The sequence below is a fragment of the Osmerus mordax genome, chromosome 2, assembly GCF_038355195.1.
Source record: "Osmerus mordax isolate fOsmMor3 chromosome 2, fOsmMor3.pri, whole genome shotgun sequence".
Taxonomy (NCBI): Eukaryota; Metazoa; Chordata; class Actinopteri; order Osmeriformes; family Osmeridae; genus Osmerus; species Osmerus mordax.
The window spans coordinates 15642553-15714641 of NC_090051.1; the positions used below are offsets into that span (position 1 = coordinate 15642553).

The window sequence follows — 72089 nt, forward strand, 5'->3', positions numbered from 1 at the left end:
GTTGTCTTTGGCTTTACAAAGTTAAGCATGGTTGATGCGATGTAAACAACCTAAAACCAAGCTGTAGCAGTAGTCAGCTGACTGTGGCAAGGGGTGTGTTGCCTTTTGAATCCAGTTCTGATCTCCACACTGTCTCTCCACTCTGCCCAACTCCTCCACTTCTTCCAGGTCCCTCTTAAACTCAACCCCCGAAGCTCAGGCGCTCCAAAAGGAATGAGCCTGTAACTGAGCCTGGGGGGACAGATGGCCTCTATTTATAGCTCCCTACGGAGAGGTGTGAAGTTTCTTGGGATTTCTAGGAGAGGGGCCATGGCTCCTTAAGGGGGCTGATGCAGTCTCTCTGGCCTGCTGCTCAAAGCCTTCCTCTGGGCCACGTAGGACAGGGATTAGAAAGGGGCAGGCTAAACAAAGCCACACTCTGCCCTTTGCCTACAAATGTGTCCGCCACAGAGACAGGGGCCTGTCGCAACGTGACACTGCTGCAGGCTGGGACAGCTTCCTTCTCCTCCTTCTCCTCCATCCATGACTTTCCATTGATACAAAGCAAAGTTGAGTCCAGCTTTTACCCATTTAAATAAGAGAGATGTCACTTGGGCAGCTTAGTATGCCACCTGCTTTCACTGAAAGAGCACATCTTCATGCAATTCAGAACATGGATGCTCCTTCCACTGAAACAGTTCAGTATTCGTAAAATCGGTCATTGATGTGAATGACCAGTAGGAACAATCTAGACACTAATTATAACAGCTTACTATGGCCAACATCAACTGAAAATGTCAATGCTATAAGAGGTATAATAGCACTGTGTAAGAATCACGAGAGATAAAAAAAAATATATATATCTGCTTTGGTCCACCAACGTCCCTGTTATTTTCTATTTTATTTTGATTTGCACTATACCGTCTTTTATTCACTAAATCGACCAACAGTTGATTGGATAGAGCAAGAGGCAACGTCTTACTCTCTCCAATCAGATCTGTGATAAATACAAGAAAGGGGAGCAGGCGTACATTTTATGAGTAATCACTGATGACAAACTACTGATTATTATTCTCATCCAGCTGGTTGCCATGCACAATTTTGAAAACATCTACAAATCTTATATCTTCCATCTAGCGCTACTGTATGCAATAAATCATCTGTTTTACAACCACCAGATTCACATTCTATGCTAATATTCAGCAAAGAAAGCATTACAGTTTGCATAATATTGCATAACCTACAAGATGATAAACCTTGTCTTGAAAAAGTACAATAACATGAAATTAGGCAGGTGGGGAACTTGTTGAAAACAAGCCATGATCCAATTTTGTAACTGAAAAGCTGGAAAGTGGCAAGAAGTGGGGTTGGCTATTTTTAGTCCATCATGCATGGCAGGACTGCACTTGGGACTGCAGACAATGTGGGGTCCCTTCACCAAGACAGTCACCGGATCCTCATTAGGTCATACAGCTACCAATCAGAGGAGGGCTTCAGTAAGGCACTAATCACAGCCCCAGTAATAAAGGGATATGCATTTCACAGACCTCCACTTGGCCGAACAATTTTCCATCTGATGAGTTGTATTATGGTCACAATTGCCATGGCTGCTTGTCTAGGGGGACACTTCTCTGAGAATAGCATCCGGGCCCACCAGCAAGGATAAAGGGACCCCTTATTAGCTCCAAGGTCCTTTACCCAACAATAAACCTCAGTCCATATGCATGTCCATTCAAAAACATACATATAAGTACCAGCATACATCTGGAGTACTAAATTCAATATAAATGATGTAATAGATTAGCTAAACATAGTTCCTGGGTGGATCTCATAGTAGGCTGTAGGCTGTAGACTGTTGTATCCACTGACCCACAACATAACTCAACTGCAGCCTGAGGACAAGGCATATGCAACAAAGAAAATATTACAGTTCCTCATGGAATCTCTTCTGAAAACGACCACTGGATGGCAACAGTGCTCCACCCGTGATCACATAGGTATATAATTAGATGTGGGCAAGACTTGTGGTAGTGAAACTCTACTATGAAAGTGACTTCATTCAAGAGGTGTATTCTAACTGGCCCGCTGAAGAATCAGAATCAGAATTCGGTTTATTCACCATGTATGTTATACAAACACGGAATTTACTGTGGCAAGGAGGTGCAAAACACTAAACATATACAGATCTTAAATTAAGTAAAAGTACAAAAGTTTAACTATTTCTAAGAACTAAACAATCTAAGAATACAACAATTTAAATATAAAATAAAATATATATAAAAATAAGAATAGAATGAGCAGCGTGAATGGTCAACATAGTGCAATCGGATGCTGAGATAAAGTGGCTTATGCATACTGAATTGCCATTAGATGGACTTATAATAGTTAAATAAGTGGAATGAATGTCAATGGGAGTCCTTGGCCTTGTTGAAGAGGCCAGTAGCAGATGGAAAGGAACTGTTCTTATGGCGTGAGGTATTGGTCCTGATGGACCGCAGCCTTCTGCCAGAGGGGAGTAGCTGGAACAGGGAGTGACCAGGGTGGGAGGGGTCGGCCACAATCTTCCTCGCACGCCTCAGGGTCCTCGAGGTGTGCAGGTCCTCCAGGGTAGATAGATTGCAGCCGATCACCTTCTCAGCAGTGCGGATGAGAAACTAGATAGAGCAGAGCATGAGACTAAGCTGTGAAGTACACTTGGACTTTCTGCTCAGCAATGGACAACTGATGGCATCATTTTCTCAAAACGTTATTGAGCAAGACATTTGTACAAGACAAGGCACATTTAACCCGTCATAAAACAGAAACACCTCAATGAGTCACGGTCCATGCTGCGTGAGCCAAAACGTGGCTTCACATCACCCTGAATGCATCTGGATGGGATGTTTCATTCATTGTGTCTTCCCAACAGGGTCAATGGTAGTTTTCTACAGTAGTTCACACATAGTTTGCCACCACCCATTGTAATGAGACTCATTGTCTAGGTGCCGAGCCCAGAATGTCTCTATCCTCATGTGGCCCTGGGTGTCATTACTCACGCCCGGTCTGGTCCAACTGCTGCCTGGTGTGGTCGCAGACTGCTGAACCCAGCAGAGTGACAGGCAGGCAGCCCTCGCCACTGACAGACATTCCTACTGTCATCAGCAAATACAGGCCCCTCTAATCCCACTCCACCATAGTTCCACATTGTCAAGCACCAGGCTCTATAGAAAAGACCAAAGATTAGCGTGAAAAGCAGTAAAGCACACAGGCAGGGTCTACATCTGAAAAGTAATCTTTTTAAATGAGTCTTGATCTCTCCAGTAACCTTATTACAAAATAATAATTGTTATGTTCTGGTAATGTCAAACCTATTAGGAATTTGTTTTTACTGCCCTTTGAGCATACTGCTTTGGCAAGGCATAGTAATAGATTACAAGTATTAAAGCTGGTTATTTCAGAAAAAGGTTAACTAAAACAATACGGGCATAATACAAAACGATATACTATAGGTCTACATACAAAAGTTGTACAATATTTGGGGGTTTAAATGGAGATTATTTAAATACTTTTCAGGCTTTTTCAAAACATATTTTACAATTCTAACAAACTAGAGCTTGTTCATTTCTGACATCATGTGTCAGCAAGTCTAAATGAACCAATCAAATCATTGTCCGACAGGAGCGCGAGGAGGACAACTTCAAGCTCCGCGGCTCTCACGTCGTTGATGTTGATGCTCATTCTGATCTTCTCATCCACTTTTCGTGACTTGATTGTCTGGACACGCTGTCGTATTGTAGAAAGCACGCTGCCAACTTGATCCTAAACTAATTCTTGATTTACTAGGTCTAGTCAAATTTAAGCAACAACCGATTTAGCCTACTACTCTTGGTTCTTTCTGGGCTTAATTGGACAGCCAGAAGGAATATGTCAAAAATATTGTCAGTATACAACGTCGTCAATTCCCTAAGGCATGGTTCGCTCGTCCATAGAAGATTTGGTAACATGACCTGCTGGAGGTCTACCACTAGACCATTCAGTGTAAAGGTAAGTGTCCCGCTTCCAGGCAACAAAAACAAATTGTACAACATATTATATTGTTAAAAAAAGTTGAACCTTGAACAGTTAGCTCGTTTACTTGCAGTTAGCTAGTTCGCTAGCAGTTAGCTTGCCAAAACCAGCAGGGCAGTGGCAGTCACCTGAATGCTCGCCTGTAAATTATCCTCACTACCAGCCCAGGCGCCAGCTGCAGGTTAGTGGGGTCAGCTCTCGCTGGCTGGCGACTGAAGTAGTATCTGGATTACTAGAGGGAAAAAAACGAATTAATGATCGCATGACAGTCACGATAACATGTAACTTTTTTTCATTTAAAAAATCAGATGAAATTAAGCTTTGAACTGTAACAGTCATGAGGCATTTTCATCTGAATGTTTTGCTCACTCACTGTGGTGTGGGCTTAGGCTGTTACTACAGTAGAAAATGTCAAATGTCGTAGCTACAGTAGCCTATAGCTACTATTCAGCGTGAGTGCAATCCAAGCGTGTGGACTTTTTCGATTTCTAAAAAACACACAATTATTTGACAGCATTCAAGCTGGACTATGATATTCCATGGTATGTGACAAATGTAGATGTATTAATCTATTTCAAGTTTCTACATCCACCGTCATCAATAGTTGCTTAGTAGCCTGGTTGAGCAATTTGCATAGTTTGGAACACAGGGATGGACTGCAGCCAAATTCTTTAGTTTGTTCTTCCTGACACCCAGACCCAGATTGCCCACCTTGTCCTGGAGGACGGGACCCGGATGAAGGGCTTCTCCTTTGGACATGGGCGCTCAGCTGCAGGGGAACTTGTCTTCAACACTGGCCTGGTGGGGTAAGATGACTGCGAGCCCTAATGGACTTGATTCTGTATAGGATTTTGGCCAGTGGTGCACATTAGTACACATAGTATACTGTAACCTTGGTGTTGTTGGAGTGACAAGAGATCCTCATATTTTCCACATAAAGAAATGCCTGCTGTATATCTGTGTTTGTGTGTGCGTATGTGTACGAGAGAAAAACATCCACGTTGACTATCAGACGTCATGCGGTCATTAATATTTCAAAGAGAGACACATTCTTCCACAGTACACCAGGAACCATTTGCAAGTGTGCTACATCTCTCTCCAGGTACCCCGAGGCCTTGACTGACCCTAGCTACCGAGGGCAGATTCTGACGCTGACCTACCCCATCGTGGGAAACTATGGAGTTCCCAACACCCAGGAGCTGGACGAGCTGGGTCTGAGGAAGAACGTCGAGTCAGAGCGTGTCCAGGTAGCTCAGGGTAGTGGGAGGGGTTATACAGGAGGGGTTATACAGGAGGGTAGCTTTTAACAGTGGTAGCACATAGTAGTGGAACAATACTGCATGATAGTAATGAAGGGATCGCAAATCGATGGCACGGCATTTAAACATCAGCCTATTTGTCACTCTCATTTTATATTTTTATGAACGTTCGGGTTTGTGTTGTGTTCTGTGCAGGTGTCCGGTCTCCTGGTGCAAGACTACAGTCATGAGTACAGCCACTGGAACTCGGTCAAGTCGCTGGCTCAATGGCTGGAAGAGGAGAAGGTAATGACGAGGTCCATGGGGCTTGTATTGTGACACTGGTACTGCTGACCGACAGTGTGCTGTGCTCTTTGGAACACGGAGCCAATTGATGAACACGTGAACCTAATCAAACATATACTCAATTCAAGTCGACCGTAAACTGAAGTCCTCAACATCGATGTCCTCATCCAAAGCAAACAGGTGGTCTCTTTCTAAGACGAGATGGTCTGCTGTTGTTTTTGTTGCTTCAAGGTCCCTGCGTTATTTGGAGTGGATACCAGGATGCTGACCAAGATCATCCGAGACAGGGTTGGAGAAATGTTTTACCTGACCATTATCTAACCCTAACCGCTTTCATATCAATCCCTACTGTACAATATCGAGTGAATTGAAACGGTTGTACTTGTCCCTAGGGGACAGTATTGGGCAAAATAGAGTTTGAGGGACAACCTGTGGAGATAACCGACCCCAACCAGAATAACCTGATGGCGGAGGTCTCAACTAAGGTAACTGCTGGCTCCTGACCCCAACATCAGTCCTGCTTACACACAATGGCGTTGATAATGACACCTGCGCTGTGTCGTCCCAGGAAACAAAAATATTTGGGAAAGGCAACCCAATCAAAGTGGTGGCCGTCGACTGTGGGATCAAACACAACATCATCCGACTGCTGGTCAAGGTAAGGACGGATGAGGATTGCCCCCCACCTTGGGGGAAGTCAATGACAGCTCGTCACTATTAGCATTTTCCCGTTCCTGACCCAAGTGTGTGTGTGTGGGTGTGTGTGTAGCGTGGCGCTGAGGTCCACCTGGTGCCCTGGGACCAAGACCTGCTTAGTCTGGAGTACGACGGCCTCTTCATCTCCAACGGGCCTGGGGACCCCTCCCTGGCCCAACCACTCATACACAACGTCCGCAAGGTAGCCTCGGTGGCCTGCTGTCTGATTCCGCTGCTTTGTAAAGGAGACTAGAACAATGGCGGTCGTCCTAAGAATAAACACTGGCGTGTACATTAGATAATGGAATGTTAGATCTGATCCATTTCTGTATCTTTGGAATTCTCGCCCAGTGTGTGCAGTCGGGCGGGAAAGTCACTCTGGAACTTGCCCCTCCCCTTTCTGTGTCCATCTCGTTCACCTGCAGGTGCTGGAGAGCGAGCGACCCCAGCCCGTGTTTGGTATCTGCATGGGCAACCAGATAACAGCTCTGGCTGCGGGGGCTCAATCCTACAAACTGCCCATGGGGAACAGGTAGGCATCACGCTATACCGACATCCAGTCCCTCCAGCCTGTTCAATTGAGTGGAACATGGAATAGCAGTTATTCCATACTGTTTAATATTTAAACAGTTATTCACTCGGAGCGTTTTGCTCGTGTGAATGGGAGTGGTGCTGTCTGTGTGTAACTGTGAACCAGGGAGTCAGGTGGCTGAGCGGTTAAAGAATCGGGCTAGTAATCAGAAGGTCGCTGGTTCGATTCCCGGCCGTGCCAAATGACGTTGTGTCCTTGGGCAAGGCACTTCACCCTACTTGCCTCGGGGGAATGTCCCTGTACTTACTGTAAGTCGCTCTGGATAAGAGCGTCTGCTAAATGACTAAATGTACATGTAACAACGTTGTTGCTCCACAGAGGTCAGAACCAGCCGGTGCTGAACGTGATGACTGGCCAGGCCTTCATTACTGCACAGAACCACGGCTACGGTATCGATAGCCAATCGCTGCCCCCAGGCTGGAGCCCGCTGTTCGTCAACGCCAACGACGGCACCAATGAGGTGTGGCCCAAAACCTTGTCTGTGTTTTCTGCCTGTTTTCAAAGGCGGTGGATTTTGAAGGTCATACGCGTTTGCTGTTATGAGAGTCCTTTTTTGTAACGCTGCGTGTGTCGTTCGGGGGTTTCAGGGTATCATGCACAACACCAAACCGGTCTTCACAGCGCAGTTCCACCCCGAAGCCAAAGGAGGCCCCACTGACACTGAGGTAACAATGGGGTTCAAATCACTGGCAATGACATGGGTCGAAGGTCAACATGCCACTGTGCCTGTTAGAGTTGAGACTTCTTATGGTTACAGTACATCCTTGATCGTATGTCTGTTACCAGCCGACCCATGACTAAAGTAGCAAAACAGTAGATTCTATTCTTTGTTTATTATTTTGTATTCTTATATTCAGTCATTCTCTTGCTGACTACGTTCTTCTTCGGGAGTAACGAATCTGTTCCCGCTGTTGTGATTTTGGTTGCCAGTTCCTGTTTGACACATTCATCTCCTTGATAAAGAAAGGCAAGGACGCCAACATTGTGTCCGTCATGCCTCAGAAACCCACCGTTCCACCCAGAGCTCAGGTGACAAACGCGCATTTCTGCCGCCTCGCAACGGCTTTACCGAGCCACCACAAGCCTTCCCAGTACATGACCGCTGGTTTGTTATCAAGGTAGCATGCAGGTGTCAGGGTGTTAATCATGTGTTGATGATGTGCAGGTGTCCAAGGTGCTGGTGCTGGGCTCTGGTGGCCTGTCTATTGGCCAGGCTGGGGAGTTTGACTATTCCGGATCTCAAGCTGTCAAAGCCTTGAAGGTGAGGAAGTCCTCAGGACCGACTCGAAAACACATCTGTTCTCGTTAGGATGTCATGGAGAAAGTTCCAAGTAAACAGCCCAAAACGGGGGGGGGGGGAACAGTGTGCGGAAGTGGCGCATCAATTCCCACAATTCTCGAAAAACGCCGTCGTTTGAATCCTGCCTCACGAATACCCTTTCAGGCTCATTAACCCCTTCCTCAATCCAGAATCACTTCTCTCTCAGTCCTGACATCTCCTTGCCCTGTTCCCCCTCAAGGAGGAGAACCTGAGGACGGTGCTGATGAACCCCAACATCGCCTCCGTCCAGACCAACGAGGTGGGCACCAAGCAGGCCGACTCGGTCTACTTCCTGCCGGTCACCCCGCAGTTTGTCACCGAGGTCATCAAGACGGAGCGGCCCGACGGCATCCTGCTCTCCATGGGCGGACAGACCGCCCTCAACTGCGGTGAGCGCCCCGGGGCGTTCGCGTGCGTGCGATCGTCCGTGTGTGTGTGTCTGTGTGAGAGAGTTTTTAACTTGTTCTACATGTGTGTCCATACTCACGTCCATTCTCTAATGTGTGTGTGTGTGTGTGTGTGTGTGTGTGAGAGAGTTTCTAACTTGTTCTCCGCGTGTGTCCGTACTCCCGTCGGTTCCCTGATGTGCGTGTGCAGGCGTGGAGCTCTTTCAGAGTGGCGTCCTGGAGCAGTACGGCGTGAAGGTACTGGGCACCCCCGTGGAGTCCATCATGGCCACCGAGGACAGGCAGCTGTTCGCCGACAAGCTGACGGAGATCAACGAGAAGATCGCCCCCAGCGTCGCCGTGGAGTCTGTAAGGTTTCCCAAACAGAACATGCCAGGCTTGTCGTCCCAGGCTTGTCGTCCCAGGCTTGTGGAGGAGACGCGCGGGGCCCTTTCCTGATGCTTTGCGATCTTGCAGGTGGCGGCAGCGCTGCAGGCAGCGGAGCGGATCGGCTACCCGGTCATGCTGCGCTCGGCCTACGCCCTGGGAGGACTGGGCTCGGGGCTGTGTTCCAACAAGAGCAAGCTGGAGGAGACCGCCCGCAAGGTGAGCAGTGGGCACGGCCCCCTGGGTCTGGAGCCCCCTGGGTCTGGAGCCCCCTGGGTCTGGAGCCCCCCTGGGTCTGGAGCCCCCTGGGTCTGGAGCCCCCCTGGGTCTGGAGCCCCCTGGGTCTGGAGCCCCCCTGGGTCTGGAGCCCCCTGGGTCTGGAGCCCCCTGGGTCTGGAGCCCCCTGGGTCTGGAGCCCCCCTGGGTCTGGAGCCCCCTGGGTCTGGAGCCCCCTGGGTCTGGAGCCCCCTGGGTCTGGAGCCCCCTGGGTCTGGAGCCCCCCTGGGTCTGGAGCCCCCCTGGGTCTGGAGCCCCCTGGGTCTGGAGCCCCCTGGGTCTGGAGCCCCCTGGGTCTGGAGCCCCCCTGGGTCTGGAGCCCCCTGGGTCTGGAGCCCCCTGGGTCTGGAGCCCCCCTGGGTCTGGAGCCCCCTGGGTCTGGAGCCCCCTGGGTCTGGAGCCCCCCTGGGTCTGGAGCCCCCTGGGTCTGGAGCCCCCTGGAGGCAGCTGGGCCGCTGCTTTACCCATGTCTTTATGTATCTGCCCTCGTTCAGCTGTGTGGGGAGTCTGTGTCGGGCTATGCAACCTGCCAGTGATCCGACTGCTGTTTTATGGATCTCTTTTTGATCTATATTCCTTCCATCCATAAGATCTGTTGTCAACGGTTCAATACAGATGTGTATCGTAACGCCTACTGAGTTGTAATGCCAGGGCCCTTCTGTGTGGCGTTCAGGCCCTGGCCATGAGCAGTCAGATCCTGGTGGAGAAGTCTCTGATGGGCTGGAAGGAGGTGGAGTACGAGGTGGTGAGGGACGTGGCAGACAACTGTGTGACCGTCTGCAACATGGAGAACTTTGACCCCCTGGGCATCCACACAGGTAGGCTCTGAGTGAGCCCCCTGGGCATCCACACAGGTAGGCTCTGAGTGAGCCCCCTGGGCATCCACACAGGTAGGCTCTGAGTGAGCCCCCTGGGCATCCACACAGGTAGGCTCTGAGTGAGCCCCCTGGGCATCCACACAGGTAGGCTCTGAGTGAGCCCCCTGGGCATCCATACAGGTAGGCTCTGAGTGAGCCCCCTGGGCATCCATACAGGTAGGCTCTGAGTGAGCCCCCTGGGCATCCATACAGGTAGGCTCTGAGTGAAGACCAGATCCTCCCTCCTGCAGGACACAGCAAGCCTGACGCCCCCCCCCCCCAGTACTGATTTAGACCAATACATCGGATGTGTCCGCTCTCCCAAAATGTCACCTCTTTCTATCTCTATCTGTTTCTCTCTCGGTCTTTGCCTTTGTTTCTGTCTGATTCATACCCACACTCTCTCTCTCTCTCTTTCTCTCTGTGTGTCTCTCTCTCTCTCTCTGTCTCCCACCTTCCAGGTGATTCCATCGTGGTGGCGCCAAGCCAGACCCTCTCCAACGAGGAGTACCACATGCTGCGCGAGACGGCCATCAAGGTGGTGCGCCACCTGGGCATCGTGGGGGAGTGTAACATCCAGTACGCCCTCCACCCGTCCTCGCTGGAGTACTGCATCATCGAGGTCAACGCCCGGCTCTCCCGCAGCTCCGCCCTCGCCTCCAAGGCCACGGGGTGAGAGGGGGGGGGGCGGCGACCCTGTCGGACTCTGAACAAGCCCCCGTCTTCTCCCTCGTAGCCTGTGAAGCTGTTATCACTCTAGCCAATCAGACGGGAGAAACTGGAAAACCAAACACTACCCTGGAACTGAGTCCATTTAAAAAAATCGAAGCTGAAAAACATTTCTATTTGATCCGTCCTGCAATATGCGACGTGCTGTATATGCTCTGGTTTTTGTTTCCTGGACTCAGAAATTGAGAAACCATGCATTTTCACCGTGTTCAGACGCGGCCCTTCCGAGTGACAAGCCATATCAACACCTATTGGTTCGCTTAGATACCCCCCCACACACACACACACTGTAGCTACTCGCGTTTTTGACACCGGGTCATCTTCAGCAGAGTGAACTCGATCCCGCCCCATCAGGGAAAAGCCCCACAGTGTCCTCCCCATCCTTCAGCCCGAGGTGACAGCTCTCTCACTAACCCCCCCTCTCCCCTATCTGCCCCCCCCCCCCCCCTTCCCCCCCCCCCCCCCCCAGCTACCCGCTGGCGTTCGTGGCTGCCAAGCTGGCGCTGGGCATCCCCCTGCCGGAGATCAAGAACGCCGTGTCGGAGAAGACCACGGCGTGCTTCGAGCCCAGCCTGGACTACATCGTCACCAAGATCCCCCGCTGGGACCTGGACCGCTTCCAGGGCATGTCCCGCCAGATCGGCAGCTCTATGAAGAGTGTGGGAGAGGTGTGGGAGAGGCCACACACACACACACACACACACTCTCATTCAGATCTGTCAACGACTGTTCACTATTTCAGTTCCAGACCCGTCCACATGCTAGCGGACTCCCCAGTGATTAACCTCTCTGTCCTGCCCGGGCCTCCCCAGGTGATGGCGGTGGGCCGTACGTTCGAGGAGAGCATCCAGAAGGCCCTGAGGATGTGCCACCCCTCCGTGGACGGCTTCGTGCCCCGCCTGCCCCTGAACAAGGCCTGGGCGGGGCAGCCGGACCTGCAGCAGGAGCTGGCCGTGCCGTCCAGCACGCGCATCTTCTCCCTGGCCAAGGTACAGCATAGGAGGAGGAGCAGGCTTATAGACGGTCAGCTTGGCTGAGCGGTTAGAGAATCGGGCTATTACTCAGAAGGTTGCCGGGTCGATTCCCCGGCCGTGCGAAATGACGTCGTGTCCTTGGGCGAGGCACTTCACTTGCCTCGGGGGGATGTCCCTGTACTTACTGTAAGTCGCTCTGGATAAGAGCGTCTGCTAAATGACTAAATGACACCAGGGCAGAGGCCTGCTGTCAGCCATGCGGCTCGGTCGACGCGTCACGTGTCCGGTGGTTAGGAAGTGGTCACTGCGGCCTCCTTCTCGGCAGAGTCTCCCGTCGAAGCCGTCCGGAACGCGCTGTTGGTCCTCTAAAAGATTCGATGGGGGGGAAAAGCCCGATTATTTTTGGGCCCCCTCGCCTCTCTCCTGACGCCCGCCGCGCTCCGCGTTTACGGAGACACACCGATGACCCCGTCCACAGAGAAGTCTGTGTTTTAATACAGCCTGGCGTCGGTACCGCCGGCAGCTTTATTAAGGAGTAATGGGCCAGATCCTATCAAGCTACGAAACATCAATACTCAAGGTTGGCCATGCAGCACACCACAGCCACGTCCCCCTCTCTCTCCCTCTCCCCCCTGGCCTACGGAGGCTCATTTCATTCAGGACCTGTGAAGTCTTCGATTGAAAAAAAAGACTGACAGGCTGTCTAACCTGGTCTCACCGCTGAGGGATGACTGCCGCTGTGCCCTGCGTCTGTCTGCAGCCTCACAGAGGGTTAGGAGAGCCGAGATCTTTTATATGAGGCAATATGTTTGAGGTGTGTGTGTGTGTGCGCGCGTGTGTGTGCATCTCCTAGGCGCTTCACAGTGGGGTGGGTGTCGACCAGATCCACCAGCTCACAGCCATAGACAAGTGGTTCCTCCACAAGCTGCGGCGAATCACCGACCTGGAGCAGCACTTGACCAACTTCACCGGGTAGGTTGGACACGGGCCTCACGCGCTCGCAGGTGTGCACACACACGGATATATGTACACGCGCACACACAGATAGGTACACACACACACACGTACACACGCACACACACGTTATGCACGTCTTTACATGCTGCCTGTTTCAGTGTTCCCAGTCTTTGTGCAGTGGCAGGCTTCCTCCACCGGGTGGTGCTGTGAGGACATGCAGATGAATACCCGCGTGTCTCTAAAAAGCCAAATATACGCCGACCTGTAGGCCGGGAGTCCTCTACAGAAGTGCTTTTAAACGGCGTCTCAACTGGAATCTCTTCTCTCGATGTTGCTGGCACAAGGACCAGGTCCTCGGGCTGTGACTGGAACGATCTTTAACATTCTGGAGGTCACAGCAGCAGTTCAAAACTGCTGAAACATGGAGTATAGCTCTGTTCCTCCTCCTCATCTCTCTATCTCTCTCTCTCTCGAACAGTATCATCCAAGGGGGCCAAAATGCCAGTCTAGCACTCTGCTGCCCTCTGGTGGTTTTCTGTGAAGCGGGCGCAGAGTTTTTGGGAACAATAAAGTTCCCGCCTTCCTTCATCCTCTCCCTCTGTCCCACCTCGCTCCCACACACCACCTCAGAAAGCCTTCCTCAGATTCCACCCGTTCACGCGTAAAAGCCCGACGCTGGAAGGGGATCCTCACGCCCTCCGCTGAAGACCTACTGTGTTTGGTTTAAACAAGCAGCCCCCTTCTGCAGTCTCGTGGGCTCTAGCTCCCCAGACCCCCCCCCCCCCCCCCCTAGAGTTCTGCCTCAGTCCCCCAGCTCAGAGGACGGTGGGGGGGGGTTGTGGGGGGGGACATTGAACAGTTTGTTCCTGGCTTGTCACTCTAGCTGAGTCATGCTACACGCCTACCGGGCGCGTGTCTTAGATTTACATTTCGGAGGCTACCTGACCGCCTCTCCACATGGCACTCAGGCATGCTGCACACACACACACACACACACACACACACACACACACAGGAGCCGCAGTAATTCAGTCCCGATGACTTGTTTTGACGAGGAGCAGCATGCCGTCGTCAGGACCACCCGCTGAGCGTTTCACACAGTGGCCTCTTAAGCAAGGCCCGCTGTTTACGTGGACCCCCCTCCACACCTAACTGTGGCTCCAGTCGAATGCAAGGGCAGGTAATGCAAACTTGACATTTTCGATATCGTCGTAGGTGCGCGAGCTCTTAAATAATTAAGGCAGTCAGCGGGGGAGGAGAAAACGGAGGAGAAAAAGCGTTTTTTCGCGGTATTTTTGTCGAGCCCTCCCCACACCCCCTTCCACATACACCAGTTATTGATTGAAATGAGTTTTAAACGGCCTCGCTGTCTGACCCGGCGCTAAGGGTCTCTGTGGCTTGTTTATCGACGTCTCATCGACCGCTCGGCTGTAGACTTCTCCCTCCCTCCCTCCCACCCACCCACTGCTGAATGAGCCAGCCGCTCCCCTCACCAAACTGTTGCTTTGACCTTTAGAGTGTACACACGCACGCACACACAAACACCCTCCAGAACCGAAACACAAACCCCATAATCACACTGTTGCCGCGTTTTGCGTCTTGAACCCGCAGTGCGACAGTGCCGGTGGACCTGCTCCTGAAGGCCAAGCAGGACGGCTTCTCTGACCGGCAGGTGGGCCAGGCGCTGGGCTCCAGCGAGGGGGACGCCAGGGCCCTGAGGCTGAGCCACGACATCCGGCCCTGGGTCAAACAGGTGAGCAGGACCCCCCCCCTGGTCCTCCTCCCCGTGGAGCTGACCCGAGACCCCCGTACCCTGGGGTGTCTCTCTTGCCCCCTGCAGCATCTGTCCCAGTGCCCCTGCTGCCTTCCCCCCCGTAGCTCCATCTCCTACGAGAGGAAGGACATGCAGGGCAAGTGGTGGAGGTGAAGACACGTAGCTCTAAAGTTCAGTATCACTCTGCTGCGTTCAGTTCAGCCTTGTCGTCGAAGACTCAGAGCCCCGTTATAAAACACACAACATAAAAAAAAAACGCCCAGCCAAAATACAACATTCGCGGTACAAAAAAGGTAGACATCTGAAGTGCCTGTGTGCTGTTCTCTCCTTCAGATCGACACGCTGGCTGCAGAGTACCCAGCCGTGACCAACTACCTCTACTGCACCTACAACGGACTGGTGGGTTCAGCTGCGCCTTCACCTGGGGCCAGGCAGCGTCTCCTGCACTCACTCGTTCTGTAGCCCCCGTGTTTCTCAAACGGCTGTACGTGCACCCCTAGGGGCACGCCAAGGTACTACAGGGGGTACGCGAGAGAAAGTGGAGCATTGGCGAATCCGAGAGGCAATCGTGACTGCATAGAATATGAATATGGGTGGGGGGGGGGGGGGTACCCGGATTCAGAAATCACTCAAAGTTTGAGAACCAGTGCTGTGTCCTCCGGAAGCACTCTGTATGTGAGATAAAAGGCTGTTTATAGAACTCGATGTGTCAATAAACCACTGAAGATAGGCTGGACCCTTGCTCTGGGTAGCATACCGGATCCTAATGTACGTGTGTGTCCGTATGTCAGGAACACGATCTGGACTTCAAGGACCAGGGAGTCATGGTGCTGGGGTGCGGGCCCTACCATATCGGTGAGATTGAGGACTTTTGCCCGTTTGGAACAGGTGTCGGCGTAGTCACTCGAATACGCTATTTGTCAGTCTCTCTGAATAAACGCGTTTCTTTTCTTCTTCTTCTTCTATTTATTTCGACTGGGTCCTCCAGGCAGCAGTGTGGAGTTTGACTGGTGTGCCGTGTCCAGTATCCGGGCCCTGAGGCAGATGGGGAGACGCACGGTCGTGGTCAACCACAACCCGGAGACGGTCAGCACCGACTTTGACGAGTGCGACCGGCTGTACTTCGAGGAGCTCACCCTGGAGCGCGTCCTGGACATCACGCAGCAAGAGGTCAGAGGTCACCCCCCCCCCCCCCCACCGCCCGCAATCTCCTCAGCCCTGCCAGAACACTCTGGCCTCGTTTTTTTGTTTTTTTTTTCCCCTGAAGGAGGTTCGAATTAATTATTCAGTCGCGGGCGCACTCGCACGCGCGCGCCGTTGTAAGCGTTAGTGACGGACAAGTGGGTTCCTCGTCGCTCAGAAGGACGCCCCGAAGCGTTGACCTCACTTTTTCATGCGAGACTTTGAATAATATATTCACTCCACAATGGCACAGCGCTCCTGTTATTGAAGCAGATCGGGGGTTTTTTCCTTCCCGGTTTCTTCCACTTTCACTTTTTTTTTTGTAATTTATTTTGATGAGAAAACGTTGAAAAATAACCCTGGGAGAAATGGATTTGAGGAGGAATGAGATGTGAACGGAATGGATGCTGCTTATTACAGGGTTTTTACTTGAGGTAAAAAAAACAAAAAAACAGCGCTATTCGTCTCTTAGCCCGGGAAAATGAATTCACCACTGACACACTCCACTCTTGCGTGGATGAAACATCCCTGGTCATATACAAGTCATCTGCAGACTCACATTTACCCAGTTCAGTAATATATAATATCTGTTTTTTAACATATGCTATAAAAAGTATGGGACTGGAGAGCCCTTTTTCCCCCTTCGTGCTCGCCCAGAGACGAAACGAGCAACGTAGGGAACATCGCTTGATGATGATTATTTTGACAGTGCGAAAATTATTATGCGTCCAACGTCTAGGCCGGTCCGCAGGAGTCTGAAATCTTGTTATTGGCTCCTCGCGGTTTCCCGTTCACCCCAAGAACACTCCAGCACCCAGACATCAGCTGCTCCCTAATTAAGTGTTCGACTCCTTCTCCGAACACTTCCTAGCTTGATGTCCTACCGAAAAAAGAAAACAAAACTTTCATAGCTTTTCATCAAAGGCTCTTTACATAGTGCGGTTGATTCAGATGGAAGCAGTCCCCCAGCGATCGGGAAAGGGTGGCCTTGGCAGAGCCCCCCCCTCCCCCCCCCCCCACACACACACACACACACACATTCACACAACCTCCACCTGCTGCGTTCTCTGACGCAGTGTTTTGCCGATGAACGACCCTGTGCTTTGTTAGTCGGCGGTGTCTGAGGGCCCTGGCCCACGCAGCCCCTGCGGGCCCTGGAGGGAGACCTGCGTGTGCTCCGGGCCCCAAACCGCAGCCTTGTCCCCCGCCTCGTCTTCGACATCTGCCCGCCTTAATACCCATTGACTTTTCCCTTCCGGAGAAATTGCAATCCAGTTAAAGTGGCGATGGGATCAGGGTGTGATTAAGTGTTTGTTTATTCTGGGGAGATAACATTGGCGGTTATCCGAGCTCGCAGGCTCCCCAGCCGCCCCCCCCCCCCAGCCGCCGCCTCGCCCCCACACCCTGCCTGGGTCTTGTCTGACTCCCTCCGTGCTGCGTGTAGGTAATTACAGCCGCATTAGAGCAACAGCGTGCCAGGCAGGTTGGACCTGGGCAAGCGGCAAACTCCGGAGGAGAGGCAGACGGGAGCCATGAATAATGAAGAGGTGAGGAACTCGCCGTTGCCGTGGAAACGCCGACCCCCACCACCCCTCCACCCCGCCCACCTTTTGTTGACAAACGGTGGGCTTGTGCCTGGGTCTGCCCTCTGAAGAGAGGCTCAACTCCCGACGTCTGAAGTGGCCGTTCTCTCCCGGGAGTGAAGATGTCGAATCAGGGGTCGCTGCGGGCCGCACCGACGTGGTGCCGCTGTTCTTACGTCTCACAAAAAGCGGGCTAGCCGGTGTATCGCCTCGGTGCTTTCGAGGAGCCTCGTTCTTTTACTAACTACACTCCAAAATTCACATTCAGCCACATATACCTATTCCCCCCCCACCCTGTTTGTGACGTTGACGCCAGGTTTTTGCTGACAGGGGTTGTGTGTGTGCGCGTGTCTCCCCCCTGCAGGGCTGCTCCGGCAGCATCGTGTCCGTGGGGGGCCAGATCCCCAACAACCTGGCCATGCCGCTGCACCTCAGCGGGGGTGAACATCCTGGGCACCAGCCCCCTGCAGATCCACCGGGCCGAGGAGAGGTCCGTCTTCTCCACCGTCCTGGACGAGCTGGCCGTGGCGCAGGCCCCCTGGAAGGCCCTCAGCTCTTTGGTACACACGGGGGGGGGGGGGAGGGGGGGCTGGATGGGCAGCCTGGGGGGGGGGGGGGTTGATGCAATGTATGTAAGGACGGGCCGGGATGGAGGGATGGATTGATAAATGCTTGTTAGAAGTCGGACAACGCCCTCGTCGATTTCACTCAGTCCCTAGGTTTATATGGCCGGCCCATGACCCCCCCCCCCCCCCCCCCCCCCCCCACCCCCCCCCCCCAAAAAACAAAACACACTTTTAAAAGAATGTACTTGTTCCTGTTAAGGCTCTCTCTGTAGATTTAGCGTCCTCCTCGTATTCCCCCCCCCCCCCCATCCCCTGGGTGTCGGAGGCCGGCCCACCCCCCGAACGCCTGAAGTGCTGAAACGTGTCGACAGGAAGTGCTTAAAGATGTCTGTTCCATTAGGGGCGTCCCGTTCCTGGGGTACTGTAGGATGTGGTCTTGGGGGCTGGATGGGGGGGGGGGGGGGGGGGGGGGGGAGGTGGGGGGTGTTAACGTGGATTAAAACACGCACATGTCCTCCTGCTGGCCCACACAGGGCTCTCTTTACACATTCCTCTCCCGTCTGGAAAGCAGTTCTCCCCCTCTCAGGGGTAACGACTCCCCCGTGGAGCGGGTAGCCTTTGTGGCGCTTCGCCCCGCTGTGTTATTCCGAGGGTCTAATTGCATGTGAACCATTAGCTCCCTTACACTGTGACTGGCTCGGCGCCGATATTTGACGACAGATGGTCCTCCCTCGCGTCTCCATCCACACGTCCACTCTGAGTAGCTCCGTGTCCCACAGACGCGTCCAGGCCACCGCGCGTGTCTTAATAGGCCCCCGCCCTGCTGGACGCCTCCTGGGGAGCTGTCAGGACGCTCCACCGTGCCCCAGGGAGGTGGTCAGCGCTCTGGGTGTTGCAGCCCACCAGGGACTGGTCCCGTGTGATGATGAGGGAGGAGAGGAGAGGGGAGGGGAGGAGGGAGAGGAGAGGGAGGGGAGGAGAGGAGGGAGAGGAGAGGGAGGGGAGGAGAGTTAGAAGAGGAGAGGGAGAAAGGAGAGGGAGAGGAGGAGGAGAGGGAGAAGAGGAGAGGGAGAAGAGGAGAGGGAGAAGAAGAGAGGGAGAGGAGGAGGTGAAAGGAGGAGGAGAAGGAGAGGAGGAGACAGGAAGAGAGAGGAAGAGAGAGAGGATGAGAGAGGAGGAGAGGGGAGAGAGGAAGAGAGAGAGGAGGAAAGGAGAGGGAGGGGAGGAGAGGGAGAGGAGGAGAGGGAGAAGAGGAGGAGGAGGAGGAGGAGAGAGGGAGAGGAGAGAGGAAAGAAGAGGTGGAGAGAGGAAGAGTGAGAGGAGGAGGGGGGAGGAGGACAACTAAAACCGCTGAGTCAACCCACCCGGAAACCAGGCCACGAACCTCGAATCTGGAACTTTCCGACCGGCTTCCTTTTGACTCCCCCATATTTCTTCCCGAAATAAAAGCACTGATTCAACCGCGGCATCTCCACCCTCTCTCCAGAGCTGGGGGGGGGGGGGGGGGGGGGCTGCATTCTGTCCTATTTAAAGCCCCCAACACGGCTAGCTGGTGGATGTTAAGGGTGCAGAGGAAGCTTTTAGGCCCTCATCAGGAGCTCCGGGCTGTCCTTCAGAGGGCCGTCTAATGCTCCTCTCAGGCTGGCTAGTTTCATGTGAATGAAATGTCCTGGAGTAGCACTCTGATAAATGAGCCGGGGTACACACTCGAATGGCTAACGTGCCTGCGCTCACACACACACACACGGTACACGTACCATGCCCACGTTTTTCAAACAACACTGGCCCGTTGGTATGGTAACAGCTAATGGAATCATTATAAACCTAATCTTGAGTTACCCGTCCCTGGTTCAGGTGGAAATGAAAGGCCGCGCTCTCTCGAAGGGGCCACTTCAACCCTCGCACGCTCACAGGCCGACGGACAATACAGTTTCCTTCTCCCCCCAACCCACGCTGTTCGCGCTTAAGACTCATCCCTTTTGCGTCTTGTGTGCATTTCAGGAAGACGCCTTCGCCTTCGCTAACAAGGTGGGCTACCCTTGCCTCCTGCGTCCCTCCTATGTTCTGAGGTAAGGCTTAACATCTCTGACTGTTTCTCTCTCTCTCTCCCTGTCTCTCTCTCCGTCTCGCCCTCTTATCTTTCACCCTCCATTGTCTCGTGTTCACAGCGACAAAAGGCTTCCCGGCCTTTTTACTTGGCAGTGGTTTTCGACACCAATCGGCCCTTATTTCAATCACGTCCGCGTTCCTCTCGGTGACTGAAACGCCCCGTGATTAGGAACGAGGAACGCGCCAGAAGACTGATTACCTCCAGCGTGGGGGAACAACCTTCCGATATGTCCTCACTCTAGCCTGGAAACGCAGCCCCGGCTAGCAGAGGGACAACAAAGGGATGTACGCCCCCGAAACACACGACTCGTCACGGCAAAGTGTTGTTGTTTTTTCGACCGGTTCTGAATGGCTCGTTTACACGTAATCAAGCCACAGCAGGTGCCGGTGGCGGAGGCGCGGTGGGCTAATTCAGGTGCTTGAGGCAGCTGGCTGCAACTCTCAGGCCCTGGCGGAGGGCGCGCGTGTGTGTGTGTTGGGGGAGGGAGGAGGGGGGTTAGTCAGCACTAGCAGGGTTGGCTGGGAACAGCCTCGAGCCATCGACTCTCTCTCTCTGGCTCCGGTTGGGGCCTCCGGGGGCTCCGTAACGACTGCTCTTTATTTTCCGACCCTCCTAGGTAGGCTTTGATGACTCTCACACTTTGTGAATTGATCAGCTCATCAAAGGTTAGAGATGGCTAGCAAGCAGGGGGAGAGAGAGGGCTCGTAACCACGGGCGCGCCCACATATATTGGCCAATAAACTCTTTATAGGTCAAGCGCCACACCGATCCAGGGAGGTCACGTAATGACCGGCTCTTATCCGTGCGGCTGCTCTCTCCCTACGGGGCCAAGCCGGACACCTGACAGAGGAGTTAGGTCTCAGTCCCACTCTCTCTCAGTGTGCGTGCCCGCTTCCCGTGTCCCGATTTTGTCTCCCGTGTTCATGAAGAAGAGCCTTTGGCTGCGTCCTGAATATGCACTGCTGTGCGCATACAATTGTGACGCACAACTGGCACACCGGTCATGGAATCAGGGGCCGCGGACTAGGGCAGACGGGTTCCTATCTGTTCCTGTTGTTCTACACCGAGGCTTGCGGGTCAGTGTAGTCCGAAAAGCATGTTGGCTCGCATGCTGCAAAATGCAGCCTGCTAGTAATATAACTCACGGGTGTAACTGTATCAAAATATATATCTGTGTTTGTTGTGCTCCATCTCCATCCTCTCCATTCTTAATGATCTCCTTCTCGAATCCTGCTCCTCACCTCCTCCATCCATGGATCCTTTCCTCCGCCTCCTCTCCCGTGTCGTTCAATGGCCCCAGGGCAGGCCGGCCTCTCGGATCGTTTCACCCGGAAAGCTCGAGTGCCAGGCTGACACGTTAGTTAATGGATCGAGACGGCTTCCTCTGACTGTGTCTAACACTTGCCGAAACAGGCGGCCGGACTCTCTGCCTGCCTGGACGGTATGCGTCTATGAAGCCCGACTGCTCTGAACCCTGTCTAGACTGCTCTGAACCCTGTCTAGACTGCTCTGAACCCTGTCTAGGAGGCAGTGCATCGTAGCCGAGGCTGCTGTTTAAACCCCCCCCCCCCCCCCCCCCCGTGCGTGTGCCTCGCAGCCTGTCTGCCGCTTTCGTCCCCATTGCCCCTCTCCACCTGTCCTGTGTCTGGTGGCAGGTGGGCACCCGACTCGACGCCGCACAAAAGCAGAAGACACAGAGAGGTGTTTGTCTCTCTTGTCTAAGCTCTGAAATCCAACTTTACTGTGAGGAGCCCGGAGTGGTGACTGACCTAAATAACGCTCTCTTGTTCTCTCTTCTCCTCTTTTCTCTTCGCTTGTCCTCTCTCCTCTCTTCTCCCTCTCTATCTCTCGCTTGGTTTTTGTTTTGGCTGCTGCACTAAACCTTTTCTTCCTGGTAATGATGCAACTGGGAGATATCAACTATTGATCAAACAAACTTTCTTTTGTCTCGGCTCCCCCCCCCCCCCCCTCCCCCCCCCCCCCCTCTCTCTCTCTCTCTCGCTCTCTGTCTCCGGTGTTCCTCCTCCCTGCCAGTGGCTCAGCGATGAACGTGGTGTACGGCGAGGAGGAGATGAAGCGCTTCCTGGAGGAGGCTACTCAGGTGTCGCAGGTGAGCTCCGAGAGGGGGAGGGGGGGGGGGGGGGGGGGGCGGCGTTGTGGTGAACGACCCTCAGGTCTGAAAGCCCCTCACCTCGATCTCTCTACCCTCCCCACTCCACACGCCCCGAAGCGTGGCGTCGAGCGTATTCAAAGTCACGCAATTTTGAGACCAGATGAACACGCGCGGCGGCTCCTCCAGCCGAGACCTCGTGAGACACGTGGCAGGAGACGTGGAGAGCACGCGGAACGCAGGGACCAGGGGGGGGGGGGGGGCGACAGCAGAGTAAACAAACAGGCTCCCTTGTCTGTTGCTAATGGGCTCCTCACCTGCGCCCGGGCCTCTGTAGCCCAGGGGTACGATCGATTTCTCCCCCCCCCCGTTTTCCCTTTCTTCCCTCTCTCTCTCTCCATCTCTCTCTCTCCATCTCTCTCTCTCCCTCTCTCTCTCTCCCTCTCTCTCTCTCCATCTCTCTCTGCGTTTCCCTGTGTGTTGCCGTCCACGCTGGGTTTCCGTGCAGCTCCTCTCAGCTCGCTGCTCCGGGCCCCTGGAGATGGGCTTTATGTTTGTCAGAGAGCACCGCCAGTACACAGCGCGTCTGGGCCCACTCTGAACGCTGCAGCTCGGATTGTGCTCCACTCACTGAATCCCAAAGACCCCAACTCATGACCAGCCTATATGTATTATCAAGACAATAATACTTCAGAAATGTATCTTACATTTTTAAGTAAAAAAAATAAATCTGACTGGCCACAAAGATGGTAGAATGCTGTGGCAGATAATAGACCCTACAATATACCTATAACCTCCCATAACTCTAGTCACACCTATCTACGCAAAAGTTAAGTAATATGAAAAAAAGAGAGCTTTGAACATACACACACACACGCGTGGAGATACCCCAAATGTACCCAAACACACACTTCTGCAGTCCTCGATGCTTAATTAGCTTGTATACCTCTCGCTGGCATGACTTGGGGGGCAGCGCTTGTTTTGTTTACACGACCCGGCCTACCATCTCCCTCTGGGTGGCACTGGTGCACCTGGCCTCCACAACGTGCCTCCATCCCGGGCTGGGTGGGCACAGACGGCCTCGTCTGATGACCCCCCCCCCCCCCCACACACACACACACTCACATACACACACACTCTCCCTCATGCACATCCGCCTACACTTACACTCAGCACTCAACAGCCTCCTCTCCCTTCACCGACTGCCATTCAAACAGCGCCTCTTAAAAGAGGAAATGGCCCACTGGTGTTTTTTTTTGTTTTTTTTATTGCGTGTAGGCGTGCTCACTCGTGTTTGTCCGCATGCTTGTGTGTGTGTGTGTTTGAGAGACCTGGATTGACCTCGCTGAGAGCACATAACATCAGACACCTGTCTCTCAGGGGCCGGTAGACACAACACACGCATCCAGAGCTTCTGTCTCCTTCTCCAGCCTCACATCCGCTTTTAGTACCCCCCGCCTCTCCTCCCCGGCCCTGTGACTCATCACTGCCTCGCTGGGACCTCGCGTACTTTTCGATTCCACGGCGAATCGTTTTTCTTTCCCCCCCAAACGGTACGCGGGCCCCGAGGAGATGTTTGTGCCGACAGGATATCCTGAGTCGTGCGCGGTTCCCCCCCCCCCCCCCCCCCCCCAGTGAGCGTGCGTGCCCTGACCTCTGCTCCGCTCCTGACCTCTGCTCTGCTCCCTCCCTCCGCAGGAACACCCCGTGGTCATCACCAAGTTCATCCAAGGAGCCAGGGAGGTGGAGGTGGACGCCGTGGCCCGGCTGGGCAAGGTGAGGCCTCCGCCCCACACAGCCTCTCTGAGCTGACTCAGCCTCGTCCCCCCATCCCATCGCTAATCTCTGCTACCTCGCACACGCACACCCGCTTCCACACACGCTTCCGGGCCGGGGTTTGGTATTATATTCACGCTGTTGTGTTGCACGGGCGTGTTAAAGCCTGGATCCGATCCGTCTGCAGGAGAAAAGAGCTCTACGGATGATTAAGGTGGAGAGAATGTCCTCCGTCGCTTTGTGAAAGACGTTACAGCAGTGATCGCGGGATTGGCAGACAGGGATCAGGGGGAATGGATTTTTTATTTATTATTGAAAGCCAGAGAACGCAAAATGTCAGAGTCTTTTCATGAAATGTTTTCGACTCGATTATATCTTCCTCAGATAAGAAGTCATTTTCTTCCCTGGCATGTTTTGTCGGCCTCAGACTTTTTTAAACGCAGCACCAAAATGTTTATCCCCAAAGTACTTTTGAAATTCACATGACCTTGGAGTGGTGCGTGCGTGTCTTTGTGTGTGTCTGTGCATGTGCGCGCGTGCGTGTGCGCGCGCGCTCGTTTGGTCTGGCTTCCGCGAGTGGTTAGCCGTGAGTGCTGTCAGGATCCAGTGACCCAGGGCAGCTTTGGGGCTGTGGTTTCCTGCTGTAGAACTGCGGTGTCAGAGAAAGGTGATCCTGCCACGTCAAATGGGACGGCGTGCTGTCAACTGGCTGGCCGATCTTCTCTGGATGGGCAGCCCAGAGACTTGCAGTACATTCCTATTCATCTATCATGTCCTAGTTGCATCCCTTTTTGCTCACCTCGAGCGAACCACTGCCGTACGGCGTAATGTTCCACTAACTAGGGGAAAGGAGCATGATTTGCAGGAGCTTTCTTGGTCCGTCATCGACTGTTGGCCTTCCTGGGGATTTGTGGTTCGGATACATAACAAGCGGGGCACGCAGATAATAAGAAACTGCAGAGGATTAGCATAGAGACCAACTTTGGTTTCCTTCAAGTTTGTATTCACTGTAGCGATATCACACTTCATCTCTCTCTTTCTCTGTCTCTCTCTCTGTCTCTCTCTCTACCCAACCCCAATCTCCCTCTTTCCCACCTCTCCTTTCTCTTTATCTCCCACCATACTAATCCATCCATTGATGGAATGCCAAACAGGCCCGGTTCTTCTCGGCAGCCCGTGGGAGTAGTCAGGGAGCCGTGCGCGTGCCCTCCCCCATATTAATTACAGGCTTCATCCGACGAGTGCTAACGAACGCCGCGGTTAGCGGCTGTTTAAATGTGCTAATGACACGGCGCCTTCATCGAAACACCACTCCTTTTCATCGAGGCGAGGGGGGGGGGGGGGGGGGGGGGGGGGGGGGAGTTAATCTGTTATTACCGTCAGGGAGAAGCACACCTCCCAGGACCGGGGAGACATCAGGCTACAACCTCGTTCTGTTTTGTGTGTTTTTATTTGTATTATTATTGTTTGTTTTTTCACCTCCGTTTTAGGATTCAGCTTCAGAGCTGTGTCCCGTGACGCTACGTGCGTTAGCTAGGTCTTCTGCCATTGGTACGATGAGTGTTCGGAATAGCAATATCGGTCGACCCTCCCCGGTGTACTTCAGACCTACCCACGCACTTTACTTTACTACCTCAAGCTCGCTGTTCTGCCCTGTGTGTCCAGGTGCTGGTCCATGCCATAACGGAACATGTGGAGGATGCTGGGGTCCACTCTGGAGACGCCACGCTCATGCTGCCCACCCAGTCCATCAGCCAGGGGGCGCTGGAGAAGGTCAGCCCTGGTCCTGACCCAGCTGGATCGATCACTTACCAAGAACACTGGTTTATTATCTTGAATGACATGCCACCCATTCCGCCCACGCTACGCACATTAGTCTTGCCACACTCTGTGCCGGCAAGGCGTCGGAGGTAAAGTTTTCTCCCTATGATTGATATGGTCGTGACCAGTTTTCCTGAGGGTTTCAACTGGCGTTCACAAGGTGTAGACACAAACATTGAAGGCTTGCACATGACCGTGCTATGACTCATCTGATCCACGGCCACTGCATAGTCAGGGAAATGAATCCGTAAGAAAAAAAAAAAAATCTGTATCTCGTTTCTGTCTCTTTTTTTACTCTCAGGTCAAGGCCGCCACTCGGAAGATCGCCACGGCGTTTGAGATTTCCGGCCCGTTTAACACGCAGTTTCTGGTGAAAGGCAACGATGTCATGGTAGGAACCGTTTGCCAGAGCGTGACCGAAATAACGGATGAGACATTTTCACAGGCGGTCGTCGATAGATGCCGTTTTCTCTCTCGGGGGCCCAAACTATCGTGCGATCCGAAAGGTCACACGGCTTACACAAGTTTTCACGATTCATTCCGTTTTATGTTTGGTCTCTCGAAAGGCCGCCGTGTGACTGTGTCCCCCCCGCGTCCCCCCAGGTGATCGAGTGCAACCTGCGGGCCTCGCGCTCCTTCCCCTTCGTCTCCAAGACCATCGGGGTGGACTTCATCAACGTGGCCACCAAGGTCATGGTGGGCGAGCCCCTGGACGAAGCCGCGCTGCCCTCCCTGGAGAACCCCATCATCCCTGTCGACTTCGTGGGCATCAAGGTGAGTACACCCCGAACGATGTGGGGTAAGAGACGTTGCTGAAAGTCCTGCCATTGGCTGAGAGGAAGTTCCTAGAACACCCTGAGCTCTTTGACACTATTATTAGCCTCCGAGCAACCTGTAGGGGCTTTTATTCTGCCCACCAACTGGGTTCGACGTTATTCTACCTAGTAACCCGGGAACCTCACACTTTGATAGGCCCCTGGACCACCCAATGAGGTAGTGAGGTAGTGCCCGAAGTGAGTTGACGTCAGGTATGGTGGAACTGCTCCCATTGTCTCTCCAAGTTGTTCCAGACTAAAGAGGGATGGGCAGGAGAAAGTAAAGCCTGGAGCTAATTAATACCCACCTCCTCATTTGTCATTTCCACCTATTGTAGTGACCTGACACAGCCGCTTTAATGACCGCGTCGGCTCTGAACCGCCTATGGCTGTAATGCTTGGGGCACAGGTTGTAAGATTGCAGCCCACACTCTGAATTTTCCAGATGTACAATATCATTAGACACAATACGACTGGAAACAGGTATTGAAACTTGAACCTTCCACGGGAAATGATGGACGAGGGTAGCAATTAGGACCACACAGCTCGTTGGCGAGTGGGGCGAAAGCAGGAGGGAACGGCAGGCGGGCGTTTTCACAGCTTTGCTCGCTTTCAAGCAGTTAGTTTCGAATGTTTAGCGCTGAGAGAGCCGGCTGCTTCAATGCACAGTGTTTTCTCCCAAAGTAATTTCCTATATAATTACAAAGGAGTAGCGGCACAATGGAGGTGGTCGGGAGGCAGTGGAGCAGGTTTAATCCCCTCCTCCTGCCTGGCTCCAAGTTTCCAATCTCCGGCCCGCCGTCAAGCAGAATATTAAACAAGAGCTGTGAATCCTCTGGTGGGCCCCGCTGAAAAGACTGGCTCGTTTACCGCCAGTCAATGATACTGACTCGACTCCCAGCCCTTAACGGAGGGCCTGGGACTCGAAGGGGCGATCTGCTCGCGGGGTGGGTACTCAATGCTGCCTCTCTGGAACTGACGCCCTCCCTCTCTCCACTCCCCCCCCCCCCCTCCCCTGTGGCTGGTATGATGGAGATTTGACTGTTTTGAAATGACGGGTTAAGACCCCCGTTGCTAAAACCCCTGCTTCGGCTGACTCGAGTTTGGCGCCGCACGTTCTCACCGGTCGCCGCGCTCTCCCAGCACACTGTATCCCCAACGAGCAAAACACTAAACGCTGCCTGTGTTAACATCTCCCATATCCAAAGGTAGCCTGGCAAAAAAAAAAGAACAACAACAAAAAAAACATGCATGTTATTGGTGCATGAAGACGCACCAATAACTGACACGTACAGACTCACAAACACGCGGGCGCGCACACCAGATATACCCGTCTGGCCGCCACAAACAGTTCCAGCTCCCTCGGCCTTCATGCTAATACAGACCGCAGCCGCTTCGAAACTCCCTCTCTCCCTCCGCCCGGAGAGACCGGCAGAACGTGTTTCATCTGCTCCCCCCCCCCCCCTCCCCGTCCTCCCTCGCCCCCGGCTCCGAGAGAGCGTTTGAGTTTTCTTCGACTAACAAGTCCCCGTTGTGTAATTTTTCACGGTTTCAGTTTTCAACTTGGAACAACAATACCAGTCGAGGGGGAGGCCCAGGGAGGACGAGCTCTGGGTGCACAAGCACAAGCGCAGCAGTACGGTCTGAAGAGAGCCCAGGAGCTGGGGTCTGGCCAGGGGAGCCCAGACAGCCACCCCAGCCGTCACCTCCACAACTCCATTCCACCAGCGAGGATTAGGAGGTGGTGGTGGTGGTGGTGGTGGGGGGGGTGGGGGTGGGGGTGGGGGGGGGGAGGGAGGGAGGGGAAGAGAGATAGGGACACGGAGCGCGTGCTGAATGTTATACAGGTGTTGCCGACGTCTCAGCCCGTTTTTTCTTGTCTTCTCTCCTCTTTTTTCCCCGCGTGCGTGTGGATCCTGTCGTCTCCCCGAGCGGCTCAGCTGGGGCCCAGCGATAGCATTGTTTACGTTCGGGCTTGTTATTGCAATTTATCTGTGGTGTGCCTACTGACCCCAGAGGGGAGCCTGGGGGGGGGGGGGGGGGGGGGGGGTGGGGTGGGTGGGTGGGTGAGAGGGGAGGGAGGGGGAGGGGGTTACCATGACAACCACTGTCCTTTTCTGCCAGGGAGCCACGGGGCCGTCGGGTGCCGTGGATCCGTCGGTACGGATGCCCGTCCATCCTGCCGGCCCCTCACACACACACACACACACACCACCCTGCGCCCTGCCAAGGGTGTATCCTCCTCCTCTGATCTAGTTGGCCCTGTCGCTCGTCTGACGTCGAAGGACGGAACAGATATCCCCCGGGATCAACCCCGTTCCTGTGCACGCTAGGGCACCGCCGAGAGAGCGCCAACGGGAGAGAGAGGGAGAGGGAGAGCTGTACGTAAAACAGCGTGACTTTCAGACGAAGCGCTAATAAGAAGATGAACGAGGGCTGGTGGCGCACCGCTGTTCCCTTTGTCTCCACATTAGCATGCAAACACCAGCGTTGCGCACATTCACTGCTGATTAGATAGCCTGCTTCAAGGATGAGTCTTTCTCTACTGGTGCGTGTGTGCGAGCGTGTGTGTGTTACCATAAATGTCATCCACACAACAGTTGTATGCTGCCCAACTAAGACCTCTATTACATCTAATACCATTTGAGTCTGCTTCTTTACCAGAAGCTTAAAACGTTCCCCCGGTATGACTCCAGCACTTTGTACACTGCGGTTCACGTACAGACGATACTGCTCTCTCGTTGTTTGAGCTCTGCCTCCGAGGGCCAGGACTTGATTTGAAAGGGACTCTTGTGATATTTCGAAAATCTGCCGATCCGTTGAACCCCAAACGTGACTGAATGTTCTCATTTCAAATGCAGGTTAGGGGTTTCCGTGGCATCCACAGAATAGCTTGTGAGGAGGACCAGAGGAGAGAAAATCTCCCGTCTGGCGCTTGTTTTTGATTTGCTTTATTCTGTTCAGCATTAGCTAGGCCTTTTATCTGTGATATATGTTAAAGCTGCATAACGCCCTGACCTGCCTCCCCCCCCCCCCCCGTATCCATCTCTCTCATCCCCTCCTTCCTTCACCCCCCTCTCCCCCCCCCCCTTTCCCTCCCCACCCCTCCCTCTCTCTCCCCCTCTGCCGTATGAGTGCAGGCTAATGGGAGCTGTCGAGCTCTAATTGGGGAGATAAGAATGGCTTTCCACACTGGGGCAATCAGGGTGGCTCGGCACTCTGCTACCTCTCTAACGCAATGAGGAGGAGCGGAGGAACCTGCGCGCCCCCCCCCCTCCTCCACGGTGTCCTCCTGTCCTCTGCTCCGCCTCCCGTCCTCCCTCCCTCCCTCTCTGCACTCCGTGCGCCCGTCATCGAGGGGCTCTACCCCTCCTCTCCTACCGCACATCACCACGGCTCGCCCCGCCCCACCCACCACCACATTAGCGATGAGGCCGCGTGGGTGGATCCGTGTGACGCGTTTCGGCGCGCGTGGTGATATTCTGCACCTGTAGGTGGCAGCCTCGTTCTGAAACGGCTCGTTCGAGGTGATTCCCCCCCCCCCCCCCCCCCCCAGGGCCTCTGGCGTGTGTCGGTCTGTTGCCGTGAAGTCTGCCTGGTATTTTCCTCCGAGAGCCCTATGAATGAGACCGTAAACGGGCCTTGCAAAGAGTGGGTGGGTGGGGGGGGTGGGGGGGGGGGGGGGGGAGGTGGCGGGGGGTGGGGTTATTCCCCGTTTCTTCCACCACACGGTGTGTTGGGTTCGATGAAGGCTTCCGTCATCAGCCTTAACGTGTCTGCCCTGGTGGTGGTGTGTGTCCCCGCCCGACAGGCTCCCATGTTCTCCTGGCCCCGCCTGCATGATGCCGACCCGGTCCTGCGCTGTGAGATGGCCTCCACAGGAGAGGTATGGCTTTTGATCACACGCGCACAGCGCACACTAAAACAAAGTATGCATACACGCACATGTCTAGAAACACAAAGACACACACACACACAGAAAAGGTAGGGTGACTAGTTTGTGTTTCCGTGTTGGCAGGTGGCCTGTTTTGGACAGAACATCTATTCAGCCTTCCTGAAGGCTATGCTCTCCACAGGCTTCAAGCTGCCTCAGAAGGGCATTCTCATTGGGATCCAGGTAAGAGAAGGGGAAGGGGAAGGCGGCATCTGGCCTTTCTCGGGGAGCTGTGTTGACGCAGCTGCCTCTGCCGGTGCCTGGCTGAGTGTGTGGGTGTCCAAATGTTTCTCATTTCGTCATTTCTCCCCCCCCCCCGTCATTTCTCCCCCCCCCCCCCCAAAAAAAACGTTGCCGCTCACATTTAGAAGACTTCTGAAACTTCCACTTAGAGAGCCGACACTGTCGCGTCCCCCCTCCTCCCCCAAACGGACGACGGATTCCCGCTCGGAAGTCCCGCGCAGCAGCGCGAACGTGTTTCGAATCCACAGGGATCTGGGGCGGGCCCCTCTCGGACATGGAAGGCGGTGTGTAGAGGTCGCGACGCCCCCCTGGCCTCGTGCCATGACTGGCGGCTGCCCCCCCCTGGGGAAGCCTCCGTACGGCTAATGCACCCACGGCACCAAGTGCGGTCCAATCAGGGTGGGGGGGGGGGGGGGGGGATCAGCCTAGATGTTACATTGTCGCCGTGTGGCCTTCTTTGCCATGAGTGTGTGTGTGCAGTGGAAGGCTGTCTGTGTGTGTTGGGGGGAGGTGGGGTGGACAGAATTTCTATTTTCATCCCTTAGAAAGAGAAAAAGGTAGGCTCTGAAACGATCCCCTTCTAGTCCTCTGACACCCCCGTCTCTCGCTCACTCACTCACTCTTTGTCTCTCTCTCTCTCTGTCTCTGTCTCTCTCTCTCTCTCTCTCTCTCTCTCTCTCTCTCTCTCTCTCTCTGCCAGTCTGCATGTTGTGTCCTTAGAGCAGCAGATAGAAGCTGACAGTGGTTATGTGTCATGATTGTGAGGAGCCACCACACGTCAACAGTCCTCAGCGCAGAGCCCTGGCCCATTATGAGTCCTTGGCTGCCAATTCGCCTGTGTGTGTGTGTGTGTGTGTGTGTTGGAGGGAGGGAGGGGCTAGTGCTGCTAAGACATCTGGGAACCTGTCAATACTGCCATGTCCCATTCTGCCTCGTGTTCATCTCAACTGTGGAAGACAATGGTGCCAAAATGGTCCCCCGAGGGCAACACTCTCTCTCTCTCTCTCTCTCTCTCTCTCTCTCGTCTCTCTCTCTCTCTCTCTCTCTCTCTCTCTCCACGGATACAGAGAGGCAAGATGAACACACAGCGGTAGGGAGACAAGAGAGAATAGAAAAACAACGGATTGCTGTGGAGAGACCCGGTGCGGGGGGAGTGGTGGTGGGGGGGGGTTGCATGGTGAGTAAGCAACGGAGAGAGAGAGAGACTGGAGCGGAGAGGGGGAAAAGTAAAGTGGGCGCTCACAAAAGTCAGCAGCAGATCGCTGAGTGGTTGTCTTTCTTTCTCTGTTCTCAAACTGCTTCTCCCCCCCCCGCGCTACTCGTCTGCGGGCGCGGAGACGCGCCGCACTCCAAAGGTCGTCGTCTGCGAGACAGCCGCAGCGTGCTCCTAATCTCCCTGCAGGTAGGGCTGGGGTAGCGTGAAATCTCCATTAGAAAACAAGGCTGTGTCTCTCCCGGCGGCGGCGGCGTAATGGCGGGCCTGACATGGCCGGGAATCCGTCACGCGTCTAAAAGTCTTGATTGCTCCGCCGCGGTTTAAGTTGCTGTGACCAGGAAGCTGTGCTATTGATCAGGCCGGGGGGGGGGGGGGGGGGTGGTGAGGGATGAGGGGGCAGGCCTATCGGTGCTCAGCCCTCAATTCCCAACCAAGGCTGTTCCGGCCTCCCACCGGCTGACCTCTGACCTTTTGCCCCTGTGTACCCTCTCCGGTTCTGTGTCTCTGTGTTTCCCTCAGTATTCGTTCCGGCCCAACTTCCTGGCCACGGCACACCAGCTGAATGAAGAAGGCTTCAAGGTGGGTCATGAAGTTCTCGTCTCCCTCTCTCTCTCTCTCTCTCTCCCCCTCCCCCCCCTCCCCCTCTCCCCCTCCCTCCCTCCTCCCGGGGGCGCCTGTGATTTGAAGCGGCCGTATTTGCGACTGCACCAAGAAAGACGCGGTCACACCCGAACGAGCGAGCGACCGAGGCTCTCTGGATGTGGAGAGCCCTGACCCCTTTGCCCCTCTGTCTGTCCCCCCACCAGCTGTATGCCACAGAGGCCACCTCCGCCTGGCTCGCTGCCAACGACGTCCCCCCAGCCACGCCCGTGGGCTGGCCCAGCCAGGAGAGCGGCGACGCCAGCCTTCCCAGCATCATCAGGTGGGGGCGCAGAGACGAGACCCACCAGGGCCGCTCTCCACGCCGGCTCTCGTCGGAACACAGAAATGCCGTGCGTGCTGCTTTCACAAACCCCCCCCCCCCCCCCCCCCCCTGTGTGTTTTGCATGTGTGTGTGTGTGTGTGCAGGTTGATCAACGAGGGCCATATTGACCTGGTGGTGAACCTCCCCAACAACAACACCAAGTTTGTCCGGGACAACTTCCTGATCCGCAGGATGGCCGTGGACCACGGCGTCCCCCTGATCACCAACTACCAGGTCCGACGAAAACCGTCGAGCCAAAAGGCCAACGGTCTCGGTGAACAGCTTGAAGTGATGCTCCTTTCCCTCCCCCCTCCGCTCCTCCCTCAGGTTGTGAAGCTGTTTGCGGAGGCCGTCAAGTACGCCAGCGAACTGGACACCAGCAGCCTGTTCCACTACCGCCAGAGAGAGCCTGCCCGCCATCAGGCCAGCAGGGAGGCCACACAGCAGGGCTAGGTCCTGGAACCTGGATCCATACCACCTTCACCGACTTGGGTCCAACGACTACACACACTGAGGGAAGCCAGTGGAACCACCGTGGCACAGGCACCTCAGTGCAGTCAGCCATAGGGTCAAATATAACCCTTAGGGGTCCAAACGTATCCCCGTAGCCTTCATAGACCAGATCCAAGATGCTGCGTTCTTCTAAAAGATCCCGAGTGTTCTCGAATGTTCCGTGGTCCCCGCTGCTCATCTCGTGTTCTGTGTGATGTTCCTGTGTGAAAAGAAGCAGCGACAACAAGCAGCCACCCAGGATTCAACACTGACAATTAGATTAGGCATAAAGGGATAATGCTGATAAAAGCAGCCTTGATATTGCTAGACATCCGGGGGATGGAAATAGTGCTTCTGTTGCTGTGAGATGACAAGAAAGCACTCCGAAGGGCAGTGGTGTTCTTGTTTACACTCCCGGTACGTTAACGTTGTTATGCGCCTCTGTACAGCATGTGCTCGGCTTTGTGTTGGTAGCGTAGTGGTGGTGTTTAGTGAAATAGGAGGATTCCGGGAACTCGAGTTTGTTTGAATAATTATTGAAGCTCGTCGATCTACCGTGTATTGTGTAATTTTCATCTGAGTCATCTGATCCAAGGTTGAGTTTTTCCCCGAAACCCTTAGCAGTGATCCCAAGTTGTTTCGGAGCCTGTTTTTAGACTGAACGGTCAAGGTTCATAGATGCCGTTTCTGGGCGTTTTTTTTTTTTACAGCCGTTTGGTTAGACAACTTAGAGGATGTGTGTGTGTGGTGCTTTCTTCTTCGCAAATTGACGAAGGCTGGTTTTTTCCTCCGAGTCCCTGTTTAGGAATTTAATCTGCTTACAGTTGTTTGGCAGAATGTGGTTGAGTTCTTTTTAGATGTGTATCATTGTTCTTGTGTTTTAAACAATATACATTTTCGGCATAGAATTCCAATAAAGGTCTCAGTATTCATCGTTATTCAGTTGTTTTATTGTCCATGTTGTTATTTGTTTGTTTATTTTGCTTTTCTCCCGGCCTCTGCTCTACAAAAGCAAGACAAACCCTTCGAGATATCAGCTTTGTAATGTGTGTGTGCGTCTTCACCCCCCCCGCCACCGTGTTCCTTCCTGTTATCCTGTGTCGTCTTATCTGACGCAACTCAGACTCGATCCAGTCAGTCTGGCTCTCGTCTTCTTTAGTTATTCTGTCCAGTCTAGCCCTCTCCTCCCTCCAGTCCTGTCGGGGCCCAGCTCTCGCCAGTCTTTCTGCTGTATCCAGTCTAGCCCTCTCCTCCCTCCAGTCCTGTCAGGGCCAGCTCTCGCCAGTCCTTCTGCTGTATCCAGTCTAGCCCTCTCCTCCCTCCAGTCCTGTCAGGGCCAGCTCTCGCCAGTCCTTCTGCTGTATCCAGTCTAGCCCTCTCCTCCCTCCAGTCCTGTCAGGGCCAGCTCTCGCCAGTCCTTCTGCTGTATCCAGTCTAGCCCTCTCCTCCCTCCAGTCCTGTCAGGGCCAGCTCTCGCCAGTCCTTCTGCTGTATCCAGTCTAGCCCTCTCCTCCCTCCAGTCCTGTCAGGGCCAGCTCTCGCCAGTCCTTCTGCTGTATCCAGTCTAGCCCTCTCCTCCCTCCAGTCCTCCTGTCCAGCCTAGCCCTGGATTCTCTCCGGAAATCTTGAAGTATGTTGTTCACAGGTAGCTACTGTAACTAGGCAACAGGATGAAAAAGAAGTTTTGATGTCTGTCTAAAGATGGTATTGCTTGAAGGCTGACCACCGTCGGCACACATATCCGAATCGCTGGTATTGAAATGCAAGGTCGTTAAGTTGAAGGCGATTATTTTTAAAATAGGCTATGACAATTTAGCCGTCTGCAGTTTTGTTCCTGAACCCCATATAACAGTATGGAAGAACAGTAATCAAATGCATCAATCAATCTGATTACCTGTTTTCCCTCACAACTAAACCAGCCAAATATTTGTATTTGTGAACGTTTCTGTATAATAAACAGGTGATGAATCGCTCCTAGTGAGGTTTATCGCCAATCATGGGAGTGCAGTGCATCCTCTCTTGAAGACAACTTAATACTAGTTTGATCGTAAGAATATCCTATGGCTTTCATCTCTAATCAGTTAGACATGTAGATGTCTGTTTTCCCTGCATGGCCTGGGGCTTCCAGCAGACAGCTGGAGCCACACACCACAGACGCCCCAAGGCACGGATATGAATGGTAATACTGTGGGAAGGTTATGCTGATGTTTTCCCTTCGTTTGAGACGGGAGGTTAAGAAATCTCTTTGGTTGGCTAAGATTGGAGTTTGTCCCCCTAAGCACTCCAAATGAATTCAAGCTCCACTTCCATTTAGGGCACAATCCATTATTGAGCAGCCCCTACTTGGTTTGTTTTGTTTGATTGTGTTTGTACGACCAGTTGGAGGAGCGATAGATATGTTTCCCCGGTGAAGCGATGCAGAAAGGACAGTGCAGCTCTGCAGTGTGTAGCTGCATGTGAGAAGGTGCATTATAGGCAGGTATCTCACCTCCCCTGGGATGGAGCAGTGCAAAGGGTCTGTGTGCTTCTACCACCCCCGGGGCAGGAGAGGGGAGAGGGGAGAAAGGTTGCAGCGTTGCTCCTGGCACTGTGGACTGTGTGTCACCGTGTGTTTCTGTGTACATCCTGACCTTACAGAGCCACCAGCATCGGTCCAGCTGGAGGGGTGGTCACTATGGCAATGCTGCTGCTGCCGTGGTGATGAATCGAAAACGTAAAGACACAAGGATGAGAGCACGAAAAAAACGCGAGCGAAAACGCAATCGTTATTTACCAAAGAGAGTGCAGACTGTTGTATGACAAACAGTATATCAACATTACCCACAAAAAGGCCTTCCCGTAGACGCAAGTTGTCACTCGTGATGTATGTCCCTTGTCAGACCTACAGGATCAAGGCCCACTCAGCAGACAGGAGGCCGGAGGCTGGCAGCAGTCGTGCCCCCCGTCTGAGGAATGACAAGCAGCCTCGTCCTAACGCCCTGCACATGCTCAGTTTACGTCCCCCCCCCCCCCACACACACACACGTGCACACACAGGAAACAAAAGAATCAACCCTGCCTAATTGTCATGTATTTACAGGCTGAGCAAAAATGAATAGTTCATTGGCCTACAGGGGAGGTTGGGGGGGGGGGGGGTTATGCCCTAATGGGAACGTGGGAGTCTGAGGTTTTAACTTTTGCTTTTTGTCCATGTTGGTGTGTGTGTGTGCACATAGGATGAAACGGAGGCAGAGTGGGATGGAGAGAGCTCATTGGGGGAGGGTCGTTTCGATTGGGTGCAAGGTACAGCACCGACTGCATGCATTAGTGTTGTGAACGTTGGCGAGGACATTCTGACCTCTTTATCGGCAAGTTAGCGGCACAACTCCTAATTACAACCTAGCACAGCGCTGCAGCATGAAAACCCCATCCCATGTAATGTTCCAAGCGGCTTTCGCCATTACTCCCTGTGTAAGACTCGTTAGACTGTTAGTAAATACCTTTGCTGGCTGTGAGACGATTGCCATTAGCTTTAATGGTTTCTCTCAGAAATGATGATTACACAGCTTAATTGTTTCCCCAGCCATCGGGGGTTAGAGTTAGCATCAGTTACCTTTGCAGAGGGGGGATTCTCCATATGTCTGTGTTCTGGGGGTGGTGCTGTACTTGCACCTGTTGTCTGACATGTTACAGCCCCCTCATTACACCGAACGAGCTGAAGTGCTCACTGAGTTCCACTGTACTGGGAGTGGGCAGGACTGTGTAGGAGTATGACACAGTATAGCAAACTGGGCTACTGGTTTCTTTTCTTACTTCCTCAAAACTTCCGATTGGCTGAGGATCCTGACCCATCGGCCCTCCGCCCTATAGAAAGGGCGTAGGTGAGATGAGGTATTTGGTCGGAGAAACAGCTGTGTGTTTTCCGTGCGCTTCTGAGCTGAGTCCCACCGATCTGATCCATCCACACGCTTTTGTCTTCTTAATTACCTGGGCGTCTCACGAAAGCTTTCTCTGTGTGCTCAGCTTGGGGTCTCTAAATTACAGTCTTTTGTGTGTATGTGCAGTCCCAATTAGGAAGGGTTTTTTAGAGGATTTTTTGAAGATGCAATCACACATGATAGAAAACCGGTTTTAGTATTCAGATGGAAAAAGGGAGGAGAGTGTGTTGTGGAATACTTCATCTGGGGCTTCTGTGTGAATTATTGCATTGAGGAGTGGATGCCACTGAGAATGGTCTGGTTATCTGGTTAAACCTGTCCTTGAATGTTTCAAAAAAAATCCAAGCATTTGATCAAAGTTGAGGGTTGCAGCCTTTTTCTAAACTGTTTAAAGGATGTACTGGCTCAGTTATTCCTTGAAAACAAACAGGTATGCTTATGAAAACCCTCAGTCCATTGTGAAATGTGAAAGGACACATTCGTATGGAACACACGAAGAAAATTTGTGATCATAAAAAGAAAAAGCATGGGCTCACTGAAGAGACCGTTCTGACTCGAGCGTACCCGGGAGATAGCGATAAAAAATTCAGAATGGTGCTTACATAACGAGCAAAAGAAGTGTTTTCACGCTCCTTTAATATGAATTCAGGCCGAGTAAATATTTCACCAGTTGGCACTGTTGTGTCTGATCAAGCTCTCACCTCAGTGACCCAATTTGGAACCAGTCCCATTCCTTCTGTCCAGCCTCCTGGGACACTCCAGGGAAACTGCACATTCAGTAGGTTACGGGCTCTAACCCATTTTAAAAGTGTCCCGAGAGATTTGTGGTGACCTCACCTCTATTTAAAGACTCAACCTCACCGCTTGTGCGAGTGTGCTTAGCTTACTGCCACCTGACTGCAACATTGCTGCAGTCATACATTTACATTACATTTAGTCATTTAGCAGACGCTCTTATCCAGAGCGACTTACAGTAAGTACAGGGACATTCCCCCGAGGCAAGTAGGGTGAAGTGCCTTGCCCAAGGACACAACGTCAGTTGGCATGACCGGGAATCGAACTGGCAACCTTCGGATTACTAGCCCGCTTCCCTTACCGCTCAGCCATCTGACTCCTCAACCAGTACCTCAACCAGTTATTTGCTTCTGCCAGTGTTAGCGGGCCTTTCTGAGCATGTCTATTCATGACTTCCCTTAAGACCACTATTTCAACAACATGAAAGAGCAGGTAGTTAACAAAAGTGAAAAATATGAATAAAATACAAAAAAGCAAAATGCAGAGATAAATTACTGCTAGCTCTCTAACATCATGACTTCAATTTTTAACTGGATGGCAGCATTATGCAAAAAATGAGTGAAAATGTAGTGAGCAATCCACTAGACTGCATACAGGGTGAGAGAGTGGAGGAGAGATCTCCATTTTCACCCGCGGGCAGATTGTCTCAGCCATTTTCAATTTAACACTCCCTGGCGATGAGGAACAATAACATTTATTACACCTCTCAGAGCCATGGCAACGGGGCTCCAGGTATGACAGGTCTGTGTGGGGTGGTGGGACTGCGCGCTGCCTGGAGGAGTAATGGCTGCTTGCATACAGGAATGGAAGTCATAATGGGATCTGAGCACTCATCGATTACCCTCGTTAAAATACAGATGATACTTACCATTCTCACCCAGCGCTCCCCTCCTTTTCCCCTCCCTGCTCAGAGGAAAGTTAAGGAGTCAGCAGGACCCCCCTACAACCCGCCCCCCCCCCCCCCCACACACACACACTCGCACACACACGCCGTCTACCCCGATCCCTCTGCCTTCATGCCTCACCCTTCCTCCACCCCTCCTCCTCCAAACATCCATTCCCCGCGCACCCGACGATGACCAGCGCCGTCGTCACGGCCACGGCCCCCAGATCAATCACGGTCACGCCTGCGGGTCTTTCGCTGATGCAAATGCATTTCTATTATTGAGGAGGTGTCTGGACTCATTCAATTATGAGCAAACAGCCCGCCTCACTTTTCTGCTTCCCTGCTACACGGAGGGCGGGCAGGAGGATACAGAGGGAGAAGGAACCGTCTCAAACTAACCTGTCCGCATTCAGGTGAACCAAGGCCATTAATCATTCTGTAAAGTGTATGGATATGCATTCGTCACATATCAATCCACTAAACCGCAATAACTGTTGTCTTAATGTTAATAATTGCCAACTGCCACTTGTGCAATCGTTTGTGTTGCTTTGTGGGTTTGCTGGCACTGCTTGCCATGGCAGTGGACGACAGCATAATGAGGTGTAAAAGGTCAGGTGACATGGTCTCATGAACAAAAGCCTCAGCTTTCCTCCTCTTGATTCAGCCACAGGGAGTTTCCCCTCCTTCTCTCCTCCTTCTCTCCTCCTCCTTCTCTCCTTCTGCCCTCTTTCCCTCCTTCTCCTTCTCCCATCCTCCTTCTGCCCTCCTCCTTCTCTCCTCCTTCTCCCCTCCTCTTTCTCCCCTCCTCCTTCTCTTCTCCTCCTTCTCCCCTCCTCCTTCTCCCCTCCTCCTTCTCTCCTCCTCTTTCTCCCCTCCTCCTTCTCTCCTCCTTCCCTCCTCCTTCTCTCCTCCTCCTTCCCTCCTCCTTCTCTCCTCCTTCTCCCCTCCTCCTTCTCTCCTCCTTCTCCCCTCCTCCTTCTCCCCCCCTCTCTCTTTCCTCCTCCTTCCCTCCCCAGTCTGGCTGCAGGTGTAGCAGCTGATAGACTGTGTCAGCTAATTGACCAAAGAGCAGATAATCAATAGCTGTGCAACTACATTATCAAGACTATTGTTTCCTTGCATCGGGTGATTGCTTAGGTCCCCTGCCACACACACACACACAAACAAATGCTCACAGATAGTGACTTAATTGGTCATTTTTGTGGTGGTTTTCTTCTTTTCCCCTAACACTTTTTAGCAGTAACACATCTTTGTTTTTTTTTGCAAGGGAAATTAGCATTGCACAGCTGTTGTTTTTCAAGAATAGTAAACTGATGACACAGTTTATTTCCTACTTTGTCTTCAGGAGTGTGGTTAAAAAAACTGAAAATCATTGCGAAGTGGAAGTTGAATAAAATCAAGGCTTATTTTTCAACATCACCTGGAAAGGATTAGGTAAGGAACCATGCAACCCTGTTCCCTTGAGCTCTGAGACATTCAGCCTAAACCTTCTTGTGTGTGTACAAGTTCATGTTTACATACTACAGAAGTTCAACATTCTTTTCGAAACTTCAGCACCAGTCATATTGGCCTTACGTCACCTCGCCTTACACATCCCCCCCAAAAAAAAACATTTATCCTTTTAGGTCGTCTTACACTTATCCTTGTAACACTTAAAATCCTAAAAGCCAACAAGCGGAGGAGGTGGGGGATTCTGTCCTCTTCCTCATTCAGTCTCCCTCTCAACCCCTGCCTCACGTCAGCTCCATTGATTCCTGCTGCCGCCCAACATCCAGCTCAGATTAGACTGCCTGAGCACAGTCTCCTAGGACGGGGAAGGGATCAGTGGGTAGAAGATGGTGTTTAGACCTCAGAGCAACGTGATGAGGGCTCCTTGGTGCCCCGGGAGGACCGCAGGATGGCTGACTCTGCGGACACCCGAGTGGACAGCCTCCCAGAGAGACTGACCCCGGTGTGGCTGGTGAGGTAATGCAAAATGAGCAACAAAAAGGAGATAGAAACTAGATTCTTGGTCATGAATTCAATTATAAATCCGTTTGGCGACGAGGGGTGGAGGAGGGAGGAGGATGAAAGTGTTTGCTCCACGCAGAACATGAGAGGGGGCTTGCAAGGGAAAAGGGAGTCCACAGAGGAATTGTGCGGAGAGGAGATGAGGGGAGTGGGAGTCAAGGGCAGGAGGGAGAGTAAGCCGTCCACGTGGGTAGGAGCGTCCGATCGCAACCATCAAGGCACTCTGGAGACGACTTCTGTACACATACACATGACACAGTTGCGCTATCTTACAGAAACAACTAACCTTGTATGCATAGTGTGAAAGCCTAACTTTGTTCCTTCACAATCTCTTGCGCAGGTTTGATCTGCCTTGCAGTCAAATTCTTTTATCACTTATGATGAGGCGGAATATATCTTACTTTATAAAACATAGAATGGGGAATATCATCGATGTACTATACTGTAAACGAAAGCCTTCATAAGCATACAGGACTGTATACACGACGCCACAGAGATGATGTTAATTCCAGTTTACTCACCTTACAGTAGACGTCTTATTCAGAGTCCCAGGTGTATGTAGCAGAGGGATAATCAGAGGTGTCTGGAACGAGGACCGCTAGAAAGTTCTCTGTGTTGTTTATGGTTTTGGATATCCCTCTAAAAGCTGCTCAAGCGCAACTAAAGGTGGGCCCCAGCTCCATATTTATGAAATTGGCTCTGTGTGAAATTGGTTTTTGCCTAATGGCTCCTTGCATGGGTGCACTCCTCGATCCTTTGCATCACCGTTTCCGCCCAGACTGTGGGGCCACAGAGACAAGACGAGTGAGGGAGGAGAAAGGGGAGAAGAAAAGGGACCTGGGGTAGGGGAGGCATGTCTTGAAAGAACTCTTAACAGGAAGTGACACATGCAATATATATGCTGTTGAGAGTTGTTAAGTTGTTGATATTCAGCCAGGTTTCCTGTCACGATTTTTTGCCAATGCTAGCTTATTGACAATAAACAATAAACACTCCTTTTGCTTCAGTCTTCACAAAGACGTCGTTTTCACCCTCGGAGAAAAGATGTCTGCTCCAGTAGACGCTGTTACAAGAGGGCTGTCAGAGAGAAGACAACTCCCAACACATCCTAACCTCCCTCCTCAGGCTGACAGCCAATCAGAGGGCTCTCTTGGACTGGGTGGGGAGCTCAGGGCAGTGTGACGGCGAATGCTGTCCTGAACCAACCTGAGAGCAGAGGGATAAAGAAGCGAGAGAGAGGCTTCGCTGGACAGTGTGACTCTCATGCCCTGCTACATTAAGCAATAATTGAAAGCACCCCGTGTTTATGAAGAGGGGTTCTTTTTCTGTCCTACCAGGGAGGTAGGACACATCTCCCCTCCTCTTTCACAGATGGTTAACTCAGGTGGACTAGGTAGAGGGGAATGTGTCGCTGGCTGACTGGCTAAATGTTACTGTCTCCCAGAGGATTCAGTCAGACGCTGGCTTTGGTGATTTACGTACGGTCCATACAAGGAGAACCACCTTCATCATTCTATACAGAACCCCAATTAACGAAACCGAGTGTGCCACAGGCAAAGCTACATGCTGGGGGATTGTTGAGGGGGTGGGTATTCTCAAGGCTGGTACCGCACGTCCCCCTTTGATGCCGACGTCCAATCAGATCTCGTGGTCAGCGTCTTTCATTTGTCCTTTTGAAGATGGTATAATGGCTCCCCCAGTAATCAGGGCCTTGAGGGCTCCTCCAGCTACGCTGCAGTTGGGAATGAGATGAGATATTACCCTCTAGATCACAGGTCTGTCAGCACAGGCTTGGACACGCCGTCTCTGCTGACTGAGTCATCGTCAGCCACAGAGCCCGCTGAGTCCGAGTCGGCAAGGTTTGCTCTACTTTAGGCTACATGTGAAGTATGTCGGAATAGGCTTGAAGCTGTTTTGAAGCACTTGGTCATAGGATGGCACAATAACATCAGGAAGAAAAGGACATTTGCAACGGGATCCTTTTTGTCAGTGTGACAATGCAAAAGTCAATACGGTGGATAACTATTGTTTTGGACACATACACGTTCAAATCTCTTGCCGGGAGCAAACCCTTCTTAGCTTTGAATCGTCTTCCCTCAGGCTTACCTATTTCAGGCTCCTAGCAGCTTAAAACAGGCAGACATCTTCTTATACATGCACACAGGGAGAGGGCCAAGGTTTTTTGGAAGCGGGTGATGGAAGAGGGGAGGAAGAGGCTGTCAGGCAGCCCTCCCTGTCTCCTCTCATCCATCCTTCTCTGGCTGACGGCAGTCGGCAGAGCAGAACACCGCCTCTTGCCTGCCTGCCGGTTTCCCTGCTTGCCCGCTTGCCTGTTTGCTGGCCTGCCAGACTGTTTGCCTGCCATTCGGTCTGCCAGGTAATTCATATTCCAAAGCTGCGTCCCTCCTGTAGGAGATAAAGAGAGAGAGTGGTGCAGGAGCAGCGAAGAAGGACAGAACTGTTGGATGACACAGGGGTTGATATAAAGCTGAATTGATGTGAAATTAGAAATGTCAATCGTTATTTTCTTTGCACAAGGATCCTAGGGTAATTCTGCTGTTGTTTATTGTAAACTAATTTGGACCAAAACTCTTCCTTTTTCCCCTGCAGCTTCGATCTGGTTTGTTCTGTTGCACCCATACTTAACTATGCAGTAGTGTTGAAAGCATCTTGGATCCATTGAATGGAATCTGAGTGATTTTCAGTGATTTTGGAGTGACATGTATAAGACACATGGAATGATTCCATTCAGTTGAATGCAAGATGCTTTCAACACTACATATACTACTAATATATATATATATAAATATATATATATTAGGCCCTTTGTTTTGTACTTTTTCATCTTCATGTACAGTATCTTACTAACAGGCTATCAAAGATGCAAGTGATAAGTCTCTCGCTCTCTCTCTCTCTCTCTCTCTCTCTCTCTCTCTCTCTCTCTCTCTCGCTCTCTCTCCCTTTGCGATTCAGGACACATCCCAAGGTAAATTCCGCTGCCGGATCAGACCAGATTGCAGGCCTGTGTTGCGTAGCGTAACCAATAGACGGATTGGATTGAGAATAATTCTCTCTAATGACGAGGCCGGCTCAAGGCTGTTAGCCGTAATGAGAACACGCTACGTGCCCAAGAGGATCCAGCCCGACGCATCCCGCTCTGCCTCCTGATGCCCAGGCTGGCTGGAGCTGTGCTGGGAAACGAAACTCACCTCTGCACCCTTACTGGCCTGGAGGAGCCTGCAAACACCTCTCGTCTTCACAGGAACTCACAAACCCCTATCGTCTTCCACCTAGACAGAGGGCCAGAAACGAAAAAGCTTTTCACTTTAGATAAAGACGCCTGAAAGCCCACCACCCTATCTTGTTTTACAGTCCACATTTCACAACTTGTTATGAATATTCAGCCTGACTATATTCTTGTGGGTGTGTTGTTATTTTTTTTGGGGGGGGGAAGGGGGGGGGGAGCTTGCATAGTTACAGGCACCTTAGGCAGTGCCAGCTTGTCCCACACATCTTGAGGCGTGGTGTCCTGTGGAGGTGGCAGATTGGCACGGCCGAGGTCTGGTGCCTGGTGGCTATTCCTGGCGCAGGCGCGTGTGCGCCCCAGACGCCTGCAGTGCTCACATGCCACACGCGTGTTGCCAGGAAGGCACTTCCGCACCCCCTGCCGCACGTGGTGAGTGTGAACGCAGCCTAGCGTGCCTCCGGCTCGCTAAACACGCCCACGCGCACACCTGCAACTCCACACATACATACGCGTACCTAAACACGAAAACCTCTCAATCGTGTGACAGGAGGCAGGCCTCCATGCGTCATCTGAACACAGGGCCTCCGAGCCTTGATGTGTCAGGCCTGAAACAAAGCCATCCCCCTAATCTTCACTGATGAGATGCCTTCATTCATCTTCAGCCGCTGTGTGAGTGGCTGAGCAGTATTCACAGTCGTAGTACCACTTCAGATGCTGGGCCTTGGGATAGCGGCTCAAGGACTCTGCCACGCTCTGGCCGTTTCCCTCGACACTCGGTAAGATGAAAGGGTCCAGCTCCGCGTCACCGTTGTGCTTCCCACCTTCTTGCCGGGCGTAAAAGCCCGCGGTGACCAATATGAACTTTGTAGGTACTTATGCGTACAGTATAGTATTCAAGTGTGCTTCATGCCCATGAAACATGTCGGAAGGTTGAAAAGTGACACGTTTGCAGGACTGTTTTGCGGTCTTTTATGCAGACTGTGTGTGATGGTTGAAGTCCAGCAGGGGGCGCTATTGTAGTCTGACTGGTCCTAAGCTGTATGACAAATAGCCAGCCTTTACACAGATGAACACTACAAAATAAAGCATGTTAGAGCAGGAGTCCACAAATATGATATTCTGAAAATATTGTTACATTTGAGAGGTATGTGTTCTTTTTGACATTTATCATAACTTACTGCTCAAACCGCCATCATATAATACGAACCAGCATCACGGGTATGTCCTTTTCATTGGGGAAGTCGGTATCAATTCATAGCAAGCTAATGGAGATATTTCTCAGAAGTATAGTTCTGGTAGCATGGCTTCAACCAGCTATCCAATCAGTGGACAGAGCTCTACTCTTTGAACTGCCTCTCTCACACTGAGATTTATCTGACTAGCTTCCAGCAATGAGGCCTGGCATTTGAAACGCCACACGGATTTCAGTCCCATGTTTCAGCTACAATAGAACTCAGAACGGTTTTACCTAAACAAGTGCGGTCTATAGATCTTTCCTATGCATGCTCATTATTATCAGGAGTAATATAAATGAATATTCATAGAATTTATGTGTATAGGTAATACCAACTAGCTTTGATATGTCACACAGAACAGGGGGAATGGGTAAGGATGGTAAAAGAAAGATTGTACTTGTGCACACACACACACACACACACACACACACAGAGAAGCACACATACACCCACACACGCACACACTTTAAATCAGAACACGCTCAGCAGTGACCGGTTGAATGTAAAAAGAAGGAAAATGTGCACGGTCGTTATCGGACTGACACACCTTGTCACCCTTTCCAAAACACATTGGTTCTAGTCCCAATCCATTACCACACTGGCAACAGATGGCATCCTGTTCCACGTGTCAATTTCATAGCCATGACCCCTCATAATAAGCTGCCAAATGAGGTGTTGATGGTAAAACATCCCCTTCTCTAAATCCTCCAGTTTCTGCTCCGGCAGTTATGTGATCCAGTCAACCAACTTTGTTCAAATTGATAACAATTTGTTTTGGAAGGGAGACATCGTATTCATTGATCGACTCCTCTGGCAGGCAAGAAGCGGATGTTCTCCAGTAGCCAGTCTGAGTCTGGTACAGTGTGTACTGCTGTTTCACCAGTCAGTCATTGTGTCAACACTGATGATAGAATTAGTCTGCAATTATGAGCACTGCACAGTACATGTCTACCTGCGGTGACAGTGATAGATATGAAAAGGCTGTTGTTAGAAGAGGAGTAATCCCCGCTGTGCTCTAGTCATTAACCAATAAATGCTTTTCCCTCAGACTAGATGGGCTCTTAATTGGGACCACACAGACACCTTGCCCAACCTGCAGACCTGACTCATTAAGAGCCATCTCGGTCACATGCACATTTGAATCAGGGCATTTCGACTGACTGCGTTTACTCGTTTCGAAGCAGCCAAACAAGCACTGGTCTGGATACTTTACAACGCTCTGTCATCCCAAGACACAGCGACATCTCTCTCAGGGAACACGCCTCCATACAATGCTTAGAAAAGCATGTTCCAGGAAAGGTTCCTTTTCTGAAGAGGTTGAATAGTGTTGTATACTGCATGGTAGAGCACCCTGACCTAGAGACTAGGTCTTAAATGAAAATTGAGTGAGTTTACGATAAACATTCCATTAAAATTAATAGATTCTGGCGACCCTTCACACTAACAATGTGAATGGAAATAACATTGAATATATGAAACCGGCTGAGTTCAACTGACTCCTTGAAGCTTGACTAACAATTTGCTCATGGACTTTGATTGAATTGCATACAAATGTGTTAGTAAAACAACGCACATCTCACTGCCTCAAGGTCTAAAGGTAATATCAAAAATACCAACCTTATTACCGAGTGGTTACCAATTCAATTCTTTGGACATTTAACCAATTGGTGTCAGACTTGAAACTTTGTCTGTCGGCAGTCACACTCTCTGACAACACAACAGTGAGAATTTGTTTGTGAGTTTCTCTCCTGAGTCTCCCTGACGACCCTGTCTCATCTGAGGTCTTTGCTACTTTCTGACAGCGTATTGAGAGGCTAACAACTTATTCTTTTGCCAAGAGTCATACATAAAAACCCTGAATATGTTAATAATATAGATGTATTTTTTTCCTGGGCAGGTGTGAATTCAAAGAAAGAGGACCCTGTTTGGGGCAAAGGACAATAACAAAATGAGTACAGCCTTGAGCCATATTCAATCAACTAGAGAATACAAAACGGAATTCCCTTGTGAGTGAGACACAAAAACAAGGGGCCGATCAGACCAATAGACATACATCTTGAGTTTGACTAAAGTTTCCTTGATGCGATTAGATGTAATATTTACTGTGTAAAATATTCCCCACACACTTGACTGTACTGATCTGTTGAAAGATTCTGAAGGTGGTATTTAAGGTAAACTAACAATTATCTTCCGGTGGCTGTGTCGGATTAAAGTGGTGAGGGGGAGGTTACCCTGCTACAGGTGTTGGAGTGGTGTGACCATGTAGGAGACTGCAGCGAGAAGGTTTCAGCTTCCACTGCTGTGTTCTTACATGACAAGAGAGCTAATGAGCGCTTTTCAATCCACAACTTCTCAGTACAAGTGTGGGCCAAGCAGGAGCTATCGGTTCTCTTTACCTCAGAACCCCCTTCCCCTCCTTCCCCGTTCTGCTTAAGTGTTTGTTTCGGTTAATTGCTTGTTTACCAGCCGCTCTGTGAGCAGTTGTCATAGCTGTTGCTTGCCTCTCAGATGTCTATCAACATTTAGAAGAGGGAGAAAGAAGAGAGAGAGAGAGAGAGAGAGAGAGAGAGCGAAAGAGAGAGATGGAAGAAATCGCACGAACCGTGACGTCCGAGCTGTCACTCTCCATTCGCCGGGAGGCCTTAACGCAAGGAGCGCCGACACCTCTGGCGTGTTCCCCCCGTCTTGCGTGAGAGGCCCTTTAGCTGTGCACGCGGCCATGAGACATGAAGAAGAGATTATTAGCACCGTCTCCAATTACCAGCGCTCCTGAGGAGTTCCCTACCAGACACGCATGGCCATGAGATGGAATGATGGGGCGGGGGAGAAAGGCGAGCGAAAACAACCTCATCTCTATTTGAAATGAACCCCTTATTCATTTTTAATGATGTTAGATATGCACACGGCTTTGAAGAAATGAGAGGCATTTCCCAGTGATTTTCCAACCGGGGAAATGCGGGGCCGTGATTAGGGGTTACAGAAGAGGGCCGCGCTTTCTCTCCCCTCTGTCCTCTCACTGGAGACCCCGCTTTGATCCAGTAACCGCTCCGCAAACTTGAGTTTGCAGAGGGTTACAGGTTTTTAAAGATGGAAGGCCAGTGCTTTTGTCTATGTCGTTATGTTCTCAACCTGCAAGGCCCATTATGCCGTTGACCATTCAAGGCTTCACTGTGCGGGTGTGAAGCAAACGCTATTCTGCTGAAGCACATAAGTAACTTAGACAGGGGAATCAATAAGAACAGGTCAAACATCTTGAAATAGATCTTCTAAAAGACCAGAATGTGAGGCTAGACAAAAATTGATACAAATAGTAGTGTCTAGTAAACAAACCATGACAAACTGAACCACTCAACATGGAATCATAGTTTCTTACTCTTGGCAAAAACCAAGAGGTCTATCATTAAACATGCATTCTGTTGTCAGACAATGACATTCAAGGCCTCATCAAGCTGTGTGGTCCCAAATGCCAATAGCAACACAAAGATCCTCCACAGAGAAGTCAGTCAAGCCATGTTGCGGCCCTTAGCTTGTGGCCTCCCCTGATGCCTACGAGATTTCTGAACTCATTTCTAAGCACATTCCAGATCCCCCAGCGTTAACCTCAAAGAATCTCAAGTCCGTTGACAATTTTTCATTGTAAGGTATGTAAATCTCATTAAGCAGCTTGACACAGGGGTATAGATCTCAGAGACGCATGTGTTTAGGTAAAGAGGTTGTGCGCAGGAGGAAGTTCACCTCTCTATTGGATACCATCATTTATAGGAGAAAGGTGGTGAAGGGATACATAATCATTTTTTGTTCTGTGGTGATGCAAGCCACTTTATGAACTTGGCGAGTTTGTTCCTATTTGAGTAAGAAGAATTAATTTAAAAAGACAATAACTTCAGAAAAACTCCAAGACACTTTGTGCTGGCTAAGAAGCCGAGAATACTTTGCAGTTGGCCGCTTCTGAAGAGTTTTATAATTAGCTCCCATTCGTAGGGTAGTACTGCCTACCGACGTGAAGTTTTTAGAAACACTTCCTGTCCTCTTCCAATGTTCAAAGCCGACCGGCTCCTTACTCTCTGTTCTGCTCTGACAGTGAATGTATGGAAGCTTTTAGATTAAGACTTTCAGCTCTCTTTTTTGTGCACATTGTTTCACCTACAGCTCTACGGGCTGTACAGACACTCTGAATTCATATGCTTTGAAAGCTCTTTTGCGGAGCAGCCAAATAACGATTAGCAAGGACAATTAGGGACGGAAGGCCCTGCCAAATCAGGGAGGTAAACAAAGAGACCATTAGAGTGTGGAGGCCACCCCAGCCCTCTGGGGCCTGCTGCTGGGGGAAAACCGACACCAGAATGAGACTTCAGGGAAGATTCTCATGGTGCTTGGCTGAAGTAAACAAGTAAATATAGCCCAAATCAAACAAGCTAAACAAATGTGGTAATTGATATCAAGTTTCTGCCCCAATGTCTTGTTTTATGTGCTTTAGCTATGTGCCTTGGCACCTGTAACTCATTCTGAGTTTTCTGAAGACTGTTGTGAATGGTTATATGTCTTCCACTGCCCCTTACACAGTCAAGACTTCCTTCTCCAGTTGTTGTTTTTTGTTTAAATAAAAATAAATGACTAAATGTTTTCAGGGAGCTTAGATCTAACAGTATTGTATTCACGTATTCCATCCTGTGCATGACTTCATCCAGGTCTCTTCAACAAACCACAATGACATGATTTCTAACCTTCCCAGAACCCTCTCTTGTTCCGTTGAACATCCTGAACTCCTCACCAGATAGGCTGAGCCCCAGAAGTGCATGTCACAGCCATGCATTATTAATGCGGAAGAGGATTTCGTAGATTCAGATTGAGTCGATGACACAACTCCACCTGCGGCAAACAGTTGTTTAATGGGCCGGCCTAGTGTTTTCCTGTCCAGGAGCAGAGGCGGCCAGGGAAAGGCGCACGGATAAGAACTGAACAACAAGATGCAGTCAGGCATGGGAGCCTCTGAGAGAAAAAGTATGAATGAGTTGAGGCGAAGCAATGACAGTATACTGCTGCTGTGAGCTCATTCCGCCCCCAGAGTGAAGACACAGTAAGTAGGTGATCCCAGGCCTGCCCTGTTCCCACATCTGGATTCCACTTGCACATGAATATGCCCACACAAACAGGTGTACAAGCGCATGCATATGCATGCACACACACACAGGCATTCATTCCGAATGCATATACAAGCACATGCATGTACAGAAACGACACTCACACGCTCACACACATTGCCCATCATAGCGTTACAGACACAGCACCAATCTAACTTGTGCTGAAAACCTTTTAAGACAAGTCACATGGGTGTAATAGATGGTTAAATAAGCCTCTCATGCATAGTGATTAGCAGCGTGGCCTTTTTAAATGGCTTTGAAGGCCGACTCTGGGTCAGTGCTGTCCAGGCTCTGAAGCCTGGTCACCATGATGGCCTGAATGAGACCGTCTAGCGTCCAGTTCCCCTTGAATCATAATCAGCTCATACCCAGACTGTTTTACATTTGCAAATGTCTAATGACGTTATGAAATGACATTCAAATCCAAATAGAAGTGGACGGAGGACTTTTCAGAGAAAGCTTGTCCGGGGATGTTGGTGTCACGTCCAGTGGTTACCGTGTATACCCTACACTTTGCTCCTGAGTGTGCCTGCTTACAACGCAGATGTCTTGAGTGTACAGATGCCCCTACAGGCTGGTCCTACAACTCTCACCTCCTCCACTGTCCCTGCTCTGAAGTCTGGCCTCAATACAGCTGCGTCATATGTTTTCAAAGAAGGCTGCCCGAATTAATAACAATCTCCGAAAGCTTGGAATCCTAATAGAATCCAAACGAACAATGCCTAATAAATTGGATTGGTGGTATGTGATATTTAGAGTTGGTCTAATCCTAACACAGGCTGCCCACATGTAAAGTGAGTTGTTGGCGTCAAGCTAATGATATTTGGCAAATCCTCTTACTCAAACTATTTTGTGAGGGTTCAGCGAGTAACTACTTTGCTGGAACTAATATGAAAGGAACATTGGGGGCCCTAAATGCCAGGCAGAAAAGGGAGAGAGCACACCTTGAATATAGACTTAATGTGGAAGGGATAGGAGGGGGCAGGTGATTGCCTTGGTATTCAGACTAGGATCCCGAAAAAGCGATAGTTGGAATTCTAAACCTGGTGAATAATTCGAGGTCAGATGTTTTGGGATGGGTGAAGCATAAAACTGGTTCTGTCTTGTATGTGCAGTGGGCCATTGAGAAGGACCTGCAATTCGCTCTGGATAAGAGCGTCTGCTAAATGACTAAATGCAATTCTAAACCCCGAAACTTTGTTTCTCTGACTTTGCTGTTCTAAAGTGGTACATGTTACCCATTCTGTCCAAACCCTATCAAAGTTAGATAAAGGAGTGATGGGTATTGTAGCAAAGATATTGGGTATCGTAGATTATAGACTAACAGATGTCATATTAGTTTTACTGGGGAGAGAGTGGGAGTGTGAACTATAGTGCAATCTGCCAAGGAGCTTGTCTGTCAACACAGACTCACATGTTGCATACAGTACATACCTTTCAGCTCTTGTGATATGAATAAATATGTTGGGTGTGAGTGAACTTGAAACTTTGAAATAATAATAATAATGTAGAATATGTTGAATAACTATGGATTTCAAAATAAACCCCTTGTTAACCCAACCAGAAGAAACAAAATGTAGTGGTAAGAAATTGACATCACATATTGGTTATTCGATAACAATATAAATCTGAACAGGACATAGGCTAGGTGATTTCCCTTACAACACTAGTATTTAACTGCCATGTCATTCATTGACAGTTATTTCAATGAGCCGTTTATTCTTAAATAGGCATATTTGTTGCTTCTGTACAGTCCATTACAATAAATTCAGCTCACGAAACACATCGATCAAGTTGATCTACAAGTTGACCCTCAGCAGCCCAGACAGACAAGAAAACACCTCATATTAATCTCATTGGTGTAAAGAAAGGACGGGGAATAAATCAAATTACTTTCATTTGATGTTGGCACTCGCTCGGCAGGTTTGTCAAGTAAACCACGGGGGTCGTGTGCTTACTGAATGAAATGTGAATAAATAATGCGTGGAAGAAGAAAAAGAACGAAAAAGAAAAGCGTTGATTGCCTGCCGTGATTCATATTCACGCTGCGGAGCCATGCGTCACTCTGAGACGAGTGATCTTAAACAGATTTCCCTCTGCTCTCCCCCTATCAGCGTATTTTCGGTGTCATGTATCAAAGCCCGCTGTAAATATGAACCCCCCTGGCCGCGTACGGTTGAGCGATACCAGGGCGCGGCGGCGGACCCCGGCGCGGGTTGTGGCGGTGCATCACCGGGAGCAGGCGTCATACATCAGGGGGACATGGCCTGTCGGAGCGTGAATAGGTTTTGTCATGAATGAATAACAACTGCAAATGTGGCGTTGAGGAAGAGAAAGCCCATGCCCAGCTAAAGCCTTTTCATCTCCTCTGATCCATGCTCAGGGGCAGAGAGAAGATAAACAGAGTGTGGAGGACAGAGACAGACCTTCCTGCAACCGCTGTCTCCAAGCACAGAGGAGGAGACCAAGGAAGAAAGGGAGTGTGTCAGGCTGTTACGTGTGTCCAAAAAGTGTGTTTATTTGTTTGTGTTTGGATGAGTGTGTCTGTAGCCTATTTCACCGAAGCGTAGTGAAGTCCTCCCCACCAGAGTTGCTTTTGTCTATTGAAATCATTCCCCTTTAGAAGAGAGGATCACAAAACAACAGCCCAGCATTGCCAACCAGGGTGTTACAGCCTGCAGTCTACTACTTACATGTTCTAGTAGTGTCAACACTATTGGCACTGGACCTGTATCAGTCTACAGTTTGTATCATTGCAGTGTGGTATTGATTTCTTCCTGTAGCTTACAAATCAGAAGTCTGACTTTACAATTGATCTTCCTGTTTGGCTCGAGTCTCATCTCAGCTCGTTCTGAGGAGCGTTGGAAACTCCAGGCTCTGAAGAGGCTCTTGGAGTAGAGTTGGTAGGAGAGACCCCCTGATGGTGGATTCAACCATACTGTGAAGAGGTGGTGAGGCAGGCAGAGTGAAGGGAGGGGACAGTCTCCTGCCCACATTGTGTGTACTTTGCCTCACTCTCCCAGAATGCCTCCTGCTGCTTTCCCATCTGCCCTGGCACCTCATCTAGTGGCAGCTGGCACCCTAAAGCACCCCCACCACCTAAAACGGCAACAATGGACTCAAGGCCTGAGCTGCAGCCGACCATGTAGATAAGCATTATCACACTCTAACACTCTTGGTTTAGCCTCGACCTTATGACCTCTGGAGTTGTTTTCTAAGACACAGATCCCCTCCCCCCCATCCCTTCCACTGTCTTCATGTCTTGCACTCTCAGACACACACACACACACACACACACACAGACACACTAACAACTGTCCTCTTTATCCTTAGCTGTAACCTCTGATGATTTATGTACTTACAGGGATGGTTAACAATGAAAAACACTTATTAGGTGTCATGCTATTTATTGTACATGATCAAGGTTAAGGGAGGTATATTTTAACACGTGCAGCAGAATAACTGCTGTCCTCAAGTCCCAACAGGCCAACTGGTTCCTTCTGACTAGTTGTGTAATCGATCATGAAATATGCTGACTGGACTAGGTTCACTATGTACTGTACAGGGACAGGGGAGAGAAGCACCCATGTATAAGGAATATTGACTGTCTTAATGGTTGTGTGTGCGCAGTGAGATGTGTGTGTGTGTGGGTGTATGACAGCATGTAAACAATAAGATGTGTGTCGAATCAAAATGGTTTCCTTTATGTGAACCATTGTGACATGTCTTGGACCTGGCCAGCTAGTCTCTTTAACTCTACACGCACACACACACACCACACATGCACAAACACACAACCCCCCCCCCACACACACACACACACTCATACAAACTTACATACACCCACACACATACCCCTACACACACCTACACACATATACACACACAGGCAAACCCACACTTACAGTTTTATGCGACCACGTTCCCCAACACACAGAATCCCAACTATTCCATGGTGGATGAGGTCTTTAATACTAAAGCTCATGTCTCCCTATAGACCGGGTTAGTCTTTCATCTCCCAGGACTGTTTACTGACAGTAATTAGTCCATTAATCACGCTAATGGGAACAGCCCTCAGCTAAATAACTTCTCCTTTCCCTCCACGCTTTTCTCCGAGCCCTTGCAGAGCCCCAGGTGTGGGAGGGACTTCCTGGCAGGGTGCCAAAGGGACGGGACCACCCCATCTGTAAAGTCCTTTATCGGACTTCCATTTTGTACACTACACACTCCACGACTGATTGAAATGAAATATTTGATATTTAAAGGAACGGCATACTGTTGTACAGATGTGGGCTCGATACAAGAAGATTTCGAAGTTGAGGGTTGCGAGAATGACATGAGGTTGTGCTTCTTCCACTGTGTGCGTGTGCGTGTGTGTGTGTCTGCACCTGTTATTGTGATGAGAGAGGTACCATTGTACAGGGAAAGTTGTCCATGGAATTTGTTTTATGTAATTAGTTTTTGCAATTCTGCACACCCATACACATAAGCACAAGTACACACACACACACACACACACACTGTATATACATACAATACATGCAGAAAGTACTGTACATACATACTGTACATACATGCCCAGAACGTTTGTTCCTTTTGATTGGTGATCCAGTGATAGTGTCTCAACAGTATCTCCCGCCTGGCGTCCATACAAGCAGCCCAGCTTTCATCACCTAGGAAAAATACAAGCAGCCCAGCTTTCATCAGCTGGGAACCATACAAGGAGCCCAGCCTTCATTACCTAGCAAACATACAAGCAGCCCAGCTTTCATCACCTGGGAACCATACAAGGAGCCCAGCCTTCATCACCTGGGAACCATACAAGCAGCCCAGCCTTCATCACCTGGGAACCATACAAGGAGCTCAGCCTTCATTACCTGGGAACCATACAAGGAGCTCAGCCTTCATCACCTGGGAACCATACAAGGAGCCCAGCCTTCATCACCTAGGAAACATACAAGCAGTCCAGCTTTCATCACCTGGGAACCATACAAGGAGCCCAGCCTTAATTACTTGGGAACCATACAAGCAACAGTAATTGCTTGTCAAAGCTGTCAGGCCTTCTTTTGAGAGGATCTGCACTCACTGACACCAAATAGATATTTACACATGAAATAAAATTACTCTCCTTTCAAAAGCACACACCAGAGAGATGTTACTTACTGAGCTGCCAAAACGATTGAATCTGTTTGCAGCAAAGTGTTTATCTAATCAGGAACCTGAGCTTTTGTAAAAAGACGGAGGATTTATTCTGTGTTGGTGCAACCTCAAGATAATGCCACCTGAGTTGGAAGAATATCAGTGAATAGTCACACACACACATAAGCTATACGTGCAACAGTAACACATGCATGTGCACGCACCCACAGCACACACACGCCTTATGAACACACAAAATTCACACTCACAAACATGGGATGGTATTTTTTCGACACATTGGCATACTGTTCGCTTTCTGTGGGACACAATCTCTTCAAGGCTATAAGAAGTGAATGGCACGTTGTCTGAGGATGTTAACTGTCACATCTCTGATCCTATTCTAGTCATTCCCGGACTGTCGTAAACGCCGAAGAAACCACTGTTTGCCTTTGAATGGTTGCGTCAGTACCTGAAGAGTTCTGTCTAAAAGGCTTAGAACTATGGACATCAAAGATCAGGACATTCAAAACCTTCTCGTCCAGAAGCACTTTCTCTGGTCTGTTTTTCTTCCCACTCTTTTTCACCCTGTTTTCAGAACAATTGCCATTCTTCCTCCTGCTGGGCGGATGGGCTGGGGAGAGTCTATTAATTACACACAAAACCCGAAGTGTGCTGATGAGAGATTGCTGTGTTAATGGGTCTTGAGGTACCATTGGGACATTCATTACAGAACCGGGTCATAATGGCGCCGCCGAAGGTCCGAGAAGTCATCCACGGGGAACGCCGAGGCGGGCATAACGGGTACATCTACCTCTCTAATCACCAATCACCTCTCCAAGGGCACCATTGTGTCTGGGCCTACAACGTTCGAAGAGCGCTTAATGTTTTTTTTCTTTTTCTCTCCTTCACAGAAGCCGGCGTCACAGAAAGGACAGGTTAGGACCTAAATGGATGAATTCTCTTTTATTCTTCAAGCAGTACATGTTAGTGTAGCAACCAAGGAATCCTCTTGACATTTCCCTTTCATGAGGTAAAATGAGCAGAGCCGGAGAAGAAAAAGACCCCCCCCACACAAGCGCACACGCTATCTTGCCGTTTTCTATCGAGTGAATGGCAGCTGATTTTCATGAGGTGGGTGGAAAGAAATTGGCGAGAGGGGACGTTATCTATTGTATTGGACTAGCACTATTCTCATGTCCTCATGCAGACACCTTCGCCAGTGTGCGACTGTGTGTGTCTGTGTAAGGTCACATGCAATATGCCTACCCTTTCCCACATTGCAGCCTGTAGCTCATGGCAGGGTGTTTCGTTTACAGAAAGGCAGGGTTTCCATGGAAGACACCTGTCTCGCACTCACAGCAGCACAGCACAGTGACAGCTCTCCTGTAGTCGACTGAGCTCCTACTGAGCTCCTCTCATGCCAACACGTGGCAGCAGTGATCGAGGCACCAGCGCCTCCACTGGCTACGGGCAGGGGGAGAGCCACTGCCCAGCCTCATCCGACGGTTTAGACGCTCCACCCGACCAGAGGAAGCCGAGGGACTCCACAGCGAGTGAATGCCCATACACAGTGCCGGTCCTAGCACATTTGGTGGGATCAAGGTTTACCCCCCCCCCCCCCCGATCGGGGCACAAACTGAGGCGAGCACCCCCCCCCCCCAACAATGGATATATGACGTGCCGCGGTTGGCGCCCTCTGCTGGTTGTGCGTTTGAAACTCAAGGGCTGCGGGAGGGTTCATTTAAATGGATGCACTTGGGAAATTGCCGCCCCCATCTTCATGCCGCCCTAGGCTGCACACTTTAGATGAGCCAACTCAACACGTGAATGACGAAAAAGATACAAGTCTGTCTATCTCTCTGTGTTTCTTTTCTCCCTCTCCCTATCCATTTCTCTGTTCGTCCTCTCTCTCTCTCTCTCTGCCATGTTTGGTGTGCTGAGTGAGTCGCACACAGACAATAAATATTGGAGTGGCAGAGCTCGTATGGAGTCAGTACCACCAGCATTGGCCATGTTTATTGCATCAAGGCAAGAGGCTCCCTTTCATGAGAGCAGCAATCTCTCTGTCTGTTTGTTTACCCCTCCACTGTGAATCCAGATGCCTGGCTTTCTATACCTTTATCTTTTCATCAGCCAATCTCTCTGTCTCTCTCTAACTCATCACTGTATCTCACTCTCTCATTACCTCTCTCTGTGTCCATCTCCCTCCTCTCACTTTCTCTCTCGTTCTGTCTCTCTCTCTCCTTTCTCTCTTTCTCTTCTCTCTCTCTCTCTCTCTCTCTCTCTCTCTCTCTCTCTCTCTCTCTCTCTCTCTCTCTCTCTCTTTCTCTCTCTCTCTCTCTCTCTCTCTCTCTCTCTCTCTCTCTCTCTCTCTCTCTCTCTCTCTCTCTCTCTCTCTCTCTCTCTCTCTCTCTCTCTCTCTTCTCTCTCCTTCTCTGACACTCTTTTCTTCTCTCTCTTCTCGCTCATGGTGGAGCCATTACAAGGACAAACCACCCAGCAAATATAGCCAGAATCTATAAAGGACCAAGGGGAGAAATGATTGATGCACATATGAATTAAAGTTCAATTGAAGGACGCAGCCCAGAGTTATGGCTGCCATTCATCAATTAAAGGCTCAGACAACTCCCTTTGCTCGGTAAAAGAAACGAAATGCTTTGTGTTCCACAGACAGCTGACAAAACAGCCCATCCAACTTCCACCCGTTGCTGGTGTGCAAAACATGAGTCGTGCTGTGAGATGTCTGCCTTAACCCATAGAAAGCATGCAGTAGGAGCATAATAATCTACACTCCAACACAAAAGGGTGACATTGTTAAGAATCTAAATAACAATTGACAAACTCATTCCAAAAAGTTTGGAACTTGTCTGGTAGATACAAACTGGGAAATAGGTTCTTACGTAATTGGATCTAAGTTGTTTTCTTGGAGGGCTCTTACGCTGTTACCAATGATAGTTCACAGTTTTGGAGTGGTTCTTGAGTATGTTTCATACAGCCTAAGAAGATGTCTCTCCCTTTGTGTATAATGTGAATTGCATTCAGTTGAAAAGCAATAACATGAAATGCTTTGACATTTTCCCAGACATCCCATCCATGGGTGTGGTAAGATGCGTCGCAAAGGGGAAGAGATAAGCCGCGACACGCGGCTCAGATCAGGCACCTGTTTCTCAATGTGAATGTAAAGCCTTAATCTGAGCTGGAGACGTTGAAAGTTGGCTTCCTAGGCAGCCAAAGAGGATAGGCTGGGTTGCAGAAGAGTGTGTGTGTGTGTGTTGGTGAGTGTGTGTGTATAGGAGAGGATTAGGTTAGATGGAGTCAGATGTGGTCCTAGCTCTGAGGGAAGAGAGACTCGTGCTGTTGTGAGACTCAAGGCAACTGATAACTAAAACAAATGTTGCTTTGTTCTAACACGACAGCACCCACCCGCACCTACACATGGTTCAGACACTCCTTATGACCCGACTGTTTTACCGTGTGACAACACCACCATCTCCATGCAACGCCATGGCCGGGGGTTCCCAGAGGGGTCGTGCGGACGTAAACGGCATGATGAATATTTAGAGCGTGTCCTTGTCAGCTCCAGAACAACCCTTGGGATCGTGAGCTGCATGGTTGGGGTCAGGGGTCAAGCAGCCTGACTAACCTCAGCTGCAGCACCGCAAAAGGCTGATGGGATGGCTTGTGACTTGGTGCTGACGTTGAAGACTGGAACATCAACACAACAACAGAGAGAGAGAGAGAGAGAGAGGAGAGAGACAGAGAGAGAGAGGAGAGAGAGAGAGAGAGAGAGAGAGAGAGAGAGAGAGAGAGAGAGAGAGAGAGAGAGAGAGAGAGAGAGAGAGAGAGAGAGAGAGAGAGAGAGAGAGAGAGAGAGAGAGAGAGAGAGAGAGAGAGAGAGAGAGAGAGAGAGAGAGAGAGAGAGAGAGAGAGAGAAAAGGGGGGTGGAGTATGCCAGAGGGATGAGATATGGTGAGAGTGGGTGGGTAGGGGGAGAAGCGGGGTGGGGGAGCAGGGTGGAAGGGGAGAGATTGATACCCCTGTTTAGCCAGTGACAAGGTTAGGACACAGGCTGCATAATGAATTGTGACACTTTAATTAGTCCCTCACAGACAAACAGTATCAAAATAGACCACTTGTTTTCCTTGCCTGCGTCTCCATGTTGGCACAGAGAGTGTCGGTGTGTGCGCGCGCGTGCGTGTGTGTTTTTTAGAATGTGGTTACTTCTATGCTAGTGGCAGGACACACAGTCAGTGCACACACAGTCTTCAGTGGAAGGCATGGTAGAGACGCACACCCGCAGCACATTTAAGGTTACTTTGGTCTGATAGCAGAGCACCATTTCAGAAGAATTCAGGTAATATCTAACATGCTCATACATTGCTCTTCATGTGCTCCCAGAATTCACACTGTGTTCAGAGGAAGGTCTCCTTAGCGGATGTACTGCAAAGAAAACAGCGGCAGCATTCTATGTGCGTGTGTGTGTTTATGTGTGTGTGTGTGTTGACATTCTGGTGGATATACCCCATGAATGCGGCAGCATGGTGCAGATCTGCCGCAGCCCTAATGGCTAGGATCACCACATGAGAGTCCGGTGTGGGTCCCCAAGCATCATGTGACCCAGCAGGTTGACCTCCAGTCCTGCCAGCGGCCATATCAGCATCCCCCTGGCATGCACACACACGCACCACCCCACTGCTTCGGTATGGAGCAATGACACATCGAAGCAATCCAAAAGGTACGCATGTACCTGTGTGTCTGGGCGAAGGACACACACACGTCTACACACGCACACACACGTGCACACTAGCACGCACAACAGGTGTACTAGCCATTGGTTCCGACACGGCGGCAAACGTACAAACACATGCACGACCTATGCACAACCACGCACAGACACCCCCCCCCCCAAACACTAGCAGGCAGAACACTTACTCTAGCCATTGGTTACCAGCTCTCATTATGCATCTGCATGCCAGCGGGAGCAGAGATTAAAGAAGAGATTAGAGCGACTCCATTATTCCACGTCCCAAATGATTCCAGAATCAATGAGCCAGCGACACGACTCTCCAATGTGCCATTCCGCATTGTACCGAGGCAAGAGGGCTGTCTCTGGAAAGACAAGAAAGAGGAAACCTGATCGCTTTTCAGGCGTTCTTTCTCTTTCCCCCGGATAAGGCAAAGAAAGCATAGTAAGAAATGCTAATAGGTGCCGAAATTAATTAAATGATGTTGAGCTTGATTTTATCGGATGGGAAGTAATTTGTCTCTCTTTGGCCGCCTGAGGACCAGGGCTATGTGTGCAGCCTGGTAATTAATTTGTGCCGAAGGGGGCACCTTCCGTCACAGTCTGACTGTCTGTCCGTCTGTGGGAAGTTATACACGACTGTCCGATAATGATATGGCAGAGTCTGACTGTTCCCTTGGATGAGAGAGAAAGACAAAGAGACCGAGGGAGCAAGGAAGAGAGCGCTGTTAAATGGCATTGTTATTACCGAGAGAAGCGCAAAGACAAGCTAGGCTGATGTGCAGGAGCAGACGGGGAGGTAATTACTATTACCAGGGTCATTGCAATCGCTCAGGCCTCTCCTGCACAATCTGCATTCAACACAATCGCAGTCGGTCTCCATCCACTTCACTCTCTCTCCCATTCTCACTTTGCTCCTGGTCCCCCCCCCCCCCCCCCCCACCATGGTTTGTCTCCCTCTTCATAATTTCCTTTCATCAGTTCATTTCTAAAATGGCTTTATTGGCCTGACAATACACATCCAATGCCAAAGCATGTAAACAACAGCCAACAAACCACGCAGCAACATCAATAAAAGGCATTATGAAAGGCAATGACCACAGAGCAGGAGCTAATGCTGCCATATACACAAATGATTTACAGTTTAGGATAAAGATGCTCTGGAATTACAGGTGCAAACCTAAATACATTACCCCTAATTTTGTTTAGAGGATATGCTGTAAATGTGTGTTTATGGAGATTTTTATATTCATAAATGGTGGGTGGTAGGTGCATAAGCTAGAAACCCGTACAGCTGGATGCCGAGCTGTAGGAATGAGACCCTTCCATCTTTGTCAGTGCAGCTCCACTCCAATACACAGTTATACACACATACACGCACACACACGCACACATACACTCCACAGCAACCACATCAGTTCATCAGATTTTCAGATGATTGCACCCTACCTACTACAATACGGTATGCTGTCGGGAAGATCCTACCAGGTCTCCTGGGGAGGCAAAGTGTCAGGACCCCGCCAGGTCTCCACTGGTGTCCCACAAGGCTCTGTCCTTGGACCCCTCCTCTTCTCCCTGTACGCCACCTCACTTGGACCAATCATCTCCTACCACTGCTACGCTGATGACATGCAGCTGTACCTGTCGTTCCCCCTGACTGATCCGGGGATCTCAGCTAGGTTGGAGTTCTGCCTCGCAGACATCTCTGCCTGGATGGCCAAAACCTCCATCTCCCACGATGTCTCAATCACCCTGGGATCTGTGACGGTGACCCCTTCATCTTCTGCCAGGAACCTCAGGGTTACCATGGATGACGAGCTCTCGCTCACAGCCCACATTGCTGCAGTATCCCGGTCGTGTAGCTTCACCCTTTACAACATCCGGAAGATCAGGATATACCTGTCCGAGCATTCCACCCAGCTGCTAGTCCAAGCACTTGTCCTCTCCAAGTTGGACTACTGCAACTCGCTGCTCGCCGGTCTCCCAGCATGCGCAACCCGCCCTCTCCAGAGGATTCAAAACGCAGCAGCCGGCCTGGTCTTCAACTTACCCAGACGCTCCCATGTTACCCCGCTCTTCATCTCCCTTCACTGGCTACCCATCACGGCCCGTATCAGATTCAAGACCCTGGTACTGACCTTCCGAGTGGTGAACGGGACTGCACCCGACTACATCAAGTCTCTCTTCCAGCCTTACACCCCCACCCGCCACCTACGGTCTTCTTCTGATAACCGTCTGGTGGTCCCACCGCTCAAAAGCGCCCGGTCCCAACACAAGCTCTTCTCCTTTCTGGCACCCCAATGGTGGAATCAACTCCCCACCTCCATCAGAGACACTGACTGTCTCCCCACCTTCAAGAAAAGGCTTAAGACACACTTGTTCCGGGAGTACAACGGTACTTAGGAATGATTTGCTGTATCTGATGCTAGTTTACTACAAGATCACAATTACTCTTATTGAGAGACTTGTTGCTCTTGTTGAATAGTTCTAACGGATTTAAATTCTTGTACTCGCTGTGAAATATTTTACTGTTGATTGCTTTTCTACAGGTACACCCTTGCACTTCTTGAGGTTCATGTTGCTTAATTGTAACTTGTTTAATTACATGCGCTTATGGTTCTTCCCTTTGGCACTTATTTGGTTTTTCACATTGTATGCTTCATGTTTTGGCTGCCCGCAATGTTTGGGGCTATCTCGTTGTTATGATCAGTGACCTATGCACTTTTGTAAAGCTCTCTCTTGGAAGTCGCTTTGGATAAAAGCGTCTGCTAAATGAATAAATGTAAATGTGGATGTACAATACGGTATGCTAAATTCCTGGAAAGTACATGATCTCATCTCTGCAACTGCTGCCCCCCTGGTCCTGCACTGAGACACTGTGACCTGCATCTCCACCAGACCCCTACAGAACAGAGCAGGGGGAGGAGGAGGGAGACAGGGAGACTCTCTTTCTCTCTCTTGAATTTGAAGTCTCCCCGAGGTTCTGCTCTCTGGCCTAGCCTTCTGCTGTTGGAGTCCAGTTCAGTTCCACCCTCTCTGGGGATGGAGAGACCTCACCTGCCCTCATCCACCCACCTCCTGTGGAGGTGGCCACCTGGCTGCTGTTGATTCCAAGGCTGCGGGCAGGGCATGGCCTGTGATGTGATCAGTGTTCGCTGCAGCGAGAGAGGCCTGCAGTCTATACTCTTCCTGGGTAAGTGAGAGTGGGAGTTTTCCAAAGCTTTATCAACGCAGTTCAAGTCACGTAGACTGGTCAAAGGAGACATCAGAGAGCACTGGCTGTGCATTTAGTTGTGAGTTGTGAATTGTGTTTTTAGAAGGGATATCTTATCCTTGACGAAAACAATGTTGGCATTATTACAACATCAAGTGGGCCAACACTGATGAGGAATTTAAGTTGTTGAGACACGGTATTCCGATGTATTGTCAATTACTGTTTCTTTCTTCATTGAATGGAAATTGATGCATGAACACAGCTCACACGTTATAGGCTGAGGGGTAAGGATTGGTGCTTTCCATAAAAGGTTGGACACAAACAATAGAGTTGTGTGGTCAACTACAATAAAATGCTGATTGGGACTGGAGTCTTCATCAAGCTGATGAAAAGAGATCCGTCTCATGGGGAACTGGAAGAAAGCATCAGAGCATCTTTGATGTGATGATGCAACATATAGAAAGCCATGGGCAAATAAACCCAGTTTCCACTCTCACATTTCAGCCAATCACAGCAAATCGCAGCCAATAAAGTTTTGCTAAGCTCCTTTTTCTCTGAATAGCCATCTTGAGATTGGCTATTGTAATTTAAAACAACACCTGTAAAGGGATGGCCGGGAGCGTAGTCAGGTGATCTGATGGAACATGATAGGGAAGTTGTCTCCACTTTGATCCGTACCGTTAAAAACGACCGGAAAGCTCAGGACTTAAAGACACAACAGTGCAATGCTTTTGATATCACCAGAGTGAGTCTGCGCTTCTGACAAAAATTAGGAGAGGCAGTGGAGAGGCGTTTTTGAAAGGCAGGCAGAGAGGACATCCACATCCACAGCCCTACTCCTCGTATCCTCTCTCCTCCTCCTCCTCCTCCTTCAGATGAACAGAGGGAGACAGTCAGACATCACTCCCTATTCAGCGTAATGAGACATTGTGGGGGCCATGAGTGCGAGCCCGTGGAAGGAGCTTCTCTTTGTTGCAGCGTTCCTGCTGCGGGCTGAGAGAAGCAGCCGGGCTCCACGGCCTGCATGGCAGGCCGGTGTTCTTAACAAGGGAAGATAAGTGGCCACAGAGGCTGCTTGGGAAGCTAGGCAGCTCCGTACCAGCTAATTGTCGGGGTTTGTTAAAGGACAGAGACTCAACCGTCGAGGAGTGAGTGGTGGAATGGAGCTCTCTCATCAGTGTGTCTTTTTCTTGCCACGTGGAAGTTTAAGGAAAAAAAAACATTGACAACGAGGAGGCTATTTAATTGCTTGGCTTCTTTCAGGGCTGTGTTTTTTGTCGTATTTTCAGTTTCCCTCCATCCCACACGGTTATTCAGAAAATACTTTCTTGAAACAATGGACTTTGACAAGCACATCAGTGTGGTTGTTATGGGCTGCTATGGTGTAATTAAAGACATGCTACTGCTAGTCCACAGCCTGCCTCTGGCTAACTGACTGCTCCCTGGGCCTCGCAGTCAAGGGAATGAACTGTGAGTCTGACAAGAGGTGGGCCACTCCACAGTTGGGAAAAAGGCACAATTATGCCACTATTGTCAGCTCAACAAAGAGCTGTCATCATTGCTTTGAGTGAAGCGTGAATAGAGCTTCACAGTTGCATCAAAGTGAGTTTAACAATGTCCCTCGCTCTCTTAAAACGGGTACTTAATTAGACTTGAATGCTGGCACATACAAACATACACAAGCGTGCACGCGCACACACACACACACACACACACACACACCCACCCACACACACACACAAACAAACAGGAGGAATCTTTGAAGAAGCAGCAGAATTTCATCCTCACAGTTGGTAGTTTGTTAAGCGATCATGGAAGGAGTTATAAATGAGCTGTAATGACTGACTTCTCGTTCAACATGCACAGTGGTCGAGGCTGAGCTAACATTACTCCTTCCATGGGGATATGTCTAATAAAACAAATGATAAACACGAAATCCAGAGCATTTGACATATTTGGTAATTAGATAAACACTTCACAATTACAGCTGAGTCCAAGATTACCTTCTCAATCTTACCGTGTCAACCTTTAAAAGCCTCTAAATCAGCTGATAGGAACAGTTTCTGCGGCAACCTGTATGGACTGTACTACAGTGACTAATGACATTACTACCGGTACATCATAATCACTGGTCGGTCCAAACTAAATCCTTAAATTAGTATTCAACTAGGCTATTATAGCTCTAAAACCACACAAAGACACTAATGGCGGCCATGTTCCATGTCTCACCGTGTATCGAGAGTGAATCTCCAAGGTTTTGTGTGATTCTTTGGAAGATCTCAACACACAAACGCAGACCTGACCTCAAGCACCTTTAATATTGACAATAACTTTAACATATCCATAGATCACATTGCAGGACAGAGACAGCAACCAAAAGCAAAGGGGCCATTGGATAACAGTGGCGATACATTTGCATTTACAGTAGGCTGTAGCCCATTCATGGTGTGTGTTGGATATGGTTAGATCTACGCTTCAGTCAGGGAGATTAGGATAGAGGGATTGGTCCATAGGTTACGTGGAGTCCTCCGGAATACAGATGCGGTGGGGCAGAGGAGTTTTCATATGTGAGTGTAAATCCAATATGCATCCCATAATGAAGTCTCTCTGGGGGATCGTCGCGCTGCTTAGTGGGCTTTGTGGAGTCCATTCAATCATAAACAGGCCCACTGCAGCCCAGCCAGGGATTTAGAAGACCTGCCGCTCCCCTGTCGCGAAATGAAAAAGGGATGAGCAGGTAAAAGAGAGAAAGGAACGGCCAACTACACGCCAGAACAAGTGTTCTTTTGTGTTCAATATCTGTGCACGTGTGTGTTTGTGACTCCAATGGAGAACTATCCTGGCCACAAAGACTGCATTTCCATAGGCGCAATTGTTATAGCGTTTTGGGTTGTCAAAAGCTCATGAAAAATAAGCGTCACGTGCAAATCTTTTCTTGCTGGAATGCCGGGTGCCGTCCAGACGATCTGCGCAGATTGATGCAGTGTCAGACTGAACTTTCACTTTTCTCTCATGAGGGGTGCGAGTCGATCACTAGAGCTAAAAAGCATTTGAGATCATTTACATTCAACTGTGGCTATCATCCTTCATATCAGGTAAAAATCCATACGCTTTGTCACAGGGCGGGCGTTCAAGAGAGAGGCTAGGCATTGACTGATTGTTTCGATCACACTCTATTACCATCTTTAGGCAAGTGATTCGACTTTGCATGGGCAAAACCTCAGAAATGCAGATCTCGGCGGCTCACCTTATTGGATTTCCAATGATAATTCCATAAAAAGTCATCGTCGGCTCAAATGCTGCATCAATCATGTTGTACATACAGGTGTCAAAAGTAATACCACTTTATTATTTGCTCTGGTGTGATTTTTCTGGAAATGTGTGAGGCCAGGTGGTAACCCAGATAAACTACAGCCAGTGGAAGACGGTATTTCAGATCAGACCGGCTCCAGTGCAGTCCGGGGCTACAAGTTTGTAATGGATGTCTCCTATCCTAACCTGCTTGGAGAGAGAAAGGCTGAAGGAAGGGAGAGAAAGAGAGAGAAACATGAGAGAGAGAGAGACATGACAGAGAGAGACATGAGAGAAAGAAAGAAAGAAAGAAAGAGAAAGAAAGAAAGAAAGAGAAAGTTAGGTGAAAGAGATGTCATAATGTGAGACAGACTGAATCACTAAGACAAGCTGGGTTCATCTACACAGACAGGAAAGAAGAGCTGACATTTGAATGCCAAACTGAGGCTCACCCTTCCCGTCAAGGTCCACGGCCCCTCACAATTACACACAGTAGTTTGAACTAAGTAGGATTAGAGACTGGATGACCAGTCGGAAGTCAATTAACCTTCCGCACACAAAAAAAAACGCTCCCAAATGAAAGCACTTGCTCAATTTATAACTTGCACGGTTTCTCACACAAGAAGTCCATACAGTAACACACAAATACTCCACAATGCATCTTTAAATATTGTATTGTTCTTTATTCATATTAAATTAAAAATATATTTTGGACAGATTCATGTAACAAAACTGCGGGAAAGAAAGGTATTTAAATGCAAAGCCTTGGGAATGGTTAGATCTGTGTTGGGAAGAAGCTCTGAATTGGGCCCTGGGGCTCCTGTCAGGGTTGAATACCAAACTGTCAATCATCCCATCTACGGCCACACTCTAGGTCAACATATCGATACATGATTGGTATCAATAATGGAGTTAGTCAGTTGGACACATGCCTGTGATTATCATTCTGTAGGTGGTGACCTAAGCTGGGCAGGGCCGGCTATGGAGAAAGGCAGGTAGGGCTTGGGACTACTGAGTCTACCTGTGGGTGCTTTACACTTCCAAGGGTCAAAGTGTGTCCTTGGATCTAAGAGTAGGATAAAATACTCACAGATTCTAATGACCACGGGCTAAATTACCATAGAGATAGTGAGAGATAGTGGAGACAAAGACAGAAAAAGGTGCAGAGTATAAGGGATATCACTAGTCTTGCCACAAAGACTCAGTCTCTCTGAAGTGGATGGGTTCTGTACAAAAATAAAAAATGGCAATTGGTTTGAAAGAGGAGGGTCGGAGAGACTGGTGACATAAGGTACACCCAAAGGAAGGAGAAATCACCTCTCACATGAGCAAGAAGAAGGTTTAAACACAAGTCCACCAAATTGGGCTAAAACACAGTCACAAGGGTGTGTGTGGGGGGGTGGGGATAGGGAGGGATCTAGAAATCCTGCAAGCTTATTTAAATCAGAATTCACTGTTCAAATGACATATACTTTATATACAGAAATATAAACCAATAAGCTAAGAACAACTACTATCCCAATAAAAAGCAATAATATATGTGAAAGGTGAATGAAAATTATAACAGCAGACCAAAAAGCATATTTTTTCCCTCTATTTACAAATGCACCTGGCCAATTCTTCCACTACCTAGAAAAATACTATTCACATTTTTTTTTTTTCAGTTGACATTAGGAAAACTTTGAGGGACAATGTTCGTTGGCATAAAAAGGAAAATTCCCTCCCATACATTAGTTACTGTCAACATCAAATCACAATTTAAACTGTGCTTATCATACCTCCATCTTTTCATGTGACATGAAACACACAGAACCAGTGTAAAACCAAGGAATATTACAAATGGACATTTGTTCTAATGTACAAGCGTGTTAATAGGGTGTGTAGTGTAACCTGTTGTCAATGTGTCTTTACAATTTACAATTAATATTATTCAATAAACCCTTGGCAAAAACAAAGCAAAACAAAAACATAAAAAAATCTGCTAGAAGTAATAGGAGTATAGTTAATAGATATTACTTGCTGCTGTTGATGGCAGATATGTGATCAGAGTAACATGGATTAACAGAGCCTTCACCATAAAACTGTAGCACTTCTTACAGCATCACAGTCAGTCAACAACAATATTGTCATTATATAAAAAAAAACTATAACTGTGTAAGAAACAATGCTATACACAGCATTTACAATACTCAGATGCAATGAAAACTGTTCTGTACACAGTGTACCTTTAGACAAATAGCAGGTGTACAAATCAAACAATGTCCAATTTCTACAGTGCTGATAGTGGACAGTCAGTGTGAAATATTTGTGCTCCTTTTTGTGGTTTTATGCTTTTTCTGAAGCAATCATTGGACAATGCACTAAAACATAAAGGAACAGTCTGAAGAAAATGCTGAATTATGATTCCTTGTTTCCCATGATTCTATGGACTGCATTATTTACTCCAATCACCATTGTCTGCCACAAAGTGTTTAGGTCTTGTTCAAGTGGCTCGCTATTTAGCTGCTTCGGCTAGGCATCAAGAGGCCAAACCACCTAAATTTAACAGTGTTTGCTACATACATTTCTTTAGTCACATTTGAGATGAGATGAAAAACATGCTACCCCCACCCACCCACCCACCGACCCACCCACCCACCCACCCACACATACATACACCCCCCATCCTTCCAGCCACCCACCTCCCTCCCACAACCTATTGTAACATTGATGTATTGATGTGGTAACATTTCTGGAACCCTAATACCATGTCTTTGACCCTGTGCAGGATTACTAACTATTGCCTGTCGTACTGTATTTCTCTCCCTAGTGCTAGCTGGACCAGAAGGAGACATGATTTCCCTACAGAACTGTAGAGAAGGCCTCAGTGGCCCAGCAAAGCTATTAGCATTAAGAGGGCTGGGAGCCCCTTGGTAGTGTAGGGGCTTGCTGCTGGAACCAGAGTTTATTATTACCACAGAGAACCATTATGAGTCTTTTCAGCAACACTCCAAGGCTGTCATTGCACGTCAGTACTCCTTCCTGTCACTCAGTCGGCTGGTACAGTAGCTTCCCAACAGGAGAGGTGCAAAAAATAGTAAACTACAGTTTGCGAGCCCCTTTCCACTGCACACATCTACAGTATATCTGGATAACATGCAGTGAATGTTAGATCAAATGAGTCACCTGAAATCAAAATTTCAATTGTGACGCATAAAATAAGAAAGAGCAGTGCCGAAAAATCTGCCACAGCCGACTACTTGCCAAGTCATTGCTGTCTAGGCTAAGACAACATTGGTGCCGTCCAATTACTCGCCTCGTTGGTCACTGGTTCAGCTGTCTATACTGTAGCTGCCTGAACTTCTGTCACATTGAAGCCACTAGCTAAACAGGCCTGCTATGTAGTATTGTCCCAGTCATGGCCTAGCCTAGCTAACCACCAATATCTACACGCCATGGCAGACGGTTATGTCTCATCAAGAGGAGGAGATAGTTGTAAACGTATCAACTCTAAAACACGAACATGCCTCTCCTGAAGTCCCTGGCTGTCAGGACCGGTGGAGAGATTGAGTGTTGTGCTGTGTCGTGCTAATAGATAAGTATTGTATGTGGTTAGTGCTAAATAACACACAATTTTGCGCTGTCACTGCTAATTTACATAATAGTGCTCAATGTGGGGTGCATCATTATGCAAACACAGACTAAACTGTGACAAAAAACAATAAAAAGTGCAATGGGTATGCTGTCTTTCAATGTGTAATGAGATGAGGAATTACTCACAATAATACGAAATCAAGAGCGTTTCTCTTGAAAGTAACAGTATAGCTGTTTGGCTGTGCTAGTGTGTCAAGTGCTATCAAATCAATCAAATTACAAATACCAAAACAACACACTTTAGATGACAGTATTCCTCATCTAGCAACGAAACCAAGCGTGTAGTAGTACTCAGTGAGATCCCAGGAGCTGGCCTTCCATAGATATGCTCCATGTTTACGTGTGTGTCTGGGTGTGTCTACCTGGATTATCTCCACATTATTGTCAAACACGAATACAAAATAGTTCATTGTGATGCAGTCACTTGTAGAACTGTGATTCCCAAATGGAAGTGGGTGTCGTTTATGCGTGGAGAAAACTGAACCTTTTGGCACAGTTTCATTCTCCGCTTGGAGTCCAAACCACAAGAAAAGGATGTAGACATTTGGTGGAGCAAATAGTCTCAGGAGCCAGTTTGGTTTGAACTCTCAGTTTTAGTTTGTCGATGTCTTCACGGGATGATGACGTTGGTTTAATTATAGTTCTCACTGTCCTCATCTTGGACCATCAACGATGTCCTTCAAAAATAAACACTTTTATTCCACACACTACTGCATATCTTTACCTCATTCCAGTCTGAAATTGGCTTATATTCAGATTGAGCAGCCATCTCAGTTCCCCAGTATCCATACAGTGAAACCACCATCTGGTCCCTCTCCCCCCATTGTGCTCTTGGACTCAGGAACAGAACCAGGAACAGGACCAGACAGAGTCCTCCAGACCTTATCCAGTCAGAAGTGCTTTCCTCTCCTCTCAATCAAGAACCAGAATCCTCCTGTTGTTATCCTCCTGCTCAGCCATTACTCTGTCCAGTGTTTGGTCCTAGGGATCTTCTCCCCTCATCCACCATGAGAGGAACATTTAGTCATTTAGCAGACGCTCTAATCCAGAGCAAACCAGATCGAGAGAACATTTTTCCTGTTGCTTTTGGGCTTCGGAACCAAGTCGTGTGTCGGGGTTTGAGGAGGTTGAGGAGTCACCTTCTCAAGGAGGCTATTCCTCCCAGGGTTTAACAATGTCTGTCTGAGTATCCTTTATGTTCCATGTGGGGCCCCATTTGTACTGTCTACCACAGGGACATTTACTTGACTAGTAGATTGGTCTTTTTATTCAAGTACGGTTGTTATCTAAACTGCTTTGAGCTCAAGGTCAATGGAGAAACGTAATTTAGGCATCAGTTATCTGTAGGTGTCTCTGTATGTGTGTTTGTGTGTGTGTAAGCATGTATAGTATATTGAAATAGTACAAGGTTACTGATCTGTCAAGGTCGAGGTGAGTAAATAAACCCAAGCCTCCCCATAAGCATGTCACATCCGATATGAGGAGCAGAATAATAAGTATAAATCC

General features: G+C 49.9%; 1 protein-coding gene across 1 annotated transcript; it reads left to right on the forward strand.

Moving 5' to 3' along the window:
• Positions 1-3836: 3836 nt before the first annotated feature.
• cps1 (carbamoyl-phosphate synthase 1, mitochondrial) lies at positions 3837-34247 on the forward strand. The gene is given in 39 exon segments (XM_067252122.1): positions 3837-4002; positions 4723-4832; positions 5129-5273; positions 5481-5570; positions 5802-5858; positions 5963-6055; positions 6139-6228; positions 6340-6468; positions 6692-6798; positions 7177-7318; positions 7446-7523; positions 7789-7887; positions 8024-8119; positions 8379-8568; positions 8777-8934; positions 9043-9171; positions 9902-10046; positions 10547-10757; positions 11284-11482; positions 11627-11803; positions 12642-12760; positions 14357-14498; positions 14853-14918; positions 15311-15374; positions 15508-15689; positions 17649-17720; positions 17722-17844; positions 19852-19919; positions 21995-22070; positions 23769-23846; positions 25512-25619; positions 25969-26058; positions 26271-26441; positions 30294-30368; positions 30501-30599; positions 32395-32454; positions 32682-32797; positions 32944-33073; positions 33167-34247. Coding segments are annotated over 39 exon segments (4530 nt in total). The 5' UTR covers positions 3837-3882; the 3' UTR covers positions 33293-34247.
• The last annotated feature ends 37842 nt before the right edge of the window (positions 34248-72089 follow it).